Below are 72089 nucleotides of genomic sequence, written 5' to 3'. Positions count from 1 at the left end.
GACCAGACATCCAGGGGTTCCCAGAGATAAAGATCGAGCAATTCCAGTCTAAAGGTATATCAGCTCTCTCTCCACATACCACCTCACCAGAAAACTTAAAACATTTTTTGGCCTGCATTATTATTTAACTATTACACTATTGTTAAATATTAAATAAAAACTGTTTAAGTTTTATATATGTATGTTTTATCTCTTCAGCTATATCATAAGCTTTCTGATGAATGAGTCCATTTATTAAAGTTGCTAAATTAACATTTATTGAACAAAAGTATGACAGTGATATAATGAATACACAAAGAGAATTGATTGTGAGATGAATTAGAAATAGAATACTACTAACCCGAGGCACTAAAGAGACTCTGTAATCATCATGAGAGAGATGTCAATAGCCAGTTCCTGTCTGGGGAAATATCTCAAAACTTTTATTTGGATTTCATATCACTGAAATATACCTGTTTGAGGAATCCAAATTGCTAGTCAATATAATACTCTGGGTTCTATGCTGCTCAACAAAACAAGAATGAATAATAAAATAAGAGGGAAGGAGAAAAAACAAAATTGTTGTTATGAACAACTTGATTTTATTTTTTCCTTTCTTTTATCTTCTTTTTTTTGAAAGAAAATTCTGGAGAATCACATATGAAAAGCTTCTGAGATACTGACAATTTTTTTTTTTTACTTGTGTGATAGTTACACAGTTATTTATTTTACTTTTTCATTGTACTGGACATTTATGCTTTATTCACTTTTTGAATGTGTGTTATATTTCACAAATTTGAACACAGAATTTTAAAATCTATGAGAATTGACAAATTATTGAGAATAAAATACTTTATAAAATCAATAAACTAAAATAAAGAACCTATATAACAGCACTAATAAATCAATGTAATTAAAAGAAATAAGATGAATCTTAATTTTATAAGAAAATGTTCCAAGGATTGTGAGGGGGTATTGGCAATTTCAGTAAATGTGGTAGCAAAAGTATAAAATCATATAAAAATGTCCTTTTTGAGAAAAAATTAATGTGATTGTTTAAACCACAGTTTCCTCTGGATGCTGGCATTCATTCTCTATTGTGAATTATATTTATTTGTACATGTGACATGATTGATTCTCCCTGTGAGATTTCTTACTGTTTAGGGACAACGATTCCACTGAATTCATTTTCAGTGCTCCTACCACACCTGTGTATTTTGACCATTAAATTATTGTATAAATGAATGGTAAGGGGTTTTTTTTTGTGCTAGCATTCAACTATTCATTTATTCAAAATAAGCACCTATGATATAAAATAAGAATAAAAGAGTAATTTGGATTTTTTTTCTATCCACATATTCAAAATAGTTAACTAATAAACACAATATGTTACATTACTCTCATTTTGGGGAATTAGAGCAAGCCTAGATTCCGTTTGGACTTTATGCTTCCCAAATTAATTACATAAAGTGGAAAATAAAGAGTGCTACTATTTGGCTGAACATAGAACAATTCAAATTGGACTTTCATAAGAGCACACACAATAGGGATGACACAATCCAACATTTTAAATAGCACTCAGACATTACCGATGATCTCACATTTAACTTCACAACAACCCTTCAAGCCCATAGGAAGATGTTACCTTCATTTCATGGATAAGAAAGCAGATTTTAGCAATGCTATGATATTTCCTCATCCATGTGCCAGAAGCTGGTAAATCAAGTTGAATCCAGTCTTTGGAGTCCTCTGGGTGTGCTTTCCACTGTATGTCATTGTCATACACAGACTCAGAACAGCATGAGAAAGAAACACTAATCTACAGGTAAGTATTCTGTTTCAAAGTGCAAAGCAACTAATGCATTTAAATTAATGAACTATAAATCAAAAGTCAAATTATAGCTTAAAGACAAACAAAATGCAAGTGTAAGCAATTTACTTTCTTGTCACTAAAATTGTTATTTTTATTTTTTTTCCTTCTCTTAGGTGGCTAATTCACAGCTGAATTAATCAAAGATTTTAGAATTATTATTTTAGGAACTTCTGTCAATTCAAAATGTAGTAAGACTAAGGATCTATAGTTACAGTTTCTCAATGTGCCACATGGTGAGTGCCAAGCACTGTGTTAAGCATTCTATAAACATAATTTTCTTCTTTTTTAAGATTTTTATTTTTTAAATTTATTCATTCATGAGAGACAGAGAAGGAGGCAGAGACATAGGCAGAGGGAGAAGCAGGCTCTCACAGCAGGGAGCCCAATGCAGGACTTGACCCCAGGACCCCAGGATCATGACCTAAGCCAAAGGCAGGTGCATTTCAACCACTGAGCCACCCAGGCACCCTAAACATAATTTTCTTTAATTGTCATAATGAACTTATGATGAGGTAAATATTATTACTTCTCTATTACAGACTTAACACTTACCTAAAACACATGGCTAAGATTTGTGTTAACCTACACTACAAAGTTTGGGCCCCCAACCATTCTGTTATTTGAGCCCCCCATATGTAAGGGAAAGAATCTGGAAAGAATCTTAGAAATTGTAATATGTGGGACACATGAGCCAAAGGCAGATGCTCAACCACTGAGCCAACCAGGTGTCGCTCATCATTCCCATTTTTTAAATGATGAAGCTGAGTTTCAAATGGTTTGAGGGGACCACTGAAGGCTCCAAAACTAGTGAGAATCAACTGTTCTTATCTTCGCAGAGTTTTTCCTTATCGTGAGGAAAAATTTCCTTCTTGTTCCATCTTTTAGGGTCATAGAAGAAGTCTAAATTTCTGTGTAACAAATACATCTTTAAGGACAAGTAATGAGTCTAACCAAAAAAGGTAGAAATTCTCCTTAGGATGACTAAATACAATCAAGCAATGAAAAGCGTTAAGAGATTTGAGTAGACTTGTCTGTACAGTAGACCCATTTGCCCCAAGGCCATCCAATTCTCCTCTTCGGTGGCGCCATCCATATTAACAATAGGTACCATAACTGAAAACTGACAGAATGCTTCACAACAACGAAAGAGGTACTTATTTTCCCTGAAATTGTATATCTGAGAAGTGCGAGGCATAGAGTGCATAAGTAAATTCTCTAGTCACATAAGTAAAGGGGGGAACCTAGACTTGAATGCCATAAGTCTGACACCACCAGGCCACTCTAAAGTACTACATTCTGTAGACTACCAGTGAAAAAATTTCAGGCAACAACAACAACCAGAGACAGAGAGAGGGAGAGAGAGAGAGAAGAGGAGGAAGAGGAGGAGGAGGAGGAGGAGGAGGAGGAGGAGGGAAGAAAAAGTAAGAAGAAAGCCTTCACCAAAAACTCAATGCTATTTTTTTTTTCCTACTCTGGGCTATTTTCAGCACCTGGTGATAAGAAGCAATAAACTACTACTACAAATACTACTATCATGATTAAATTACACTTAAAAAAATTAAAAAGTATCTTGAAAATGTATATTGAAAATCAACTATACAGATCTTTAAAATAGACTTTACTTTGAGACTAGTGTTAGGTTCCAAGCAAAATTGAACAGAAGGTAGAAAGAGTTCTCGCCTGCCACCCAGAGTCCTCTCCACTATCAATATTCTGCACCATAGTAGTATATTTGTTACTATTATGTACTGATAGTTGATAAACCTACATTGACACATCAGTATAACCCAAAGTCTGGTTTATATTAGGGTTCACACTTGGTGTGGAATATTATTTGGGTTTAACAAATTTAATGATATGCATCTACCTCTGCGGTATCGGACAGAATGGTTTCACTGCCCTACAAAATCCTTTATGCTCGGCCTATTCATTCCCACCCCTACCCCCCAACCGTTGGCAACCACTGATCTTCTCACAGTCTCCATATTTTTGCCTTTTTCAGAATGTCATATAGTTGGAATCCATACAATATGTAGCCTTTTCAACTTGGCTCCTTTCATTTAGTAATATGTAGTTAAAGTTCCTCTATGTCTTTTCATGACTTGATAGTTCATTCCCTTGCAGCGCTGGAATTCAACTGTCTGGATAGACCACAGTTGATTTATCCATTTTCCTACCGAAGGACATTTTGGCTGCTACCAAGTACCGACAGCAAATCTGCTGTAAACACCTGCGTGCATGTTTTTGTGTAGACGTAAGTTGTCAGTTCATTTGGGTTAACACCAAGGAGGATGACCATTGGATTATATGGTTAAGAGTATGTTTCGTTTTGTAAGAAACTACCAAATTGACTTCCAAAATGGCTGTCCCATTTTGTATTGCCACCAACAGTGAATAAGAGCTGCTGTTGCTCCACATCCTCACCGGCATTTGCTGTCAGTGTTTTGGATTTTGGTCATTCTAACAGGTAGACAATAGTATCTCATTGGTGCTTTAATTTGCAATTCCCTAAGGACATAAGATATTGAACATCTTTTCATATGTTTATTTTTCAACTGTATACCTTCTTTGATGAAGTATCTTTTGCCCATTTTTTAATCAGGTAGTTCATTTTCTTATTATTGAGTTGTCAGGGTTTTTAAAATACTTGGGTAACAGTCCTTTGTCAGACGTATCTTTTGCAAATATTTACTTCCAGTGTGTGGCTTTTCTTTTCATGCTGTTAATATTGTCTTTCCCAGGGCATAAGTTTTTAATTTTAATGATGTCCAGCTTAAAAATTATTTTGTCATGGATTGTGCCTTTGCTGTTGTATCTAAAAAGTCATTTCCAAAAAATAAAATAAATAAATAAAAATAAATAAAAATAAAAATCATTTCCATAGCAAGCTCAGGTACATTTTCTCCTGCTATTTTCTATGAATTTTATAGTGTTGCATTTTATATTTAGCTGTATTAAATATTATTTAATATTTATCCATTTTGAGTTAACTTTTGGGAAGTGTGTAAAGTCTGTGTCTAGATGCATTTTCTGTTTGTTTTGGTGTATGGATGTTCAGGTGTTGACAAAAGTATATTTACTTCATCGCATTGCCTTTGCTCCCTTGTCAGAAAATTGACAATATTTATTGAGGTGTATTTCTGGGTCATCTGCCCTGTTCCACTGAACTATTTGTCTGTTCTTTTGCCAATAAACACGGTGTCTTGATTATTGTAGATTTATAGTAAGTCCTGAAGTTGAGTACTGTCAGTTCTCCAACTTTGTTTTTCTTCTTCAATACTGAGTTGATTATTCTGAATTTTTCATGTTTATATATAAAAATTAGAATCCACTTACTGATATCCAAGAAATTAGATTTCAACTAGGATTTCAAGTCAGTCTATAGATTAGGTTGAGAACTGACATTGAGACAATTTTGAGTCTCTCAATACATAAATATGGAATAACTCTCCATTTATTTAGTTCTTTGGTTTCTTTCATCAGAGATTATAGTTTTCCTTTATAGAACTTGAATATATTTTGCTGGATTTGCCTCTAAGTATTTCATGGGGAGGCAGTAAATAGTAATGTGTTTTTAATTTTGAATTTCACCTTTTCATTACTTGTATATAGGAAAAGGGTCAACTTTTATGTATTAAACTTGTGTCCTATAGCCTTCCTATAACTCCTTATCAGTGGCAAGAGTTTTTGTCAATTCTTTTGGATTTTCTACATAGACAATCATGTCATCAGGAAACAAAGGCAATTTTATTATTTTTCCTTCTCAAACTGCCTATGCTTTATTTCCTTTTCTTATCTTACTGCATTAGCTAGGTAGCACAGTGTAGGAAAAGAATGATGAGGGAGGATATCCTTGGCTTGCTCCTAATTTCAGCAGAAAACTGTATTTCTCACCATTGAATGCAAAATTTGCTTGTAGGTTTTCAGGAGATATTGTTTACAAGCTGAAGAAGTTTCTCTCATTTTCTAGTTTGCTGAAAGTTTTTTACCATGAATGAGTATTGCATTTTGTCAAATGCTTTGTTTTCATTTATTTATATGGTCATGTAAATTTTCATCTTTAGCTTCGTGTTGGATCTCCTTGAATACATAGGATGAATCCCACTTGGTTGAAGTGTGTAATTTTTAATATATATATATATATATATATATATATATATATATAGTAGGATCTAATTTGATAATATTTTGTTGAGGATTTTTGCATTATACTAATTAAAGATATTGGTCTCTAGTTCTCTTTGTAATGTCTTTTTCTTGGTTTGGCATTAGAGTAATGCTGGTCTCATTAAGTAAGTTAGGACTAATGGACTCTGCTTCTATTGTCTGGGAGAGAGTCTAGGGAAATGATAAAATGTCTTCATTAAATTTTGGGTAAAATTCATCAATGAACCCATTTGGGCTTGGTACTTTCCATTTGGGGACGTTATTATTTATTTATTTAATTCCTTTAATAGATATAAGCCTATTCCAATTGCCTATTTCTTTTTTTATTTTATTTTATTTTTTTTAATTATGATAATCACAGAGAGAGAGAGAGAAGCAGAGACATAGGCAGAGGGAGAAGCAGGCTCCATGCACCGGGAGCCTGACGTGGGATTCCATCCCGGGTCTCCAGGATCGCGCCCTGGGCCAAAGGCAGGCGCTAAACCGCTGCGCCACCCAGGGATCCCCTGCCTATTTCTTCTTGTGTGAGTTTTGGCAGATTGTCTTTCAATAAGTTGGTCCATTTCAACTATGTTATCAAATTTGTGGGTATAGAGTTGTTTATAATATTTATTTAATATCTTGTTATGTCAATGGGATCTGTAGTGATGTCCCTTTCTTTAGTTTTGATATTAGTAATTTGTATCACCCCTGCCTTTTTTTTTTAATCTTGCTAAAAGTTTATTGATTTTACTCATCTTTTCAAATAATCATCTTTGGTTTTATTGATTTTCTCTATTGATTTCCCACTTTTAATTTTATTGATTTCTGCTCTAATATTTTTAAAATATTTTTTATTGAAGTTTGATTTGCCAACATATAGTATAACACCCAGTGCTCATCCCCCCAAGTGCCCTCCTCACTCTTTCTTTTTCCTGCTTACTTTGGATTTAATTTGTTCTTGTTTTTTTTCCTAATTTCTTAAAATGGAAGTTTATTGATTTTAATCTCTTCTTTACTAACATATATCTTCAAAGCTATGAGTTCCCCTTTGTTGTATTTCACGAATTTTAATAAGTTGTGTTTCCATTTTATTTTAGTTCAAAATATCTTTTAATTTGTAAGGTTAAGTTGTCTTGAGATTTCTCCTTTAACCATTGTGTTATTTAGGAGTATGTTATTTAATCTTTAAGTACTTTAGAATTTTCTTTCTGTTACTAGTTTCTAATTCAACTCCATACAGTCTGAGAGTAGACACTGTATAATTTCTGTTCTTTTAAGTTTGTTAAGGTATGTCTTATGGTCCATAATGTGATCTATATTGACTAATCCTCCATGTGAACTTGAGAATAATGTCTATTCTGCTGTTGTTAGTTGAGGAAATCTATACATGTATATTATAGCCATTTGATTGATGGTGTTGCTGAGTTCAACTATGACCTTACTGATTTTCTGCTTAATGGTTAGGTCCAAATTTGATAGAAGGGTTCTGAAGTCTCCAATATAATAGTGGATTCATTCATTTTTCTATGAAGTTTCACCACTTTTTACCTCACATATTTTGGTGCTCTGATGTTGGATAAATACATATTAAGGGTTGCTATGTCTCCTTGGAGAATTAATTATTTATTATTAAGTAATGCCTCTCTTTATCTCTGATAACTTTCCTTGCTCAGATATCTGATCTCTCTGAAATTAATATAACTACTCCTTTCTAGTTTTGATGAGTGTTAGTGTGGTGTATCTTTCTCCATCCCTTTTTTGATTCTGTATGTATCTTTTTATTTAAAGTGTGTTTATTTTAGAAAGTATATCATTGGATTTTATTTTTAGATCCACTCTGGCAATTTCAGTCTTTTAAGTAGTGTATTTAAATCATTGACATTAAAAGTGATTATTGAGGGCAGCCTGGGTGGCTCAGCGGTTTAGTGCTGCCTTTGGCTCGTGGCCTGGTCCAGGAGACCCAGGATCAAGTACCACATCGGGCTCCCTGCATGGAGCCTGCTTCTCTCTCTACCTGTGTCTCTGCCTCTCTCTCTCTCTCTCTCTCTCTCTCTCTCTCTTTCTGTGTCTCTCATGAATAAATAAAATCTTTTAAAAAAATAAAATAAAAGTGATTATTGATGTAGTCAGATTGATATCTACCATATTTCTTGCTGTTTTCTATTTGTGGCATTTGTTTTTTGTTCTTATTTTTTGTCCTCTACTCTTTTCCTGCCTTTTGTTATTTTAATTGAGCATTTTTATTTTTCTATTTTCTCTCCTTTCTTCATATATCAATAATACTTCTTTTTTGGTGTTTTGTGGGGTATTTTCTACTTGTTTTGTGATTACCCTAGAGTTTGCAAGTATATATATAGATTTTTTTATAAATATATATATTTTACAAATATATATATATATATAACCCTAGAGTTTGCAAATATATATACATATATTTATAAGTGTGTAAATATATACATATATATTTACAACTAATCCAAATCTACTTTTCAGATAATATTCTACTATTTTAAGGGCATTGCAAGTGACTTATGATAACAAAATATTCCTAATTCCTCTCTCCTTCCCCTATACTATTGCTATTATTTTTTCCACTTATGCATTAACATATACATTAGTTTACACACACACACATATATGCACACACTTATGTACACATTAATGATATATCTAACATATATATTATAAATACTAATGCAATACTATATATCCTAATATATATACTATATACATATATATGATAGTAATATATATATACTAAAACTAATTTGTATACACTAATACAATATACTAATATATATTTTATAAACTAATACTATATTATAGAATAGTACATAAATATATATTATATAATACATTTTTGCTATTATTATTTTGAATAAGCTGCCATTTGTTAGACCAATTAAGAGTTAAAAAATACAGTTTATTTTTAATCCTCAGATGCTCTTTCTTTATTTAGATCTGAGCTTCAGACGTCTATTATTTTCTTTCTCTCTGAAGAACTTTTAATATTTTTTATAGGAGATCTTCTGGCAGCAAATTCACTTAATTTTTGTTTTCTGAAAAAGTTTTCCTCTCATCCTCACTGAAGGATAATTTTATAGGGTACAGAATTCAAGGTTGATTATTTTCCCCTCAACACTTTAAATATTTCAATCTACTCTTTTCTTACTTTCATGATTTTAGAGGAGAAGTCAGATTTAATTCTTATCTTTGTTGCTCTATAGGTACGTTTTTTTTTTTTCCTTTGTCTCTTTTCATGACTTTTTCTTTGATTTTCTGTAGTTTGAATACGATGTGTCTAAATATAGTTTTGGAGGGACATTTATTCTGCTCAGTATTTTCGGAGCTTCCTGGATCTGTGATCTGGTGTCTAGCATTAATTAGAGGAAATTCTCAATCACTATAACTTCAAATACTGCTTATGTTCCTTTCTTCTTTTTCCTCTTTTGGTATTTATATTAATTTTGTGTTATACTTTTTGTGGTTGTCCCACAGTTCTTAGATATTCTGTTCCATGTTTTTCCATCTTTTTTTTTCTCTTTGCTTTTTAATTTTAGGAGTTTCTATTGATATACCCTGAAGCTCAAGGACACTTTCTTTAGTCACATCTAGTCCACTAGTGGATCCATCAAAATAATTCTTCATTTCTGTTAGTGTTTTTTATGTCTAGTATTTCTTTTTTATTCTTTCTTATAATTCCCATCTCTCTTCTTACATTACTCATGTGTTCTTGCATATTGTCTCCTTTTTCCATTGCAGCCCTTACTTAGCATCTTAACCTTGGTTGTTCTAAAGTCATAGTCTGATAATTCCACATCCCTGGCATATCTGACTCTGGTTCTGATGTTTATTCATTCTCTTCAAACTGTGTTTTTGCCTTTTAGCATGCCTTACAATTTTTATTGACAGGTAGACATGATGTACTGGGTAGATGGGATTGTCAGGGATATACAGGCCTTTAGAAATGTAATGGTAAGATGTAGGGGAAGAGGAGGCATTCTATTGTCCTATATAATTAGGTCTCAGTCTTTCCTAGGTCACTGAGCTATGAACTTCATCAGTTCATATCATCATATCAGCATCTCTCTCTCTCTCTCTCTCTCTCTTTACTTCACTAGAGGTACAGGAAGGCTAGAGTAGACTGGAGTTTAATATTTCCTTCTCTCAGGTTGGGTAGGCTCTGATAAAACCACAATAGTTTGAAATATGATCCAAATAGCGTCTCTTGAGAAGGCTTGTTAAGCACAATAAAACACCTTTATGTGTTTGAAAATGGTTCCTTTTCTTTTCCCCTTATCAGAAGGATGATAGTATTTTCTCCCAACTTTTACTATGAAAACTGGAGAGTTTTGTGAGAAAAAACTCACAAAAGTGTGGGTAACCTCTGATGACTGAATGTCTCTGGAGTTTGATCTTTCAGAGTTGTCTACATGGAGCCTCCAGCAATTTGTCAACTACGGTTCAGATTTTCCTATCCTGGTGGTACTGGTTCCCACAGAAAGTTCTCCTCTGGTAAATCGAGTTCTCTGTACCTGTTCATCTTTCTCTCTAATTTTCTTGACAGTGGTTTTCCCTGTTGCTTCACTTCTCTGAGTGATCTAGGAAAAGTTGTTGATTCTTCAATTGATTTAGCTTTTTGCTTGTTATGTTCTTAGATCTTTACATGTCAAACCAGAAACTCTAAGCCCCTAAAAACTTCTTTTTCCTTTCAAACAGTTTTGTATATCCATGCTGTAAACTAGAGAAGGGCAGAAATGGCCAAAGAGTGATGATTAACCTAACCTGGATTCAGAGTAGCAAGAATAATAGTTTTACTGAGAGAAGTAGCTCATGAGAAGGTCAGATATTTGAGGAATTTTATTTTCTTCATGGTATTAGCATTACTACTTTAGATAGAGACATTTACTGAATTGTCTTCCTTCCTTCCATCCATCCATCCTTCCTTCCTTTCTTTCTTTACTTATTTTTCTTTCTTTTTTCTTGAGCTGTATTTGTCTTAGTTTTGGTTTCTCAAAGTTGATCCTGCATTTGGACATGTGATACCAGTGGATAGTAGATACTTTGCTCACAAGGTCCTAAATGCTATACTTGAATAATACATTGTTAAAAATGCAAACCATTGGGGTGCCTGAGTGGCTTAGTCAGTTAAGCATCCATCTTTTGATTTCACTCAGGTCATGATCTCAAGATCCCAAGATTGAGCCCTGTGTCAGACTTCTGTGCTCAGTGGGGAGTCTGTCCCTCTCCCTGCTCACACACACACACACACACTCTCTCTCTAAAACAAATAAATAAATCTACCAAAAAATGCAAAACATTGCAATCTATTTGCTTAATTAATACATGTAATTCTATTAAAAAATAAGAACTAAGATAAGCAATAACAGTAAATTTGGGCAAAGTAGCACTTAAACACTTAAGTATAATTTGACCTGATTCTAATCAATCTTTTAATGTTATTTTCTTCACTTCATCCCCCACCTCCATTCTTTATTTCAAAGTAAAGCTCATTAGTTCTTATATCAGCACAGTTGGGCTGCAAACACACCTCTTTGCATCCACATAGAGTTCACTTCATAGCTATAAACTATGTGAAATATCCACTGTCACCTCACTGTAGAGTTGTTTCATAACCATTTTGTTTTGTTGTTCTTGTTCAAACTGAGATTCTGGGATACAATACATTGTAAAAGGCCTTGTATTTGAAAATCATAGAATGCTATAGCCATTTTTAGTTACTCAAATATGTCTCCTTTGAATTATTCAAATATGCCAAGCATGTTCAGACCTCAGGCTTCTTTGTATGCTGTTCTCTTTGCTTAGAACATTCTTCCTCCAGATATCCACAAAATCATGTCTTTGTATTATTTAGTTAACTCTCAGAAGATCTCAGAGATCTTCCTTGATCAAACTAACATAGAAGGAAAACTCACTTTCTCTTTCTTTAAATTATACTATTTGTTCATAGAAACAAAACACACTATTGAAAATATCAATTGTTTTTTGTGTAATGTCTCTTCTATACTGGTGGTATCTCAGTCCCTTTTCTGTAGCACTGTATGCTCATTGCCTAACAGAATGTGTCTGACAGAGAAGATGCTCAGTAAACTCTACAGAATGAATGGATGCTTCTTCCAACTATCTTTTCTGCTATGTACATTGATATAATGTCACATCATCTTTCTACTTTGATGAATTCTAGGTAAAATAAAATTATGCCTATTCATTTATTCTTAGTTCATTATCTACTTATTAGGGTGCATAGCAGCCTAGCTCCAGCTATGGAATCCTGCCAAAATCTGCTGTTTGGCTTAGGGCATTCTCTTTGGGAGGCTGAAAGTTCACTCCAGCGTTATTGCTGGTATTTTTGAATTTGTACATGATTATGATGTATTGATACTATAATCTGTAATCATTGTAATGACTTCATTATACTGTCTAAATATATATGGTCAAATGAAAGAAACATTCTAGATATTAACAGGGTGAAAATTTTCTTATATGCTTTGTATTTTAAACTTTTATTCATTAAAATATAAATGTGTGTGTGTATTACTGTAGGAAGAAAATACTTTATTAATGATTGTGAAAACTGTTAACTTTATATATAAAAGTAATTATTACAAACTCAAATAGTTGAATAAATAGAATAATATATTTGCAGTTAATTTAAGAGTACTAGATAACTCATGCAGAAGTACCTAATATTATGGAAAACATGGTTCTATATGGAACAATATTTATGAAAAATATAAATAGTAGTAATTGGCAGAAAATAGAGATAAGTACTTGACATAACTAATAATTCGATGTACTAGCACTTCTCATGTTAATCAAAGAATATTTTTTAGTTACTTAATTCCGTTTAGGCTCTAAAACTTATTTTAAAGACATTCTATTTATGAATTTTCACATCTATGTAGATGAATCAAAAGCCAAAATTTAATGAGAAGGGAAATTTTAAAAATCTTATACAAATTGCATGGCAAATTTCTTCAATTCAAAACAATAAAGAATATAAAGAGCATAAAGAAGAGAAATATTAGTAGAAAATATGGTTACCTCAAATACCGTAATTTTTCATTAATCAAATTTTAAAACAACAAATATTACAAAATTGAATAAGATATTCTCTTACAGTTCTGGTTCTCAGAAAAGAAAAACTAACAAAATAGATGGGCAACAATACTGAAATAGCTACCCATTTTCAAACTAAAAGTTTGGTAGTTCATTGGAATAATAATGAATTTCAGTAGACCTCTGCTCTGCTTGCTTACTGAGAGATTTTTGTAGCCCACATAGTTAACAGAGTGAATATCCTTGAAGAAATAATCATAGAAGAGAAAATAAATTTTAATCTAATTTCATGTAGTTGATGTTTACAAGGAAACAAATGGGGTGTAGGCTTTAAGTAGTTAAGAAGTTTCAAGCATGCATTGCTTTTTTACCAACCACCAACTACATATTCAAAAAGCAATTATAGCACAGGATGAAATAAAAAAAAAATTTGTGGCTTCAGCAAGAATATACTGGGGGCATTTACACCCTCTTTTTTTTTCCAGCCAGACCTACACTATATAACGCATAATAGATTTGAGCCCTGCTTCATCATGTATCCATGAAAAATAAACAAAATGACTGTGGCAATTACAAGCTAGAAGAACGTCTTGAACAAAAGAAAGGTTCAATAATTTATTTACACTTAATTACAACAACATAGCAGGACCTATGAAATCAACAGTTTCTTAGAGAAAATAGTGATCCTGATGGAAACTGCTAAAGAAGCAACCAAACAGAAGTGTTTGAAAACTGCATGAATATTTTACATCCTATCTGCTGCAAAGATTGCATTATTACCCTACTCAGGTAACATGCTAAAATTAATATTAAATAAAATTGAAGATACAGATAATATATCAAAGGTAATTTTGTTGCCTTGAACAACAATCACATTGTTTTTATCTCTGCATTTCTGGATCTATGGTCTAAGGGTAGGTTTTATCCCAATAATTGTGCAAAACAGCAAGTGAATGCGAAAATATTAGAAATAAAATATATGAGTGATGGCAACAATCTTAAGCCTGCTTCTGAAAATATTCAGAATACATTTTTCAAGTATTGTATAAAGCTTGAGTTTATGAAATTGCTTCAAAGAAATTACATCACATAATGCAACTTAAGTTCAAATAATAGATAATGAAAACCTTAATAACTTGGTGATGGCATCACCATTAGTTGGATACTTTATCAACAGAAAGAGTGAGAAATAATCTTGCTCATCCACCAGTTTCAGTTGAAAATAAGCACCTATTGAGTATGGCAATTGTGTGGTAGAGTGATAGAAGTAACCTTATAGATTAAGATACTGAGAAATAATTGGTTTCTCACACCAATGTGAACCTTATAAAATTTGACTATTATATATTAGTAAAATTGTAATAATAATCATTAATTTGTTGGTAAAATGCTAAATTCTTATATCATGATTCCCTCCTATGAAAGTAATATTTGCCTTTGGTTGAATATTGATTCTTAGCACTGGTGTTTTAGCCCCAAAAGATATGTTCAGAACTCTTGTCATATATCTGACTTTCTAGAAACAGTGGATAAAGCTGAGGCTATGTCCTTCTCCTTATAATGCTTACATTTCAATGAGAGATAGGAAAGAAACAAGGTGTGTTATATCTCCAGGATGTTATGACAAAATATAATGCAAGTTAAGGAGTGGGCAGAAAAAAAATTATTTTAGATAGGGTGGCTAGAAAAGGCTGCATAATAACTAGAAAAGGAGTACTTTTAACAAAATGTACAGCCAATGCAAGAGCATGATTTACGTTTTTAGAAAGCAAAGAGGAATATAATACCAAAAGAGAGAACAAAGAACCAACAGTAGAAGACAGAGTGGGAGAAAAAAATTTAAGAATTTGAAACTTTTACCAAGTGTCATGAACAATCCTTGGAGGGATTCAGCAGGAAGATGAAATTATTTTACTTATATTGTCATGTGGAACACAGACATTCATTCTGGGGGTCGGATATTGGAGGTGCAAAGGAGAATACTAAGACTACTGCAGTTGTCCAGAAAAAAAAAAAAATTATAGTGCCTAGTCCAGAGAAGCAGCAGAACAAGTAGTAAAGAAGTGATCAGATGCATAATATATTTTGAACATAATTTTTTTTTAAGATTTTATTTATTTGTTCATGAGAAACACAGAGAGAGAGGTGACACATAGGCAGAGGGAAAAAGGCTCCTGCCTGCTGTGGGACTGGATCCCGGGATTCTGGGATCATGACCTGAGCCAAAGGCAGATGCAACCACTGAGCCACCCAGGCTTCCCAAACATAATGAAAACACTGAACTTACCAAACATGATTCATGATGCATAATAAAAAGCAATTTTATTTTATCTCCCACCATCTATTTAAAATGGAAGAAAATTTGGCATACCTATTACTTTCCTATCTCACAATTTACCTTGGTGGTCTCTGTCACTTTAAGGTCTCAGTACACTCTTTATCTTTAATATTGTGTTATATGAAGGTATAACAGAGAAGGCACATTGATTGATTTAATATGATAGTGAAGATAAGAAATACAAAATCAGACATTGCTCCTAGGTATTTTTAACTTTTAAAAATGAGTGAAAACTGTCCCAAATCGGGAAGGCTTAGGGAGAAGCAGGGTAATAGAGAAGTAGTGAAAAGCAAGAATTTAGGACTTCAACTTTCACTTAAGATGTAAAAAGCTGCAAAGAATGTTGCTCCCAGCCTAACGATGAAAAAAGCTGAATACTAGCATTTTCTTGAGCCCATCATTGAGCTAAAGTCTCAAGGCAACTGAGTAACTTATATTTCAAAAAGAAGCCTGCTTATGGAAGGCAAGACACAAGCTTAAAGCATGGGATAAAGAGATGGCCACCATACAAGTGAATAAGATTAAATTAGTTAAGGTTTTAATGAATTGCTAAGGTCTAAGTATGGGATAATGTGTAAGTTTGAAATAACTGGAGGCCCCAGACACAAGGGGAGTTAATATTCATTCCACATCTCTTCACACACACTTCCACTACGTGCTCATGAGAAACATCGGTTTGTTTTAGGTTCAATTGTGTCCCCCAGAGAAAAATGTGGAAATCTTAACTCCCAGTACTGTAGAATGTGACCTTATTTGGATCTAGGGTTGTTACAGATGTACTGAGTTTTTTTTTTAAATAATTTATTTATTCATTCATGAGTAACGGGGGGTGGGGGGCGGGGAGAGAGAGAGAGGCAGAGACACAGGCCAAGGGAGAAGCAGGCTCTATGCAGGGAGCCTGATGTGGGACTCAATCCCAGGTCTCCAGGATCATGCCCTGGGCTGAAAGTGGCGCTAAACCTCTAAGCCACCCAGGCGGCCACAGACGTACTTAGTTAAGATGAGATCATCCTGGAATAAGATGCACCCTCAATCCAATGACTGATTTCCTCAGAAAAAGAGGAGACATGCACAGAGAATGCCATGTGATAGCAGAGACAGAAATTGGAATGATGGAGCTCAAAGCCAATGATCGACAGCCATAATCAGAGGCTAGAAAGAAGCAAAGAAGCAAAGAAGGATTCTAGCCATAGTCTCAGAGGGAATATGGCTCTGTTAACACTTTGACTTATCCTTCTAATCCCCATATTTATGAAAAAATACATTTCTTTTGTTTTAATTCACTTGGTTTGTGGTACATTGTTTCAGCAGCCCTAGAAAACCGATAGAGGGGGTGAGGCAGGGAACCAAAGAATCCTTCCTGGTGGCACAGGCATGGGAGGATGATAGATGGCTACTGGAAAGGAGCAGGTGTGGAAAGCTTTATACACTTCCCCAGGTCTCCTGCTCATCTTATGAGTTCAAGGATTTGAGGCCTGATCAAGGAAAAAGATATAACCATGAGGTGATAGTAGCACCAGTTAATAGAAGGGGATTTCTCTTACAGCTTGAGACCTTCCAGAGACAATGGCATGGGGTCAGTACCCAGAAGGAGAATTGGAGAGACGCGATTAGAGAGGGAGCTTGTGTCTAGCGTGATGAGGAATCCCTAGGTCAAAGAATTCCACGGCTTATTGTTTTGTTTTTTTTTTATAGCCCCAAGGTCTGTTTTATCGGTGTCTAGCAGATGTTGGTTGCAGTTTCATGGAATATGCAAAAGCAGGTTCCAAATGGCTAAAAGTATGCTTATTTGGGCTATACTCAAAGCAATTGGATCAGTAAAAATTTGGATTTAGCTCTGGCAGGGTTTTGAGATGATGATCCCAGCCTGGTGTGAAGTAAAATTAAGGACAATATATAGAGGCCATTTTTGGCTCATTTATATAACAAACTATGCCTTGGCACCATGTTGTTTTATAGTCCAAGTTATATTTTATTTCATAAATCCTGAGCTTTGAGCCAGCCATAAAGTATTATAATGATCCAGAATCGTGTAAGTCCATGAATTAGGATTTCACAGTCTGTTTGCAGCTGGTCTGCCCATTCAGTGGCGGAAATTCAGAAGAGTAGATCAGAAAAAGAAAGATTTGTTTAATCATCTAGTAATAGAGTAACATTATGGCCCCTCTGGTACATGTCTCTGGCTCTCTGTAAAACTTGGTAAGTGTTCTACAGGCAGATATATTAGCAAGTACACAAAAGATCTCCCCCTCCACCTTTATCAGCCAATAAATAATGTAAGGCTGTGTTGTTATTTAACACCATGGGCCCTAAAGTGTGATAAGATTCAGCCCTGAGCTCCATTTTGTGGCCGATTTGTTTAATTTGTATGGTAACAGTGTCCCAACAATTTGTGTGCGAAATGGCTATCTGAACTTCTTTTCTTCTTTTTTCTAAAGATTTATTTGTATTTATTTATGATAGACATAGAGAGAGAGAGAGGCAGAGACATAGGCAGAGGGAGAAGCAGGCTCCATGCAGGGAACCCGACGCGGACTCGATCCCAGGACTCCAGGATCGGGTCCTGGGCCAAAGGCAGGCGCGAAACCACTGAGCCACCCAGGGATCCCCTCTTTTCTTCTTTTAAATCCAGGGCATCTATCTGCTTAAATTGTTTTAGCATTAGCCATAATTGCCAATAAAGAGGACTTAGGTTTTTTAGAAGCCCCTTTAGAAATGACTGGGTAGATGCAGGATTCATTTTAGCCTTCTCTGGATATGCCAAGTCATCATGCTACAATACCATCTGTTGCCTGATAAGCTCACTCCCAAATCCTCAACTGGTAGAGGAGATCTTTGTCTCAGCTAACATTTTTCACTATCTTCCCAGGCCATGATGAGACCTAATGTAGGCTGAACAGATTTCAAAGCCATAAAAATTCACATTAGCAAGGTGGATGCATCTGGGTCCAAAGTCTTCTCTGTGGGTCAACCCATCTTCTGCACTAATCGTGCAAGATTCTTTAGAAAAGTACCATTTTTTTGCATCCAGTACTATAGCGTCTGACTGTTGAAATTCAGACCCTGTTAGATGGAACTCCAGATAAATTCTACATAGCCAGGTAGCCCCTTTTATATTTATTTCCTGGTATAGTTCCTTAAGGAGAGATTGGGCCCCAGAATAAGAAGCAAAGCCTCCTCCAAGCTAGAATATTCACCTCTGTTTCCCCGCTATACTTTTGTCTTTTCAGTCTTTATTATGCTGTGGGTGGTTACTGACAAAGCAGAGGGCAAATTATCCCAGTCACTGTCATGGTGATACAGTGCTGCTTTTTTGTCTAAAGATCACCAATTTTCCTTCCCAGGATCTTCTCACTCTTCATCATCTCCACCAGGACTTTGGGCTTCTACCTCCTCTCTGGGTGGCCTCCTGTGACAAACTGGTACAAGCAAGGCCTAGCACATGTCTTATGGTTTGGACCTTTCAGCAGAACAGCTACCACTTTGGAGTCCTGTGATAGATAGGGATATAAATTTATTTGTCTTCACTTAAAGTAACACTTTGGCTAGCTCAGCCCAAGGGTTAAGATTAGGTCTCAATATCCTTGTGCAGAGAAGCTATAATGATGACATCACAACTGCATAAATGAATATCACAGAGGCATGCTAGCTGCTTGCAAAGGCTGCTCTTCCAACCGTATTTAAGAGACTGGCCTCAGCCTCAAATCTGTACCTTATTGACTTGTTTACCTACCATACAAATTCCCAGAAATGAGAACATCCTGTCATCTCAGACTATCCCAAATCTCTGGCTTGGCTGTGAGGAATTCCTGCCACCATATTCTATTATGATGTGATTGGTGGTCAATCCTTGCTCTTGTGGCATGCAATTTTCCCTTTTCCTATTAAATGCCCATAGGTCTTAAAACATCTAGTACCTACCTAGTGGGGAACCCAGGCAGGAACACTGACCACTTTACCTGGCAACTCAGTGCTTCTGATCCCATCTCTAGTCAGTTTTAATAATGTGGGTTCATTCAAATACTGGTGTTACTGCTTGGCCAGACTAATGAGGCACAGTCAGAGATCATGAAAAATATAGAGGGTAATATGGCAGAGAGCAATACCACACAAGACTAACATGTAGGCATCTTAAATTAGGAGCCCCAATTGCTTAAGAATTTCCAGGATTAATTTGCCAAATGATTCTTTTATTGAATTGTCATATGCCATATAAATTCCTTTATCATCACTAAAAATGACCTGGTCCTCATTGCCTCATGTAATGAGTTCATCAGGGGCTGATTAAGGAAAAGTATATGATTACAAGGTAAATAACAAACAATTAGTTTTATTTAGATGGTTTTTTGACAGATTTTAATGTGGGGAGGTAGGGTGAGTACCTCACTGTATGAGAGCTTCCAGAGACAATGGCCCAGGACCACCACCTAGAAGAGGAAATGGACAGGGGAATTCTTGAGAGACGGAGAAACTGATGAGGATGTTTGTATGTCTAGATGATGCCATTCAGCAGCACAATGGAGAGTATGTAGGTCAAAGAATTCCAAAGGGCAACAGTGGCTTGGCATCTTTATAATCATAGTGTTTGTCTTATCTATGGCTAGCAGATTTTGAATGCAATTTTAAAGGGTGTGTAAAGCAGACAGGCTTTAAATCACTAAAAATATGCTGATTTGGACTGTATTTTTGAGCAACTTGTGCAAAAATTTGAGTTTGGTACTGGCAGGCTTTTGAGTTAACGGTGCCAGCCTGCTGTGATGAAATAAACAACATACAATCAATATACAGAGGACATCTTTGGATAATTTATATAACACTCTCATCAGAAGCAAACCCATGGCTGCTGGAAGAGAGTAGCAAACTTTTTTGACCTAGGACACAGATAAAGAATGATTGCTTCCAGGGTATGTATAAAAGCAAAGTATTGGGAAAAAATTGGAAACCTTTCCAACTGAAGGACACACTGGAGTCCTTAGAGAAAGATGCTCAGAGAAAGCATTGTTGCTTGGAGAAATGTGTAAGATAAATCCTCTACCTCTGAAAGAAGGACAGCAAATCATTCCTGGCTTAGGATTCTACACCAATAATAGGCAGAGGTCTGTTGCCACTGGAGCAGTGACAATAAAGTCTCTCCCTTCCAAAATCAACTATAGATAAAAGCAGAGACTTCCTACCATGTAGAGGATTGGAGAGACACTGAGGAAGCCTTAAAACTGATATCCAAGCACAGCAAGAATTGAGGTGAAGGTAAGACTGAGATTGGACCAGGGGGTCCAACAGAGGACTCTCCTATCCCTTGAATGAACCCAGTACTGAGTAACAAGCAATACATGGCTACTTCTGTGAGGAGGGAAGGAGCTTGGGAAGAATCCTCTATGTGGTTCAGACATGCAGGGAGGGTAGAAAACTGATAGTGGGGAAGGGATATTGATAAAAACTCTCTGGTATTTTAGCCCCCACCCCAACCACAGGACAATAGAAAGTCACTATTAGAAAAGTTTGAACTCAACAGTACACTAGAGATAGTAAGAGCAACAATAAAATCCAAAAATAGTTCAACTGCTGGCTAGGGATAAAATTTCCCCCAATATCTGCTATACTGTGTTCAGGAGTCAACAAAAAATTATGAGACACAAAATAAAGCAAGGGAAAACAAAACAACCCCCCATACTTCATTGTCACGAACTGAAGCAATCAATACAACTAGACTCAGAGATGAATCAAATGCTGAGATTGTCAATTAGAGAGTTTAAAAATAACTATGATTAATATGCCAGATGCTTAGTGGAAAACACAAATAAACATATGAGAAAATTCAGGAGAGAAGTGATAGTCAAGTGAAAATGTTATAAATAAAGATACACATATGCACACACACACATAAACAATATCAGAAATAAAGAATTCTTTAGATGAGCCCCTCAGTAGATTTACTACAGGAGATTAAAAGAATCAGTGACCCAGAAAATAAGTCAATATACATTATTTTTAAATATTCTAACTGAAACACAAAGAGAAAAAGAGAGAAAATATGACAATTCATCCAAGAGCTCTTGAATAATACTTAGTGATCAAATGTATACATGGAATTGAAATCCTAGGAGGCAAAGATAAAATGGGCAGAAGAAACATTTGAAGAGACGATGATCAAGAATTTTCCAAAACTAACAAAATACATTAAACCAGAATCAAAGGAGTGCAAACAAAACAAAACAAAACAAAACAAAACAAACCTGATAAATACCAAAGAGACAGACAAATAGTAAAACTGCTAAAAATCAAAGATAAATACAAAATCTTCAAAGCAGTCACAGGGAAAGGATTACATACAAAGGAATAAAGTAGTAAAAGCAATAGCAGAAATTAGGCCAGTTCAAAAGACAACAGAGTGATATTTTCAGTACTAAAAAAAATACAGCAATCCAAAATCCTGTATAATATAAATAAAATATCCTTCAAAAATCAAAATGAGATAGAAAAACCTCTTCAGACAAAAAAAAAAGTATATTCTTTGCTAGAGTATCTGAACTATGCAGTGTTTAAGGAAATTCTTGAGGCTAGAGTATGATAATAGGAGTGTATAAGTGTTGAAACAGTAAAAATGAAGTAAAAACACATTTTTTTCTTATTTTTAATGACTAAGATTGATAATCATCCTAAATTTATTTCATTGACATAATGAAATGACATAATGAATTTTGAATTTTACTAGTTATTCACACGGATGAATCAAAAAGTTTGTTGGATACGCAAGTCTGACGTTCAGGGAATAAATCAAAACTGAAAATATTATTGTGAGATAATAGAAAATACAAATATTGATCTTTGTCCCTAATTCCTGGTACAAAGCTCCCAAAGCCCTTGTAATATTCTAAGTGATATGAGTGCTAGGAGCATCTTTTGTTCTGATGTTTGGTATCTGAGGCTCAGTAACCACTTGCAAACATAGTACTTCAAAGTTTTTTTTAACTTTCAAAATATGATTTCCTAGTCTCCATTATCTTCATAACTGGTATAATACCTGATTTACAGAGTTGTGCAATATTCTAAGTAGTATGAGTTCTAGGAGCAACTTTTGTTCTGACATTTGTTCCTTACAATATTCATAGTAAAATATTGAATAATAATTTTTCAATTATAATTTGATGAGTGAACTATCATTCCTGACTTTTTAAAAAAGCCTTTTTTGGGATCCCTGGGTGGCGCAGCGGTTTGGCGCCTGCCTTTGGCCCAGGGCGCGATCCTGGAGACCCGGGATCGAATCCCATATCAGGCTCCTGGTGCATGGAGCCTGCTTCTCCCTCCGCCTGTGTCTCTGCCTCTCTCTCTCTCTGTGACTATCATAAATAAATAAAAATAAAAAAATAAAAAAATAAAAAAAATAAAAAAGCCTTTTTTTCCTTAACTTAATAAGAAATGTTTTCTCAGCTTTATTGAGGTATAGTTGTTCAAAGTATATATATTTAACGTATATAAATTGATGATTTGAGATACTTACCCTTTGTTAAGTGATTACCACAATCAGGTTAATTAACACATCCATCAACTTCCATAGTGACCTTTTTTTGTTTGTGTATGGTGAGGAGGTCTACTCTCTTAGAAAATGCCAAGTACATTCTGTATGCATGTAGAGAAATGTTTTAAGAACACTTGTGAAAAAGATGTTTCTAAGAATGCTACTCGCTTTCTACATTGAGCAAAGTGTTATATCAGTGAATGGATATGACTGCCAGTTTGTAATGCATGCAGAAAAATGCAAAAAAAAACCCACTTATAAGCAATGTTTTTGAGAATATATTATTACCTATAGTCACCATGTCCCAGATTAGATCCCCAGAGTTTATTCAATATCTTATAACTGAAGGCTTTTTCGCTTTGACCCTCATCTCCCCATTTCCCCATCCCCCAGCCCTTTGTGACCATTTTCTCTTTGTTTATATGAGTTTGACTTCTTTTCCCCCTAGATCTTATATATAAATGAAATCATATAGTATTTGTTCTTATCTCTCTGGCTAATTTCACGTGTCTTGTGACCTAATATTTGATCTATCCTGGAGAATGTACTCCATAGACTTGAAAAGAATATATATTCTGCTGCATTGGGTGGAATGTTCTGCAAGTCTGTTATATACATATGGTCCTAAGTATAGTCCAAGTCCTGTTTTCTGTCTGGATGATCTATCCATTGTTGGAAGTAGGGTATTGAAATATCCTATTATTATTTTATTGTCCATTTTGCTATTCAGATCTGTTAGTATCTGCTTTATATATTTAGGTGCTCCAATGTTGGTACATATAATTTACAATTTTTATATCCTTTTGATGAATTGGCCCCTTTATCATTATAAAGAGACCTGCTTTGTCTCTTGTTATAGCTTTTGAGTTAAAGTCTATTTTGGCTAATTTAAGTATAGCTATCTCTGCTCTTTTTCGGTTTCTATTTGCATAGAATATATTTTCCATCCCTTCACTTTGAGGCTATATGTGTTCTTAAAGCAGAAATGAGTTTCTCGTAGGCAGCATAGAATTGGGTCTTGGTTTTTTTGTCTTGTTTTGCTTTGTTTTTGTTTGTTTGTTTTTAATCCTTTTAGCTCTCTGTCTTTTGATTGGATAATTTAATCCATTTAAATTTAAAGTAATTATTGATAGGTAAGGACTTATTAATGTTATCTTATTAATTATTTTTCTGGATATCTTGCAATTTCTTTGCCCCTCTGTTCCTTTTTTGCTGTATTAGTTGTTTTTTTTTTTTTAAGAAACTACTTTTATTTTTTTTATTTTTATTTTTTATTTATTTATGATAGGCACACAGTGAGAGAGAGAGAGAGACAGGCAGAGACACAGGCAGAGGGAGAAGCAGGCTCCATGCACCGGGAGCCCGACGTGGGATTGGATCCCGGGTCTCCGTGCCCCAGGCCAAAGGCAGGCGCCAAACCGCTGCGCCACCCAGGGATCCCCTGCTGTATTAGTTTTGAATTGATAATTTTCTGTGGTGATAGGCATTGATTCCCTTCTCCTTATCTTTTGTGTAACTACTATAAGTTTTTGTTTTATGGTTACCATGAGGATTATATAAAAAATGTTATAGTTAAACAGTATATTTTAAGCTGATAACAACTTAACTTTGGCCATATACAAAAACTCTACCTTTTTACCCCCCCATATTATGTTTTTTTATGTAACAATTTACATTTTTCTATATGCATCCATTAACAAATTATTGTAACTATATTTTTAATACCTTGGTGCTTTTATCTATATACTAAAGTGATTAACATACCACCATATTGTAGTATTAGAATATTCTGAATATAACTCTATACTTAAAGTTTATCAATATGATTTATATTTCCATACGTTTCATATTACTAAAGAACATTCTTTCATTTCTCCTTGAAAAACTCCTTTCAGCATTTCTAGTAAGGCATGTCCAGAGGTGATGAGTTCCCTCTGCTTTTGTTTGTCAGGGGTCTTTAGCTTGCATTCATTTCTGAAGGACAGCTTTGCCAGGTAAAGTATTCCTTGTTGGCAGTTTTTTTTTTTTTTTTCTTTCAGTACCTGCATGTATCATCCCACTCTCGCCTGCCCTGCAAGGTTTCTGCTGAAAAATCTGCTCAGAGCCTTATGGGGTACCCTTGTATGTGAGGAATTTTCTTCTTTTAATGCTTTTTAAATTCTTTTATTTTAAACAGTTTTATTTTAATATGTCTTGGAGATCTTTTTGTGTTGAAACTTTCTGGGGACCTGTGAGTTCATGAACTTGGATGTCCAAATCTCCTCCCAGATTTGGGAAGTTCTCTGTCATTATTTCCTTGAATAAGCTTTCTGGCTCTTTCTCCTTGTCTTCTCCTTTTGGGACTCCAGTGTTACCTACATTGCTTTCTTGATGATATCCCATTATTTACATAGGCTTTCTTCACTTTTCTTCATTCTTTTTGTTGTTGTTGTTGTTCTTTTCTGACTGGATAATTTCAAATGACCTATTTTCTACATCGCAGATTCTTTCTTCTGCTTGATCAAATCTGCTACTGATGTTCTTTATTGCATTTTTTTTTAACTTATTCATTGCATTCTTCAGCTCCAGAATTTTCTTTGGTTCTTTTCCATGATTCCCATCTCACTGTTAATTTCATTTTGTTCTTGTATTATTTTTCTGAAACTCACTGAGCCTTTTTAAAGTAACTCTTTTGAATTTCTTGTTGAGAAAAATCACAAATCACCTTTCCTTTGGGTTTGGTTCCTGGAAAATTACAGTTTTCCTTTGGTGGAGTCATGTTTCCTTGGTTTTTTATGTTACTTGAAATCTTGCATTGTTGTCTTCACATTTAATGAAATAGTCACCACCTCCCATCTTTACTGACTGTTGGGGGAATCTGCAGACAAGGCGTCCCTAGAGGCTCATGGGTGGACTTCCTGATGGAGTCCACAAAAGGGTTAGTAAGATTTAAGTTCCTTTGATGCTCACTGACAGCCCTGACTGACGGTATTTCAGCCACTCCCTGCCCCACTTATGCAGAACACCTCCTTCCAGATAGAGCAAGAAAAAAGTGGGTTTCTTTGGCAGTGTCATGTACTACTGGGGAAGCTGGCTTCTCACTCATATGTTCTCACTTTCCCTTATGGGACAAGTTGTGGCCAAGAACATCTATCTTGACAATACTGTGTTGCTTTGGGGTGGGGTCACGCAGGTAAAGTGAAATTATTTCTCTTATCCCCTTCAATGTGTCCAATCTTGGATTTTATTTTATTTTTTCAGAATATTGATTGATTGGTTGATTTGTACCAACAGTATGCTAGAACTTCTTTGCTGGATATCTGGACTTCCACAAAGGCATCGTTGTCCATACATCATTTTCAAATTTGATGTTCTTTGGGAACAAGATGGTAGAAAATTCTTTTTCTGCCATTTTGTTGAGAAATGTCTTAAAGAAAACAGCAAAACTTTAAGATGAAATAGTTTTTACTCATTTATTTACATTACCTTAAAAATGCCTGTTAAGTGAGTGATGTAGAAAAATAAAGCAAAGCACTTTCTAGTGGAAAAGGAAAGAATAGCATCTTATATCTACAGATGATATGATTATTTACATATAAAACTAGAGAATGATGCACTCCTTAAACCAAGATAATTTACTAGGACTTTCAGAAGAAAATAAATGTCTGACAAATAGCAGTCTTGCTATTTATTAGCAATTTCTGAAGGAATAAATGAGGGAACAATATTTCATTAACAATTCAAGTTTTTAAATATTCAAAAATAGTAACTTTTATACCTATACATTATCTAAATATGCCAAAAAGTACAATATTTAATATTAGTATGACTTTTTAGAGACATGAAATAAAATCATATATGTATTCCCAGGTGGGAATATATAAAGGCACTAAATTTATACGTAAATATTCAAATAACAGTAAAAAATCCATGTGAAATAGTCTTAATTTTTTTTCTCTTGAGAAATTCTACACTTCTTTGGGAAAAATAAAGAGTAGATGTCAGCCAAAAAGGGTCAAAAAGAGACTTAATATCCCTTCAGCAAGTAAAACATACTATAAACTCATGAAAATAAAAATAAGTATTTCAATTAGCATAGTAGCAAACAGATACATTTATGTATGGATTTAAATATTATAAATGTTATCCTCTAAAGGCATGCTGAAATGATGAATTTTAAATTATTGGAACTGGAGAAATTAGTCAATCATTGAAAGTAAATTAAATGAGAACCTTATTTTCCATGAGTGCTAATACACACCAGATGAGCCTAAGACAAACATATAAATAATGGAACTGTTAATTTTTAAGATAAATATAGTTGTAAATCTTTCTTTCATTTTGGCTTTAAAAATTACTTTTCTTTGAGTGCACTAAAGTCTAGTTTTCCAAGGTCCAAAAATGGATCTAAGAGATAATTTTTCCTCCAGATCGGTGGCATTTTATACTGGAAACATAAACTCACAAGATATGAAACAATTAAATCAAGTTTTAATTTTCCCTCCTAGACTCATTCTGTGGGTAATCAAATGGAGGGGGAGATAGTAGTTAAAGAAGAGAAAAATAGAGATTTTTATGATTCCAGGCTGAGTTGGTACACACTGATAGAGAGGGATTGAATTTAATTCTAGCCTGTGTACCTCCAACATAATAGGGTCTTGTCTTCCTAGAGAGAGAAGTGCACTTCCACTTACAGATCTTAAAACATCAAACAATTTCGGCTTGATGAAGTGCCTATCTTTTTTCCTAAAACTTCTCCAGTGCTCTGATGAGCCCGAGGTCCCCATTCACAAGATCAACAGGGAGTTCCAAATCTTCTCAAGAATTACTGAGAGGACTCATCTCATTTTCTCTCACTCATGCACAGTTTATTAAAAATACATTACTAAATTTTCTTTAAAAAATATTTAATTTTAAATTTAGACTTTTGTTTTATTATTAACTTGGATCTATAAACTTTATATTTCATTCCTATAATATCTATAATTTTCAAGTAATTTGTGGACCAGGTTGATTGTCACAGAAAGTCTCATAAAAAAGTGTTATACCACAATTTCCACCCTCCACAATAAATGTACACAATAGAGTGTACATTTGATTACATAAAAATTAGGTCAAACCACATATACAAATCAAAAGGCAAAACAATTGAAAGGCGATAATTGCATCATTTAAAGTATAAGGCTTAAGATCAAAACATTTAAATTTTTTTAACAAATGAGAAGCAAATATTGCAATAGAAAATTTGGAAAACGTTTAAGCAAGTACTTCAGAAATGAAGAAGTATGTATACAGCTATAGAAATACATAAAGAGCTATTAACATATGAATAAAATGTTTATTCTTGCTTGAAATTTAGACAAATTAAAATGATATTAATTATAAAACAAAATTTTTTAAATAAAATAACTTTGTATAAATGGGAATTTTTAATGTAATGTGAAAATTTTAAACAGGCACAATATTTACAATTTGTCAGTACATAAAAATAAAAAGCATCTATTGATTGATCACTATGTACCACTCTTTTAAGCACTGTATATTTGTTCTCTAATCTGCATAACAATGTTGAGGTAGATACAGGTACAAATATTATACAAATGAGAAAAATGAGGGCTTGTGACATAGCAAGGGACAAAGCCAGGGCCAGAGTTCTGAGACAGCCTTACCTTCCCAGGCCAACTGAAAAGTACTATCCTATTGCCCTGATGGAAGACTTTAAAACAGACATATCTCTGACATATACACCTATGCTAGAGATAGAAATATGCTAGGGAAATAATCATGAGTGTCCATAAAGATTTAATTATTAAGTTATCCTAGCAGCATTGAAATTGCAGAAATTTGAAAATGTCAAAAAAAAGATTATCTGAATAAACTAAGTCTAATAAATACAAATCATAGAGTTATAAAAATAATTTTATAGAAAACCATGAAATGATGTAAAAATGTGTAATATACATTATTTAGTAATAACAGAAAATTTAAAAATAGTGTACATTATACCATTGTTGAAAAAATCTGGACTCATAAATATCAAAGTAGTAACAATTATTGCCTTTGATTGACAATAATTGCTTTACTTTCATTTGTATCTGTAACATTTCTATAATATGATAAAAAACAAATAAACCTTTTATGACAGAAAAATGTGTGTGAATATATTTAATCTTCTCTATATTGATAAGAATTAGTATTTCTAAGGAAAAAAATGAAAAGAATTCAAAATGGTATTTTTATATTTGACTATATAAAAATGTAAAATATCTGAATGCTAATGTCACTGTTAGGATAATTAAAGACAAATGAAAAATGTGAAAAATAAATCATTCTCATCACTTATCACCCAAAATATTTCATATTTTTAATATATTAAAAGTTCTTGTGAATCACTAAGGAAAAAGTAGAACAATCTGGCAGGAGATTAATTAAAAACAGAAGAGACATACAAATAATGAAAAACACATTAATGTATGTTCAGGTTTAGTAATGATCATAGTAATTCATTCCTTTTAGATATTGGGTATATATTACTTGTGGCTGAAATAATTCTAATTGATAAATCTATACAGTGTTTAGTGTGACTATGTGTGTTTAGGAATGGGGTAAAGGTCCTGTCAGCCCATTCTCCAAAATATAGTCTTAATATCTATACTTGTCTTCATTTCTAATGTTAGTCTGATATTTCTCTGCTTTGTTTCTTCTGTAGCACTTGTCCATAACTGGGAAAAAATTATTTTGAGGGAGGTGAATTATTAAGTTGTTTATTGTCTGTATATAGCAGGATTGTGTATTCTAAGGTCTTATTTGTGTTATTCACAATTATATGTCCATCACCTTGAAATCTGCCTAAAACAGTAGTTCTGTAAAGATTATAGAATTTATGACTAAATTAGTAAATGAGTTATAATGGGGGAAAAAGTATAGTTATTAAAGTGAAATTTAAGAGAAAAAGAAATCAGAACACATCCCCATTTTATTTCGTTGATGATTTGTATCTGATCTATTTAAAGGTCATTCCAATGTACTGTAATTTTCAAAGTAAAATCAAGTATAGTTTTGAGTTTGTTTTAAGAATCAGAGGTCTAGGGGCGCCTTGGAGGCTCCGTCAGTTAAGTGTCTGCCTTAAGCCCAGGTCATGATCCCAGGGTTCTGGGATCTAGCCCCATGTCGGGCTCCCTGATCGGTGGGGAGTCTACGGCTCCCTCTCCCTGGCCCCTGCTTGTACTTGCTCTCTCTCTTTCCCTCTCCCTCTGTCAAGTAAATAAATAAAAATTTTTCTTTAAAAAGAATGAGAGGCCTAAGTCAATGTCATATAATTTAATCTATAACTTTTCTTCCTCATTTGTTAAATGCTAGGGAAATGTCAGTATCAGGTCAATATACCTTATATGAGACTCATAGGAATTCTTTGCAAGGTAATTGAGGATTTAACATTGATTATTCAAAGAATAGTTCTTGCATGAATCATACTCAGAATTTCTAAGAAAAAAAATTAGGCATCTATTTTATATTGTCTCAGAAATTGTTTCTTTTCCAATTTGTAAGAAATAAAATTTGCTTTAAAAATGAAATACTATTGAAGAGATTTGTACACTCATGTTTATAGCAACATTATTTGCAATAGCCACAAGGTAGAAGCAATTCAAGTGTCAATCAACAGATGAATAGATAAGAAATTGTAGTCTATACACACAATGGCACTTAAAAAGGAAGGGAATTCTGACACATGCTGCAACATGGATAAACTTGGGAGACATGGTGCTAAGTGAAATTAATCAGACACAAAAAAAAACATACTATGTGATTCCACTTAAATGAGGTACCTACAGTAGTCAAATTTGTAGAAACAGAAAACAGAATGGTGGTTACGAGGGGCTGGGGTGACAGGGGATAAGGAGTTATTATTTAACAGGTATATAGTTTCAGTTTTGCAAGGCAAGAAGTGTTCTGGAGATTGGCTGCACAGCAATGTGTATGTACTTTAACATTACTGAACTATACATTTAAAAACAGTTAATGGGTGATGGGCACTAAGGGGAGCACTTGATGGGATGAGCACTGGATGTTATACTATAGGTTGGCAAATTGAATTTAAATAAAAAATTTAAAAATTAAATCTGAAAAAGACAGTTAAGATGGTAAATTTTATGTTATGTATATTTTACTACAATTAAAATCTTTTAAAAGTGAGATTGGCTATACTTCCAATAGAACTAAGTGAGTTTCTTCCTAAAGAAGAGATTATTTAAAAAAAAAAAAAAAAAGAGAGAGAGAGATGATAAAAAGTAAACAAATTATTGGGAGTCAAAGCTCACTCTTTAGACAGATCCTTGAGCAATTCTCAAGAAACGAAACTTTCCAAGATGTTTTATACCTTGAACTACAATGAGGGATTGCTATGAGGTTCCAATCAGAAAGTAATCTGGAACCTTCAAAATACAGAGGTCAATGTCAATTCACAAAGCTTGGGGAAACAGCCTTCCAGTAGCACCTGTAAATCTGAACCTAAAATCACTCACCAATTATATCTTGTATATATCAAAGACGACCCTAAACATCTATTTTTTGTGACAAAACTTAGATCCTCCAAATGAAGCTATTACATTTGAGTTTTACTTTTAATCAACAGGAAGTGTATTTCAAAAACTAAACTTTTAAAATGACAAGTGGCTTTTTTTGACTTTTGGATAGACATACCGCCTCACTTAAGTTGATGGCCTTTTCCTACTGTTTTTGGTTTTGGCTTTTTTTACCACGAGAGTCTTTGTCAAACTAGGGGATGGGAGTACAAATTAGACATCTTTTGTATTTTACATTTAATCAATTACATTGTGGATGTAACCAGTTTTAAAGTACAGCAATTGAGTATTTGGAAGTCATATCATGCAGATAGAAAAGGGAGTTTTTTGTACTCAAATGAAATCACAACTCACTACAATTCAAATTTATTTTTTCATTTTTTAAGATTTTATTTATTTATTTATTTATTTATTTATTTATTTATTTATAGAACAAGGGGAGAAGAGAGAGAGAGAGAGAGAGAGGAGAATCATAACCAGGCTCTGTGGGGGGCTCGATCTCATGACCCTGAGATCATGACCTGAACTGAAATGAAGAGATGGAAGCTTAACCAACTGAATCACCTAGGTGCCCCTCAAATTTATTTAAGTGGCATTATCTACCATGTGCTCTTTCTCAAAGTACTTCTTAAATGTTTTTTTTTTTTCAGTTCAAATCAAATGTGGATTAGTTGATTTGAAGTGTCAGTGAAGTCTAGAATATTTTCCAATTGTGGCTAACTTTGGAAAATAAACCTACATCACAGGTCCACTTCAGGGCCGGTCCCCTTTCAGCTTATCCACTACTTTGTCTGTTTAGTCACTGTGTTATCTGGATATATATGAGCCCAGGACTTTACTTTAGTATGAAAGCTATTTGTCCTTTCCTTTTATAAAGAATTTTGCATTCCTTCTAGCAAAATACTGAGGTTACGCTAAAAATAATCCTGTTCACCAGTTTTAGATTAAGACCATCACAAGCAGCATTGTGGAGAATTACTGTAAATGTGTGTGTAATGATTGCTCCAAGTCGTACCAGTAAATTACCAAGGACATAATTTGAAGTATTATAGTTAAATGAAAAAAATAAGTTGCTTTTGGATGCAAAAACAACAGTATCTACTTCCAAAAAAAAAAAAAAAAAAGAACACAGAAAATTAAGGAAATCATCTGGGTGATTTAACAACTAAATTTCCAAATAATCAAGGCTGGAGCAATCAGATTGTTCTATCTCCCTTCCCCAGTTCCCAAAGCATATATAGATCCAACCAGAATAGATTTTAAAGTTTATGTATTTCTGGAGTCATGGCATTTCACAAGTGAGAATACACAATGAGAATGCTTCCTGTCCCAGTGGCATAGGATGTTTAACGGAGCTTAATCACATCCATAGAAGTCTCTCATAAAACAAAACGTATTGCTTATGAATGACGTCTATTGCTATCTAATGTTTCTTACAGGTGGTGACTTCGCAGATGAAAGATGACTAATGCACAATACCCAAAGTAAATTATATCTCCTCCATCCCCATTTCCCACAAACACTTGTTTTAAGTAAATGGAAATAAAACCAAAACAATCTGGACTGCCAAATTCCATTGTGCACATAGTGGTCATTTTCATCCTAGGATGACATCCCAACCTCCTTCCCCTTGTCCCTCACTAATGCCCCTGTCCTTTTAATTACAGAAAACATTCCTCTTGGAGTTCTTCCCTAAAGAACTCAGAAGCACTTTTAAGTAAGTTTTCATTACTAACATTTCCTGGCTAAGAGATTATTGAAAGATAACACCACACATAAGGATGTTTCCATGTACTTGAGTCCTCTCTGCACATAAAGATTAAACAACTCTCATAATGTAGAGCTGAGAAAGATGTAGGAGACTATGTAGTTCACACTTCCTATGTCAAAGACCAGGAAAAAGATGTAGACAAATCAATAATTTCTCACACCATGTGCTAGCTCTAGTTACCTCTTAATCTAATGTCATTTCCATTCTGCCAATCTATGAAGCTGTTGACATAGCACAGAATCAGAATCAGAGAAGATGTCCAAAACCATGTAGTTCTTTAGACCTCAAGTTAAATATTTTAAGCAAGAAGAACTAAATACTAACTAAAATTGAGAGTTCTTTTTTTAAGGAACCAGGTAAGCAAAAATACAGGAAAAATTAAACTCGAATTTTATTTCCTTTCGTGCCATTCTTATTTCCTTTCCAGGAGATACTAATAAAAAATGGAGGATTAAAAATGTTTGAAGAAGTAAAGGGACAAGCAAAGACCTTATGACTCCCCCCCCAAAAAAAAAATATGGGTAATTCATAGACTATGTCAATTCCAGTGTTGCCTGCTAATATTGGTAAACATGAGTCTCTCAGCCACTTCATTGCACCAAATTTTTTGGTAAATTGAATTAAGAATTACGAAGGATAGAATAAAATCAGACTAAGATCTTCAGTGTATTTATTTCAAGAGGATTCTTGTCGGGTGGACTGAGATTTATTTCTGTGAATCAAATATTTTTTCCTCCTTGCTTTGTTTGTTAGGAAGACCAGAATCAAATTCTTTACATCTTTGTAGCAACAATATCGTTCCCATTGCATGCATTTTTATACTAATCTTAACTCTGCCACCAACTTAATTTTCTCTTTTTGCCTTCCCTTATTTGTAAGTTATTTCAAATCCTTTTCAGAATGAACTATATTATAAATTATATAAACTGTAAACCATACATACTCCCCATTTTTCATGACTAAAAGATAAAGTACCTATAGACATCAACTGGAAGAATATGTCAAGGTAAAATATTTCCTATGTAGTGGTGAGAATGCTGTTAATAAAGCTTAACCAAGAAATAAGCTTTTCCTTTATTCCCTATCTATAAATATCTCCATTAGGGCTTGATATAAGTTACTTGATAATATGCAAAAATAAACAGGACCACCTTCAAGGGAGCAGTATTTGGCAAATCAAAATATGCTTCCTTCTCCAGGCACAAAATTAATTCCAAATGATAGCTTATCAAAATGAATACCAAGCATAGCCTTTCGTGCAAGAGAAATATCTTGGGAAATGGTCACAGAATTTTGGTCTGGGGGAGCTGGGGCAGGAAACACATGCATAGGCTTCTTCTCATAGGTATGACCAAATCCTTCTAGTCTAGAAATTGGACTCCATAGAGCCAGGGGACAGAATCCTGGGGATTGCAGATGTCATATATACTTGATATTACCCTGGTCAATAGTATTGCAATAAAAGTTCCTTAGTTTATTATTTTTTAAAACTGTAATAAAATATAGCACAAAATTTACCATCGTGGTCATTTTCAAGTATATGGGTTAGTGGCATTCAGTGCATTAATATTGTTGTGCAAACATCACTACAATCCACCTCCAGAATTCTTTGCATCTTGCAAAATTGAAACTCTGTGCCCATTTAAACTACCACTCCTCATTCTCCCCTCCTTGCTGGCTCTGGCAACCACTCTTCTACTTTTTATCTTTAAGAATTTGACTACTATAGATACTTTGTATGAGTAGAATCATATGATTTTATCTGTGGCTGGCTTATTCCAATAGCATCTTGTCCTCAGGGTTCATCCATAGTGCAGCATGTCTCAGAATTCCCTTCCTCTTTAAGGTTGCATAATATTCCAATGCAATGTATATATCACAATTTATTTATTCATTAACTTGTCAAATGACACTTGAGTTGTTTCCACTTCCTGGCTATTATGAATAATATTGCTGTGAACAAGGGTGTACAAATATATCTTTGAGTCCCTGCTTTCACTTCTTTTAGGAATATATCTAGAAGTGAAATTGTTGGATCATATGGTAATTCTATTTTAAAATTTCTGAGGAACCGCCATACTGTTTTCCATAGCAGCTGCACCATTTTGCATTCCAACAAACAGTACACAAGGGTCCAATCTCTCTACATCCTTGCCAACCCTTGTTATCTCTTTTTGTAAAGCAGCCATCTTAACGTGTGTGAAGCAGCATTTCAGCGTAGTTCCGTTAGTTTTTGAAACAGGATTTCCAGAAAACTGTGCTGTAGTTCAGCCAGGACATTTAAGAAGACAACAAAGAATTCAAACAAAGGTGAGTATATTTACTAATTGTTCATTAGAGACAGGCCACATTCTTACCAGGTAGTCTGACTTGAGCTCTGTTAATAACATGAAAACAAGACCTATTCTTTCTTAAGCCTCAACTGACAACTATGAGATGGTATAAATTACCAGGCCTGGCTGTTTGTGATTAGTCATGACTGTTGAATTTCTTCTGGAACAACAATAGGTGGCAGTAAATAAGATTGTAAATGGGCCTATTTAAAGACAAGGCAAAAGTTCCACTTCATCTTTTTTGCTCCTTTTTCCCCCAAGCATTTTGCATTTGATAAAACCCAAAACACATTTAGCCCTGAGCAACAACTGCCCCCCTCCTTAAACACATGTGTGTCTCAAGAGCATGAATCCATATGTTTCTGATTCATTTACAATTAATTCATCAAAATGTTGTTTTGATGTCCAAGAAGCTTTATTGAGGCTCTCTCATGAGTCTTTTTTCTTAGAAACAGGAAATTATGCCTTGCCAAGAGCCAAACTCAAAACACACAAAAGGGTTTTGAGCTGAGTTTGAAACATTGGGACTTCAACATCTAAGTGACTGCCAAACTTGGGACAAGAACATCTCTTCATCTCTACATGCAAGCCAAACCCAGATTTAATGTCAGATTAATCTCTGGCTCTTGAGATGCCCAGCATGACTTGAGCCTTTTTGTACAAGCACTGTAAGATTCCAGGTGAGCAGCAAAGCATTATGAAGATGAGAAAGAAGATCAACAGATTTTTTTAAAATTTATCCTAGCAAGACACAGTGAGTTTATAAAAATGTCTGTAGACAGCACATCCACTGATAACCCCCTGAGCAGTTTCCTTTCATCCACTCTGCCCTGTTTCCTGTTTGTAAACTATCTCAAACAGGATGGCTTAACACCAGGTGATTTTAAACACCACAGAGTTCAGGCTGTTCTTTACCCACATGCTCTACCACATACCAAACTTAACTTTTCAGAGATCAATGCCATTCAGTCTTCAATGCTCCAAGCATTAATTCTTCAACCATCTCTAGGATTCTGTTCCTTTTCTACTTGAACTCATATAGGTTTCTAGCTTATGTGAATCCTTCTCCAATGCTCCAGTCTAGCCAAACAGGTCTGCTTTCTCCAAATCTCACTTAATGCTTTCAGTTCTTTAAGTTGTTCACACAACTCAAATTTTCTTTCTGCCTAAATGTCACCATCCATTCTGCTTGTATCTCTCTTCCTCTCTAGAGCCATATATCAACCCCAGCCTAATATCGTCTCACCTCCTCCTTAATGTCTATAGCACTTATCTTCAGTGTACATGGTTATTACCATGTACTCCTCTGTAAAGACTCTTTTATAGTAATTAGGTATACATGAAAAGATGAATTATCCTGAATTAAATTATTTTTCAAATATCTTGCTTCATAAATAGCTGCTACCATTTTGTACACTAGGGAGAACAAATAGTGGATGAGAATTTTTGAAATGACATAAAACTGATTGCACTTAGAGAATCCCACATGTGATAAAATATAGAAATATGGTTTAGTTTATGTATGGCCTTAGTTTTTTAAGGGTAGAAGTTATAGATGATGATGACAGGAATTTCTAGAGTAAAATTTAGCATTGATATAATAAATATGAAAGGGAAGGATCAACTTGAGATCTAATTCTGCTATAATAGGTATATCAGGTTTATTGCTTAATTGCCTTAAAGTTAGTTGTAATTATCAGAAAGAAAAGGAAACAAAAAATAAAATACTGCTTTCACTTTAGTTCAGATTAATGAAGAATAGCTGGTCAATGATATGACACTGTATGATCCGGGATTCTCTACAGATATACAGAAACAACAGCACATATATGAAGAGATTTATTATAGGCATTGACTCACACGATTATGGAAGCTGAGCAATCCCATTGTCTGTTCCCCAAAAGAGAGGGCAAAGTATTTGAATGATGTTTATTCCTCTCCTTATATCCTATAATTGAAACAATAAGATGTAAAATTAACAATACTTAAATACTACATAAAGTCAGCACATCTTATATTACAGGATAAAGGAATAAAAGAGAGGAAAAGAAAACAAAGATATTTTCACAGCATATGTATACACACACAAACATATCCATACCAAAATAAGGAGGAAATAGCCATGACAACTACAGTTTTCACTTCTGTAATTGGTCACACATGATCATAGCTAGTCTTTTTACCTACCCTTTTTTAACTATCTATTGTATATTCCCTTTGCCTTCAGCAAACACCTCTGCTGTTTATGATTCTTTAGCTCGTAGGGTGACCCAAACCTTCCTTCCCTAAAGGACCTGGGGCATTATTAGTTATGCCTAGATTGAGTTATAGTTTTCCACTGACCATAATCACAGGGTTTGGTAATACTGAGAGATGCCCTAAGGGGTCTCCGGTATGCCAGACATATTCTTCCTTACTTACATTATAGAGTAGTGATCAGATTTTCCCTTTGTATTTAGGATTGATCACCCCAGCCAGCACCATAACTCTTTGCTTCGCGTATTGATTCAAAAGCATGAGAAGCCCAAAGTGGCTAACAAAGTTCAATAGAATCATCATGTCTTCTGGTAAAAACATCCCTCCCTCTGGAACTAACACCTCTAGGTCAGCAGAGCATAAAGTCATGCAAACAGGAAACGTAAGTTTTGCTAGTTGGTCACTAGAGTAATAATGAGTGCCACTCCCATTTCCACCTCTTGATCTCTGGACCCATGAATCCCAGCTATGGAAGAAATAGCACTGCATATTCAATGCTGACTCAGAACATAATAGCCTTCTAGAGAACTTTCTTCCTGCCTTGCAAACTTTTGTCACCTCCTGAGTCTTCATAAAGCCATCCCACTGTTCTATCAAGCCAGCTACTTCAGGATAATGGGGAACCTAATAAGACTGATGATTTTCATTAGCCATACTCACTGCCCTTCTTTCACTGTGAAGTTCCTTTGTTAGAAACAATGCTGTGTGGAGTAGTATGACAATGGGTAAGGCATCCATCCTGTAACTCCAAAGATTGCCATTTTGGCAGATGCATTGTGTACAGAGAAGGCAAATCCATATCAAGAACCTCTATTACTTTAAGGACAAAACGATGCCCCTTCTTTGTTGGAAGTGGTCCAGCATGACCAACCTGCCACCAGGTAGCTGGTTGTTCCCCCCAGGAATGGTGCCATTAAGGAGGCTCAGTTTTGGTCTCTGCTACTTGCAGTTGGGTGCTCAGCCATGGCCATAGCTAGACAGCCTTGATGAGTGAAAGTCAATATTTCTGAGTCTATGCATAATCTCTATTCTTGCCACCATGACCAATATGTTCAAAAGCCCAGTGGATAAGAAGGGTGCTGGAGAAACACGATGATTGGAGCCCACAGATTGGGTATCCTCCTTGTCTGCTGAGGAAACCCTTTTTGTTTGGTTTTGTTTCTAATATAAATGCGTAGAAGGCACATATTCAAGTTTTATTTAACTTTCAATGAAGAACCCACCAGCATGACAAAGTTGGTTTGAAAGAGAATGTGCAAATTGAAAATTGTAGTCAGAAGAAATTCTGAAATCAAATTGTTAATTTTGATACAAAATTGGTTAATGGCCTACAGGGTAAAAATAATTTTTGAGATCGTTTTTCTACTGGACAGAAGAAATAATCAGCACCCCCCCACACAATAGTTTTAGAGAATTGTAAAATGTCAGGGCTTAATCGACTGCAAAGTTATATTCCCCAGAGAGTTTTTGTTAAATTCTACTCCTGAAACCAATATTATACTATATGTTAATTAACTAGAATGTAAATAATAACTTGATACAGAAAAAAAAGGTGAGTCTTTCTTACGCTGTTTGCAGTAGGATAAATTAATACAATTTATATGAAGTTAGTAGCTTATCACATATATAAAATAAGGTCATCCTTTGATGGGACACAGATATCTTCATGTATTTTGCCAATTCAGAGAGGCCTACTGACATATCTCCTCCCTAAATTTCTTTGTCACCAATTTTCCAATCATGTTCCTCCTAAGTTTCTGATCATCCAGACAAAACTTTGGCTGTAGCCCATCAATCAATATACATCTGCACACCTGGGTATCTCTCCTTCTGAATGCAGTGCACAACCAGCTGCACTTCCTGAATTTCTGTCCACTGGAAGAATTTCCATTCACCACTGTCCTTCAGGGATATCTCAGAAAGGACCTGTAATGTTACAGTTGTCCACTTCTGGATAGTGCCTACATATCATGCAGAAGCATCTATAAACTTGGCCTGAATCTTCTCTTCTTCTGCCAGCTGATTGTAGAGAACTGCTCATAAGACTACAGGTGTAAGCTGGGAGAGAGAAGGCAATGTAGCAAAAGTGGGGACCATGAACATTTGGGCTACTTCTTGTAACTTATGCCTTCAGAGTCTGCTTTGGGTTGATCACATAAATGCCACTTCCATTCGATCATAGAGTGGTACTCTGCATGCTTAACTTGATGGTTTGATGGGTCAGATAACTCTCAATTCATGAAAGGCAGCTCAGGTCATCTGGTAATTTGGTGGCCCTTGGTCAAGCATTCAGTCTCTACTAAGGCCAATAGCAGACGCCTACTAAAGGTTCAAGATAGCATCCCTATCTGTCATTGACACTTTAAGCCCCATTTGGTTTGCTGGATCATATGACCCAAGTGTCAGAGCAGCTTATACAGTAGCCTGGATTTATTGTATAGCCTTCTCTTATTCTGGGCCCCACTCAAAACCAGCAGCTTTTCTGGTCACTAGATGAATAAGCTGGAGTAACATACCCATATGAGGAGCATATTTCCTCCAAAGCCAAAAAGGACCACTAAATGTACATTTTTCTTGGTTGTTAGAGGGGCCAGATGCAATGACTTGTCCTTTACCTTGAAAGGAGAATATCTTTACGTGTCTCACATCACTGGACTCTAGAAATTTTACTGAAGTAAAAAGCCCCTGAATTTTAGTCCAATTCATTTCCTACTCACTGACAAGCAAGCATCTTACCATTAAATTTTAAGTAGTTGTTACTCCTCGCTCACTGGGTTCAATCAACATAATATCCATCAATGTAGTGGACCAGTGTGACATCTTGTAGAAGAGAAAGATTCCTGCAAACTAAATTCTGACATAAGTCAGAGTTGATATATTCCTGAGGTAGGACAGTGAAGGGGCATGCATGGCCTTGCCACCTGAGACCAAACTGCTTCTATTGGGCCTTATGGACAGATATGGAGAAAAAGACATTTGCCAGATCAATAGCTATATACCAGGTACCAGAGGATGTTTTTATTTGCTAAAGAAAGAAAAACAAATCTGGTACAACAACTACAGTTGGAGACATCACCTGGGTAAACTGACCATAATGCCACTCTCGTTTTCCAAGATCCATCTGTCTTCTTCACACGCCAAGTAAGATAATCAAATGGGGATGCGGTGGGAATCAGGAGCCTTGCAACTTTCAAGTTCTTCTTCTGGTGAAGCTAATCTCTGTAATCCCTCCATGAAGTATTGCTTTGATTAACTATTTTCCTAAATAGAGGCATTCTAGTGGCTTCTAATGGCTTTTCCCATCATGATATTCCTCACTTCACAGGCCAAGAAACCAATGTAGGGCTTCTCCCATCTATTCAGTATGTCTATTCCAATTTTGCATTTAAGAACTGGAGAAATCACCACAGAATATATTCAGGGACCCTACTCATGAGCCCCTACTTTGACTGGAGAACCATGGTGACAGTTTGGGTCTCCTGGAATCAGTGTCAGTTCAGAGCCAGTGTCCAGTAAGTCTGATTACTTCCTCCTCCCCAATGTATACAGTACCTTGATAAAGGATCATAGGTCCCTTGGGGAAAGCTGAGAGAATGCCATTTATCTTTCTTTTTTTTTTTTTTTTTTTTTAGCATTATACCAGGGTTCTTCCTCAATGGGACTTGGCCTGCCATTCATTCAAGAGGTTTTGGGTCTGCCAACTGGCTCAAGTATGGGAACTGACTGAAGATCCATGACTGTTTTTATAATCAAGTTAGACTTTTGTTCACTTGACTTAGAACTTTTCTGCTCATACAGAGAAAGTAAGAACTTAATAGCCTTCCCATCTATTCCATTTCTAGAAAACCATAAATTAGCCAAAGCCACAGGTCTGTGCATGTCTGACTATTCCAATTGTTTCTTTGACTCTTCTGACCATTACTGTAACTACACCCACCTTACCTTTGGTGGTTGAGTGCTCCAACTTCACCTCTGCCAACTTAGACCTGGATCCATTTAATTCTACTGCATTTAGGTTTTTCAATATAGTGGTTTTTGCTCCCACTGTAAGGTCTGGCTTATAGAGAAGAGTGATCATAGAGCTTTTCAAGGATGCTGGGACTCCCCTCACAAATTTATTTCTCAAAGTATTAATGAAACACATGTTTTCTGGACCACCTCAGGGTGGGTATGTCTTAAATGACAAATTCACTCCAATATTCCAATCCCTCTAAGCTTCTGAATCCCTTCCTATGCATTACACCGGGGATGTTTGGCATTTCCAACTTGCTCAAAGGGCCATATTTTGGCCCAAGTTTCAGTGAGTGAATCAAAGTGTTAGAATCCTAACTCCCTGAGCTGCAACATTAAATTCAGAAGCTCTGCTTAGTGAATCTATATCAGTAAATCCTGCCTGATCCAACTTCATAGTCCTTTCCACCACTATCCCACACCTTGTTATCTATTCTCATGCACATTCCCTGGTTTTCTATTTATATAAATTGAAAATTCAAGTAGTTATTTTGGAGTGTAGCACACTTCTTCATGGGTCAAACTTTGTACCTCACCTTTAGGGTCCTGCTGAGATTGGAGTCTAGTTATAGGTCTAAAAGCAAATAAAAGGTGATGGGGGTGGGTCTTGAGAGAAATGGCTTTTTCTTTTTTGCATAGTAACTGCCTCAGGGGAGACCTCAACCAATGCAGAGTTAATCCTATCAGACAGAAGTAGAAAAGCTGATATTACTGTAACTGGGGGATGTAATTTCCCTGGATGAAGAGAGACTTCTCTTGACAAACAATGCTCAACAGACTTTTAATGTTCAATGTCCCTCGCTTCAATTAGGGTCTTCTACACATCTCTATACAAATTAACTGGCTCTATTCTTTCTCAATAAATATCTTCACTTTAAGTGTAGACACTGTGAGAATGGAAGTTCAATTTATCTTGTAATTCAACCAGTCACAGGATGAGATTCTGCATTTGCTTTACATCAATTTTAACCCATTAGCTACATGACACAAGTCTCTCTCCTTGAGGACACACATAGAAATTCTTAGGTCATTTATGGGACACTTGAGCTAGAAATTAGAATACCTGAGCATATATTTCTCTCCTATCACTTTGTCCATCAATATTAGGAAAGATAAACCAATGCCATTACATTCCTTAGTTTTCCAAAAATGTTTGAAAGTCTCATATACAGAGTCGCTTAGCTCTTTGCTTCTACAAATGGTCAATGAGTATCCAATGCAGGTGTTTTATATATTTCTACAAATAATTCATGCCATGAACTATCAGTTCTCTCTTTACTACTAGAAATAGAGTCATGAAAATCCTTATCTTTTTTAAAGATTTTATTTATTTATTCATAAAAGACACACACACACAGAGGCAGAGACATAGGCAGGGGAAGAAGCAGACTCCCTGCAGGGACTCTGATGTAGGACTTGATCCCAGGACCCTGGGATCATGACCTGAACCAAAGTCAGTTGCTCAACCTCTGAGCCACCCAGTTGTCCCAAGCAACAGCATCTTTAAATCCTACTCAGATTAGAAAGCCAACTCCAGAAACTCAAGAACAATTTAGATAAATCATACTTAAAACTCTGTTCCGGGATGCCTGAGTGGCTCAGCAGTTGAGTGCCTGCCTTCAGCCCAGTGCATGACCCTGGAGTCCCCGGGTTGAGTCCCACATCGGACTCCCTGCATGGAGCCTGCTTTTCTCTCTGCCTATGCCCCTGCCATTCATTCTCTCTGTGTGTGTCTCTCATGAATAAATAAATAAAATCTTTAAAAACAAAACAAAACTCTGTTCCTCTAGCACCACTCTCAATACCAAAATCTATATTAATTGGGATTCTTCAGAGAAACAGAACCTATTGAATATATATATCACAGGAATTGGCTCACACAATCATGAAGGGCAAGAAGTCCCATTGAGACAGAGAAACTAAAAGAACCCCATGAAAACTGCTTTTTTCACTCCTTTTCCTGCTTTTATTTTTGCTAGGATCTATACCCACATTTTACACACACCTTATAGAACAATGTATGTCCTCCTTGTAAAGGTCAAAGATTTAATGATTTCTTTGGCATCTTCCAGCACAATAGATAACATTTAATGAGTGACCAGGGGGGGTCATCATGAACGTTCTCCAAGATCACTGATTCATCAAGACCCCTGGTTCCAGAGCATAAGTGACTTATGCAAGACACCTAAATGCTGCTCTTGTTCCTGGATTACCAAGAAGACACATGTTCCAGACCACTGACCTCAATAAAAACTCCAGGCTCCAAGGAAAGATGACACTCACTATCTTCTCCTTTCTGAGTCTCCTAGATGCTCTGTCTGTATCTACATTCTCTCCACGTTTTTAATAAACTGGTATCACTTCCTCTTAGCTCATGTTTAATTTACATCTTGCATGAAGCCAAGGACCCTCTGGTCTGGGCCTGCAGGAACCCCTCTGGATCCTCAGACTCAGCCTACCTACACTGCCATGATCTACAAAACTGGAGAATCAGACAAAACAGTGGTGTAATTAAAAATCAGTCAAAATTAAAGGCCTGAGGATCATGAAAATCTATGGTGAAAATCCTAGTCAGAGTTTGAAGGCCTGACAACATCAACCAGTGGTGATGTTAAAGAGTAAGAAAGATGTTTAGGGTTCAAGCAAAGAAAAAATTCTCCCTTGTTTGGCCTTTTTATTCTATTTAGTCTCTCAATGAATTGGACAGTGTCCACCTTCATTGACAAAGATATCTTCTTTATGCAGTTTATTGATTTAAATGCATAAAGATCTAGAGAAGAGATTCTGATCTCTTCTAAAAGCATCTTCAGAGACAAACTCAGAAATAATACTTTATCAGTTTTCTGGACATCCGTTAGTCTGGTCAAACTGACACATAAAATTAATCATCACAGAAAGTACACAGAATTTTGAGGAAGTAATCATTTCAACCAAGAACTTGTGACAAGGGAAGGACAAGTTCTAAAGAGAAAGAAAAAAGGAAATATTAAAGAAAACAGTGATATAGTATGGGGACATTAATGGCTTCTCCCTGAGGAGGAAAACAGAACACTGGTCTGTACATCCAATAATTCACATGTTTGAAGGGCTGCCTCAGAGACTGACTTCTGTCTCCCGAATCTCAGTGCTGAGGAGAAAGGGTTCCAGATTGGGCACCACTGAAAACAAATGTGGCATTCTAGGCTAGCACACACGTATTCACCATAGTACCTCCTCCTGATGCAATTCAGGATAAGCAAAAGAAAACCCCTAACTCCCAGCATCTCTTTGGAGTGGGAAGAAGTTGGAGCATGCGTCCAACATCCTGTTTTTTCAGAGGACTACCTGAGGGACTACTTCCTATCCCACAAATTCTAACTCCTGATAGAAACTGGCATATTCTACAAGACTGGGAGCTGCTAAGAGAAAAGGAGCATGGAAGCTTTCAGCAGCTCTAGAGAGCCTGCAGTACCACAGACATACATGAGAGGGAGCAAGAAATTACAAATTCCTGAAAGAAAACCCCAGTAAATTCTTTAAATTGGCAATTTACACATACCCACATCCAAAAGCATTCACAGAAAAGATTCAAGAGGTCCCCATAACCTCTAGCCAAGCTGATTGGTGAAGGTCTTTCCCTATATGAAGTCAGTCCACAGAGTGAGAGGTGGTTTTTTTTTTTTTTTCAAGTATGCTGATCCCAAAACCATTACAAAACACATGAACAGGAAAACATGGTTCATTCAAAGAGACATATATACCCAAAAATTAATTCACAAAAACAGGTAAATGAATAATCTGACAGATAATTCAAAATAACCTTCGTAAAGATGCTCAACAAGCTCAGGAAAACAATGCATAAACAAAATAAGAGGATAAACAAAGAGATAGGTAATATAAAAAGAACCAAACAAAAAGCAACTTTTCACATACCAAGGAGCTTCCATAAGATTACTAGCATACTTCTTAGCAGAAGCTTTGCAGGCTAGAGGGGGTAAGATAATATTTAAAATGTTGAAATAAAAAGAAACTGCCAACCAAGATTACAATAACTAGCAAAACTGTCCTTCAGAAAAGAAGGAGAAACAAGACTTTCACACATAAACAAAAGCTAAGGAAGTCCATCACCACTAGATCTGGTTTTAAAAAATGATGTTGGGGAAACCAGACATTCATATGTAAAAAATGAAATCAGATTTTAATTTATACCAAACACAAAAGTCAACTCAGAATTTATTTAAGACTTAAATACTAGACATGAATTCATAAAACGCCTATAGGAAGACATAGATGAAAAGTTTTATAACATTGGTCTTGGCAATGATTTCTTAAATATGACCCCCCAAACACAGGCAAGAAAAATAGATATAGACAAGTGGGACTCTGAACTGAAAAGTTTCTGCACACTAAAGGGTAATCAACAGAGTGAAAAGACAACTCACAGGGTGGATGGAAATATTGTCAAACTAGATATTTGATAAAGGGTTAATATCCAAAATATATAAGAAATTTACACAACCCAATAGCAAAACAAAACAAATAAACTTATTTTAATGTGTGGAAAAATTTTGAATAGATATTTCTCCAAAGAAGACATGCAAATGACCACAGGAATATAAAAGATGCTCCATATCATTAATCATCAGGGAAATGCAAATCAAAACCACAATGAGGGGATCCCTGGGTGGCTCAGCGGTTTAGCGCCTGCCTTCCACCCAGGGTGTGATCCTGGAGCCCCAGGATCAAGTCCCACATCAGGCTCCCAGCATGGAGCCTGCTTTTTCCTCTGCCTGTGTCTCTACCTCTCTCTCTCTCTCTCTCTGTTCTCTCTCATGAATAAATAAAATCTTAAAAAAAAAATACACAATGAGATCACCTCACACCCATTAGGATGACCATTATAAACAAATAAATAAAATAAAGAGAAAATGGGCAGCCCGGGTGGCTCAGTAGTTTAGCGCTGCCTTCAGCCCAGGGCCTAATCCTAGAGACTTGGGATTGAGTCCTGTGTTGGGCTCCCTGCATGGAGCCTGCTTCTCCCTCTGCCTGTGTCTCTGCCTCTCTCTCTCTCTCTCTCTCTCAATGTGTCTCTCATGAATAAATAAAATATTTTAAAAAAATAAAATAAAGAGAAGGAGAAAGAGAAAGAAGGAAGAGAGTGAGAAAATGGGGTGAAGGAGAAAGGGGGAGAGTAAAGGAAAAAGAGAAAGAAAGAAACGTCAGGTATTGGTGAGAATATGGAGTAATTGGAACACCTGTGTGTTGCTGGTGGAGTAGGAACTCAAGGAGATACTCATACTATTGTATTCTTTGCAGCATTTTCACAATTGCTAAAAGGTAGAAATAATCTAAGTGGTGAGCAAAGCATGGATAAAGAAAATGTGGTATATACACATTTGGAACATGAATCAGTTTTTTTTAAGTAGAAAATATTGTCATATTCTATGATGTACATGAAACTTTTGAACATTATGTAAGTGAAAGAAGCCAGTCACAGGAGGACAAATACTTTTATATGAAGTACCAAATTCCACTTATATGAGTGTCTAAAGTAACCAAACTAATGGAAGCAGAAAGTAGAATGGGGGTTGCCAAGGGCTAGGAGGGAGAAGAAAGTGGGGAGCTGCTGTTCAATGAGTATAGAGTTTCAGTCATACGAGATGCAAATTTTTTAGAGATCTACTGTATAACAATGTATATATAGTCAGCAGTACTGTAGTGTACACTTAAAGAATATTTTGAAAGGGTGGATTTCATGTTACATGGTTTTTAATCACAACAAAAAAGATAGTAATATAAAATGAATAAAGTAAATGAATGGTGAAATTAGATTTATGAGCTTAATTTAAATGCTTAGGTAAAAGACTACTTGTGGTGATTTGTAACACAGTAATTTGGGTACTAGTTGAAAAAAAACTGCACTTATTCAGCAATCGTACTCCTTGGTATTCATCCAAAGGAGTTGAAAACATGTCCACTCAAAAATTAACGCATGCATGTTTATAGCAGCTTAATTCATAATTACCAATCTGGAAGCAGCCAAGATGCCCTTCAGCAGGTAAATGGATAAATAAAATTTGGTACTTCCAGACAATGGAATATTATTCTGATAAAAGAAAAATGACATAACAAACCATGAAAAGACATAGAGGAACTTGAAATGCATAGTATTAAGTGAAAGAGGCCAATCTGAAAAGGTTACACACCGTACGTTTCCAACTACGTGGTATTTTGGAAAAGGCAAAACTATGGAAACACTAAAAAGTTCAGTGGTTTCTAAGCAGGGGTGAAGGATGAATAGGCAGGATGCAGAGGATCTTTAGGGCAGTGAAAATACTCTATATGATATTATGATAGATATATGTCATTATATGTTTGTCCAAACCCATAGGAAGCACATCAATAAGGGTGAATCCTAATATAAAATGTGGACTTTGGCTGATTATGATGTATTAGTGGGGGTTCCTCCTTGTAAAAAGTATGCCCTGCTGTTGGGGGATATTGACCTTGGGGGAAGTTGTGCATGTGTGCAGGTGGGAGGAATATGGGAAATCTCTGTACCTTCCTCTCAATTTTTTTGTGAACCTAAATTGATTTAAAAAAAATAAAGACGCTATAAAAAAAAAAGTACGTCTCTGAATGTTCTTCACAACACCCACCTTGAAAGGCATAAAAAACTCACATTTAACATCCATATTCCATTCACTGTTCCTGCCACTCAATTCAAACTGGTTCCCTCCCTATCACTCTGCCAAAACAGGCCTCAACAAGGTCAACAATGATCTCAGTGTCACTGAATCTAAAGGACATTGCTCAGTTTTCATCTTCCTGGATACCTCAGCACTATTTGCCATGATTGACCACACTTTCCTTCTTGGAACACTTCATGTTTCCTCACTGGCTTCTCCTCCCTTCCTTTGGACAATCATCTTCCTCTACAGAGCTACTGAATGTCGTGGTCGCTGAGCCTCCATTCTAGACTTCCTTGTATATTATTCTCTTATTGGAGGTCCTACTAGTAAATGAATGGCTTCATTTACTCCTTTGCTCATTTTTCTCACAAATTCTATCTCCAATTAACTGTCTATCCTGCATTCCAGGCATATATATCCAATGTCCTCTTGATACCTGTGCTTAGGTTTCAAGGGCACTTCAGATTCAACATAATAGCTGTAGCTTATTGAAAACTTACTATGGGGATCCCTGGGTGGCGCAGCGGTTTGGCGCCTGCCTTTGGCCCAGGGCACGATCCTGGAGACCCGGGATCGAATCCCACGTCGGGCTCCCGGTGCATGGAGCCTGCTTCTCCCTCTGCCTGTGTCTCTGCCTCTCTCTATCTCTCTGTGACTATCATAAATAAATAAAAATTAAAAAAAAAATTAAAAAAAAAAAAAAAGAAAACTTACTATGTGCCAATATAATGAATTTCATGATAGATGAAGTGGAAGCTGCTCTTGAGAAGAACCTCTAGAAAGAAGTTACAGATTTCTGACTTAGTCCACAAGTCCAGAGAAGGCTTCCTTATAAAAATGACCTTTATCTAAGACCTGATGGATGCCTTGAGTGAACAAAGCAAAACCATTGGAGTGAGGAGAACATGTCATCAGTGTGTGTAGATAGTTAAGAACTCATGGTCAATTTGCTCAGTTCTTTAGAATAGACATACAAACCTTCCCTAATCCCTTCCTTCCTTTTACCATCCATCTTTTGAAGACATTTTCTGTCTCTACTTTTTCATTCTTCAGTCATTACAAGTTGACTAAATAAGTTTTGAAAATGTCTTCATACTTGATGATGCTGACCTTTGTAGCTCAGCAGGTATACCCTACTGACTTGTCATTCTTCCTTTTTTAAGATTGTATTTATTCATGAGAGACACGGTGAGAGAGGCAGAGACATAGGCAGAGGGAGAAGCAGGCTTCTTAAGGGGAGCCTGATGTGGGACTTGATCCCAGGACCCTAGGATCACAACCCGAACCAAAGACAGATGCTCAACCACTGAGCCACCCAGGCACCTTATCATTAGTTTATTTTCCAGAACATCACTTCTCACTTTATACATGCTCTTGGGGAATCCCATTCTTGTCCATGGTTTTGATAGATAGATAGATTAGATAGATAGATAGATAGATAGATAGATAGATAGATAGATAATAGATAGATATAACATACATACATATATATATATATATACATATATATATATATATGGCTTTCAAATATGTAGCTCCAAATTCACTGTTTAAAAGAATCTCAGACCTTTCACTCCCACTGGTTTTCTTCATTCTCACTCATGCTCTACAAAAAAGCTTAAGGTCAAAATGTCCCAAACTCAATTCATTGTCACTCCCAGAGACATGATTCTCTTTTGTAATGTAATAGTATGATACTCATCTCCACATGTTCTCACAGGAAAAGCTTGAGAGCAACCATGACTATTTCTTTTTCTTACTGATAAAATCCAATTATTACCAAATTTCTGGTTATGTTCTAAATATTTCTTTCTTTTATTTTCTTCTCCCCAAGCTTCTTTTACCACAAAACTAACATTTGTTACTTTTGCTTCAGATCTTCTATAAACTTCCTGAAATTTCATAAAGTATGCTTAAATGTATATGGTTTCTCTCTAACTTATGATGTATTTCAAATGTATAAAAATTCATAAAATGTACAATTTTTTGGCAAATGATTTTTTTAAAGACTTTATTTAATTTTTATTCACACATACACAGAGAGGCAGAGACCTAGGCAGAGGGAGAAGCAGTATCCCCACAGGGAGCCTGATGTGGTACTCAATCCCAGGACCCTGGGATCACAACCTGAGTGGAAGGCAGACACTCAACCACTGAGCTACCCAGGTGTCCCTTGGTAAAGGATTTAGAGATATTATCAGATTATAAAATGGGACAATGATCTCAAATAGGGTAAGAACCACTTGCCTAGACCAATCCATGTCTCCAAACTTTATTTTCACATAACCCTCAATAAAAAAAGAATTTGAGTGTATACTCCCAATGTCTATTTATTTGTAAAGTATGTATATACTACATCTCATTGTGCATTCAATATTACAAAAGCTTCATTTCTTAATTTAAAAATAAAACATTAATAAAAAGATCAGTTTCGATGTTTTATTTTCTTACACCAGTGGACCAGGGTTGTACAGACTGTGATCTAGATAAAACATTTAAATCCAATTATCCCACTTCTTTTAGAGTTCTCATTTTGCTCCCTTCACTGTTTGCTTGAACTATTGTCTACTCACGGTCTACAAGATAAATTAATACTCCTTATCATGGTATATAAAAAACTGCCACAACTGTCTCTAAACTAGCTTCCTACCTTTATCCTCCTCTCATTTCCCCTTTGTCCTTTTTTTTGTTTTACCCATCCATTCATTAAATACATCAGGAATTTTCACCCAGCTATGATTTTGCTTGTGCTGCTCTCTCTGCTTAAAAATGTTCTTCTTGCCCTCCCAAAGGGGCCGTGTATTAAAGTGTTCAAGCACGAAGGCTATTGGACCAGACCACAGAAATTCCAACCCAGCTTAACAAATTACTAGCTAGTGACTGTGGATAAATTTTTAACCTCTTGTTGCCTCATCTATAAAATGGAAATAGAAATATCATTTTAGTTTGTAAAATTAATTAGAAAAGAGTCTGGAATAGAGTCATAAGCATATTAAAATATCAGGATATTAAAATTTCTACATTATAGCTATGTACATTAGTCAGCAGTTCTCTTTAAGGCCCACCCAGTTACATGTATTTTCTCCTAAGAAGTCTTTCCTGACTGCTCTAGCAGAGTTAGCATCCTTCAGGCCCTCTAATCTTTCATGAGACTTGTTTTCACTTATGCCTTCTATCAGACTACACTGAATTTATTGTTACTTCATTAATTTCCTTCACTAATCTGTAAGCTTCCTGAGGGCAGCAACCATGTCTTGCTCATTATGTTTGTGTTTTGGGATCCATCACAGTGGACAACAGAGAATTTTTATTACCTGCTAGTCATCACCAATAGAAACTACCATCCTGAGAGATAAAATAGACACCTGGCTTCACCAGCTCCAAATCTCTGCCTATGGTTATGTGTACTTTCTGGAGTATGATTATAACTTAACTTGAGGAGATGTGTCAGAAAGTCTCTTGAGTGAAGGTGGTGTTATCTAAAGACAACCCTGAAGTCATTTCAACCTATCAAAAGATGTTAATTCTTCATATACTGTAAAGGAAGGAAGGGAAGGAGGGAAGGAAGGAGGGAAGGAAGAAAGGAAGGAAGGAAGGAAGAAACTATATGCATAAGAAGAAATTGAGATTCAGAGATGTGATGTGCCTAGGTTTATGGACAGTTAGAAAGAAATAGTCAAGATTCAAACCAAGACCTGACCTCTAAACTAGTGTTCTTTTGATTACACCACTCTGTCTCAGAAGTAAATGACCCCTGCTGATGAATCTTAGTGACTGATGCCTTTCAGTAAGTTCTTACCTAGAAGAAAAAAAAAATGTGTTTCATGCTATATATATATATTTTTTGATATATATATATATATATTGAATCCTACAACATTATAAATTAGATTAATACTATCTTCATTTAATAAGTGAAGAGGCTATGGCCTGCAGAAGTCAAGTGACTGTTATAAAATTACACAACTGGAGAGTGCGGGGCTGGGTTTGGAGTCCTCTGGGTCCTCTGAGTCCACTCCTCACTCCTCATACTTCTGCTGTCTCTCACCCTTCATTTTTAGTTGTTTGGCCTGTTTGACATAGTTACCTGCTGTCTTAGTCTATTTGGGCTATTGTAACAAAATACTACAAAGAGGTGCCTTAAACAACAGACATTTATTTCTAGCAGTTGTGGAGGCTGGAAGGCCCCAAATCAGGGGCTGATAGCTCCTACTCTTGGTGAGGGCTGGCTTCCCAGCTTATAGACAACCACCTTCTCTTCATGTATTCCCATGGCCTTTCTTGCACCTGTGAGCAGAGAGAGGGATCTCTAATCTTTCTTCTTCTTCTATAAGCCAGGAACCCTATCATGAAGGTCCCACTCTCATGACCTCATCTAAACCTAATTACCTCTACAAGACCCCACCTCCAAATACCATCACATCAGGGGATAAGACTTTATATATAAATGGAGGGGGGCATGTACATTCATTCTATAACATCTGGTCTCGCTCCATCTACTTGTCAAACCTTGGCCAGCGATGTTAACCATCTCTCAGTGCCCAGTGTCTCCTCAAACCTAGGGAGTAGAAGTGGTGCTGGTCATCAGCCCATGAGCACTTTTTAGTGACCGTCCACCTTCTGCCCCTTTGCCTACACTTAGTGTACTCATGATAATTGTATCCCTCTCTTAATTTATATGCAGTTACAACTTTTACTGATACACATATCCAGCAGATTCTGTCACAGTTGGAAGCACACTTAAAGAACAGGTAAATCACCACTTTCATTTCTACAGAGGAGGAGGCTGAAGCTCAGAGAGATAAAAGAATTTACTTGACAGCCTAGTTGATTTATTCCACAGCATGCCTTACCAAATGAAATCATTTAATTTCTGGATGTTTTTATTACTTACTAAGCTCATAAAATAAGCTTAATGAAGACAAAACTTTTTCTCTCTTGTCTTCTCCAAGAAGATTAAATTCAGGGCAATAAGTACTTTGATCATTGTTATATCTCAGAGTTTACATCAAATATTTGTTTTTTGAAATGTATCCTCAATTTAAATGAAAACTTTTTTGGAGAGAAGAAACACTCTCTTAAGTATAGACATATATTTGAGACCAGCAATTAACAAACACAAATTCATATAATAAATAGAAGTATTTTCTTTCAGGGTCCAAAAGCTTGTGTCTAAATCTTCTTCGCATTCAGAGATTAAAGTCTCTTAAATTTTTTTGCCATTCAGTGGGTATGTGGATCATCAGACCTATAATCATGACCTTAATCTCCTAATTAGTTTTAATCAACAATGTAATTCCATGCTATACAAAGAATTCTGGAATTTTTCCCCTTTGTTTTCTTTGACACTTATCTTTTTCCTTTTTATCTTTTCAAATTCATTCAGAAACATCTAACTGAAAATTGTTAATATTCTAAATCTCATGCCATCCTCTCCTATTTTGTTTGCATTTTCTGCATGTCCCATGGGTCATGCAAGACTAGGAGACTTGAAAGTTTCTGCATGACTCTTCAGTATACATAATTACTTGCTTTAAGATACTGTCACAGATGGCTATCTTGTTACTGAAAATTTTTTGAATGGGTGGATAGAGGCAAAACAAATTGAGCTGTAACTCCTAATTCAACTTCTGTCTCCATCAGATCATGTTGAAGTATATCTGTGAGCATATGCTCATATAACACTGATGGGTCTTATTAAATTTCTTTGTGTTCTCTGCTTTACATATCATAATACCTCAGAAAAGACTATAATAAAGACTTTATTAATACTTACAAGGAAACCTAAGGGGTAAGTTTGTTGCTAAAGCCCTAATGAATCCATGTCAGTTAATGACACTATTGAAAAATCATACACTCCAAACAAGTATACTTATCTTCATTCTTTCACTCTGAATACCCATACTAAAATAAGGGCATATCTCAGATTCTTGTAAGTACCAATACCCCCCCCCACACACACACACATAAAATATGTAGAACCAATAAATGTTTAAAGAAAGAGAGAAGAAGTAAAGAAATGAAACCAGGAGAGAAATTTGTTTATTAAGCTCTCGTTTATTTTATTGAAATTTATTATTGCCCATAATTGATTACTTCTAAGGTTTCTGGTGTTTGTATATTTCCAAATCATAAGACTTACAGAAAGGCCACACATTTCAGGATAGTCTGAATAAAGAATATAAGAACTGTGGGAGCCAGAGTGAGACATGTGAACAGGCAAAAGACCAGGAAAATGTGATGGTGGACTCATGTGGCATACCAGTACCCATGCCATCTCTCAAAAAATTTGGCTTAAATCAAGTTGTTTTGGGAATGCATTCCTTAGAGATATTTGTCTTCAGTTATTATCTGCCCCACGTGGGCACTGTCAGGCCATCAGTGACTTTCAAAACTTTAATTGCAGATGAGCAAGCAAGGGGAAAGTATTTCAGTGTCACCCAATTTCAAAATGGAAGGTGGTTTCCTGGATCTTGAATACAAGCACAAGTGTGCCTTCTGTCCTGGTATCAGACAAGGAATATCAAAAGATTCAACACGCTGCATAACATAGATTGCTCAGCAGAGATTTTGATGTTTTTAAGTGGATATTATTGAAACTCTATTCTCCTTTGAAGAGGATTTAAATGGTATATTTCCTCTCTTTACATCATTTTGGGGCAAAAATCGTCTCTGTCCAAGTAACTAGCCAGTCTGGCAGAATTAAAGTAAACAATACCTAACATCCAAATATAAAAATACAGGGAATATTGTAAATTAAGTGGAAGGAAGCTATTAAAAAGGAACTCGGAAGGGTTGTAGCCAGATTGTGGCAGTAAGAAGACAAATACACCAGCCTCTGTCATTTTGACATCAATTGACTAATTTGCTCCAGGTTTTCTTGAGGTTTCTTTTAGTGTATTTATAACCACGAAAGCATTTATTTTGGTCCCAAGATAAAAAGCCTTTTACGCAATGGTGCATATTTCTAAGGTAACAATGTTTCCATTGTCAAAACTGCCATCAAAGAGGGTGGCAAGGGAATACTACCTACCCCATTTATTTTGTTGGGCATCGGCTTTCCCAAAGTACTGGTTTGGAACTTAACCTAATTTCTATTGCACAGTTGCTAGTTGAAAGAAGGAAAAAATGCTTCTCAAATGATTTCATCTTTCCTGATATCATGAAGAAGGAAAATATCTTAGACACCAATGTCCTAGGACATTCTATTCTCTAACCTGGTACCCAGAACTCGTGCATGCTGGATTAGACACAAGGGATGAGGCAGATGTCCAAAAGATAAATTAATCCAGATGTTTTTCCTGCTTTTTATTAAATGCTGCACTCCAGCTGTTCCATCTTCATGCTGGTCAAGTCTCAATCAGCACACAGCATGAAAAAGCAGAAGGTAGAGGTATTCCAGAATACTAAAGGGCCACAATAATATTCTCTACAAAATTGATGATAACACCCAAAAACTGGGGCCAGAAATTTCTACATATTAGCAGTTGTCAGAAGGAAGCAATGGCTGAGCCTTATCCTCCTATTGGAAAGCAAGACAACAGTCTCATGACTCGACTGGCCAATGGGCAAATCTCCAATTGTCCTCAATTAAGACTGTCCCCAAGAAAATACCAAAAAAGAGATAGAGTGCAAATATGTGGGGTTTAGTTTAAGCCTTTCTCACACACAAATGAAATAGACCACAAGAATGAACACAGCTCAACAATAGCAAAACAAATTAAAAGTAGTACCAGCCTTCACTTTGCTGGAAGCTACATGCGGCTCAATGATGACAAGTAAGATGTTCATTCTTAGTCTAAAAAATGTTTCCCCGGGACAGCTGTAGGGCATGGCTCAGTGGTCTGAACATCTGGTTTGATGTACCTAGACTCTTTGGAGCCATGGGCTGGAATCCTGGTGTGATTCAGTTAACTCTTTATCTTTAGCAGAACTAAACAGAATTCCCAAGTCTTTGGTGTGTGGTTCTCAGGAAGTTTTGGGAAAGATGTACCCACCCTGGCTCTGCTTGCAGATAAAAGAATTCAAAGAATTAAACTTGACACTTTAGCCCCAAGTTACTCGCTTTCTATTGTTTACTGTCACTAGAATACCATCTTTGTTGTTTATGTAGGGTCTTTCATTTAAGGATTTCAAAGTACTCACTGACATGGTCTGATGGCAGAAATGAGCAACGTTCGTGTTTTAAGGACAAGAAAAATGAGACCCAAGAATCCCACAGTATGTAAAAGAAAAGGCAATAATGACATCTTGTCCTCGCATTGAAGTGCACAGTCATTTTATATGACAGTTTTCCAGGAGTTAGGGTGAAGGTCAGATGAATGTGCATCTTGGACCATAAATATTCCGTCCAAGGATCTCCCCTGTAAAGTGATTGATCAATCTGAAACAAAAGAAATTTAATAGCTTCTTTGAGCCTTAGATGTTTAATCTTCAAGCCAATGGAATTAATGCCCACCTATCTGGGTCCATGCAAGGATAAAATGAAATAACATCTGATAATGTTTGTAACGCATAATGCGTGATGCTCTTTCTTCTCTTTTTCCAACCCACAAGGATGGTATTATTAAGTAGCCTTTAAGAACTATTCCCACCACAAGAGATATGGAAGCGAATACTTTTTGAGAGTCTGATGTCTGAACCAAATAATTTGGAAATGGCAAGCCAGCAGAACTTCCTTCACTTGTGTTGTTGTCTTTAACACAGCACACCCTCCACCCACTTACCCATTCCTGTGTGCATTTGATACACATTGAAGTATTTGTTATGTGGTAAGTGCTAGGGATACCAAAAGCAAGAATTCAGACCTTCACAAGTGGTTTAAGAGTCTAGTGGAAAGAGACAGGCATGTATACAAATGCAAGAGGATAATGACACAACAAACCATTTTAACAACTATTTAAAGACAACCAGCATGTGATATAATTCCTTTCACCTCTGAGTGTTCTGCCCATATTAACTATTCAGGAAGGTTTTTTTTTTTTTCTGCAGTCAGGTATTAATAAATGATGACTATTAGCATGATCTTCCCTACCTACTGCACAGTTATCCTCATTCATCACAGCATGTTGCTAAAAGGATTAAGTACATTATTTTATATAAAGCACTTAGCACAGTGCCTGCACATACAAAACACTCATTAATATAGTTGCTATTATTGTAATTATCTCGATATCATAATCAGACCATCAATAAGTATAGGAAAAGGCTATGTCCCAATAATCCTAAAAATGGAGCAAGGACACTAGAGATGAAGATGGGGGCCAGGTCTAGAGCCATATATTCAATCAAAAAGAGTCCTTATCCCATAGAGCCTTGATTACTCAACTTCCACACCAGGTCAAAGAACACAAGTCAGAACTAGAGCTGTTCTAAAAGGCAAACTCAACAGTCACCTTAAAAGTATCCAAAGGAGCTCCTAACAAATGCTTTCCTATTATACCTATTGCAGATTCTTGAAATTCCTTTATCAGGAAACACCTTGAATGTCCTTGGAGAAACCAAATATTTCTCTAAAGCAATGGTCTTCAGCTCGGAGGATATTTTGCTTCCTCTCCCCAGGAGACTTTTGTAATGTCTAGAGACATTCTGAATTGTCAGGGTAAGAAGGTATGGGGAGCATAGGACTACTGCTGGTATTGAGTAGTGTGGTGCTACATATCCTACTATGCACAAGACCAACCCTATAACATATTTATCTGATCCAAAATGTCAGTAGTCCAAAAGTTGAGAAATTTTATCCTAAAGAAACATATACTTATTTAGATCTACTTAGGTAGACATTCCCATTCATTATCCTGCTTACTTCATTTCAAACTATGATGTGAATGATTGAGCTATAGCTTCCTTAAATAAGGAAAAATAAGACAAGGAGAGCTAGAGAAAGGGTAATGAACAAGGGGACATTTGTTCTGTAAGGGAGCAGAAGAAAGCAATCTAAGAGATGTGAAAAATTTTTATTCCATATTTTTTACCCAAAGATAATCGTAATGCCTTTCCTTACAACATTCTTTTTTTCTCTATAGTGTAGAATGCAAACATATAAGGTTCTCCATACATTCTCAATGCATGAATAATTTCAATTGTAAATCTAGATTGCATTTTGTCCTGCCTCTGAGGAAGATCAAACTAGATTTCTGAAGATACAAGAGTTTAGGGAATGACAACATAATTTATTGAACACCTATTCTATGTAAGTCAAGGTTCTAGAAGTTTGAGATATATTAATGAACAAAGCATCCTTGGGAAGGCTCATATTCAATGAGGTTTAAGTGAAGTTCAAGAAATTCTTTAACTGGAATGCCTCTACTATGGCATTATAGTTTTCCAACCTATTTATCTCTATCGATTCAAAAAGAAAAATTTATTTTAAGAGAAATTTTATCTACACGAGAAATTAATCTACTTCCAAGGCAACAAAGCCAAATAGGTGGCAGTAGAAAATGAGTCTTTTGTAGATTATTGTTTAAGAAATTAAGGCTTGGAGTGTATAAGAAGCCAATTGAGGAAGACATCGAAGTCTGAGTACATTTCTCTGGTCCAGGCAAAAATGGAGATGAAATATTGAAAGATTTGTTTATTCTATGAATTGTTGTGGAAAAGAAGCTTTGCACAAGACAACCAATAGCTTTTGAAATAACCTGCATGATTGTGTTAATAATAAAAGTCGTTTAGTTTGGGTCTGCATTACACTTGATAGCACACAGCTATTTACCCTGAATTCTCTCTGATAAGTTTCAGTGATAGCATTTTTTTATTCCTCCAATTATCCCAGTCTTGGAAGACTAAGAACAGCTTGGATTTATCCTATTCCTGCACTCTATAAGCCTAGAAGTTGTGCAGGTAGATAAATGTTACCTGTTTGACAGCACTGCTGAAGATGTGTCCCCATACAGGTAGCAATATCTCCAGGAAGTTTCCTGGGTCCTCCTTTCCATATATTTTTTTCTTATACATTTTTGCTAATTCAAGTACTACTTTGAATAATAAAGCTATTTTCATGTCTCCTAGACTCTACATTACTTACAGGAAGAGACTATTGGAACATCTTTCCTAGGCAGCACCTAGCACAATGTCTAGTTTCCAAAAGTATCAGGTAAATAAAATTAATCAATGGATTCATAAGAACTTGGATGGACTGGGGATAGCAGCTCAGGAAATCTTGAGCACCCCAGGAAAATAGAAAAAAAGTCTTCGTGAGCTTTTTTGGATATCTACTTTAGGGAGAAACCTAAGGAAAGCAACTCTCAAACCTCATCTTTTCCTACTAAACATTATTTAAAATGAAGATCTTTTTCTTTCTTCTGCTTCCAAAAGCTAATCCTTAATACATTTACAAAAACATATTTATTTTTTGAACTCATAGATGCATGAAATTCCATGAAAAGAAGCAAAAAGAATTCATACTGGAGCCTGATAAGACCTTCACCACTGAAAGATATGGCATCTCTGCTTCCTTTTGCTGGTTTTCCAAAGAGATACCACTAATGAGTCACCCCAGTAACCCCAGAAGCTACCACCACCAGCAGGTTTTTAAATCTCTTTGGTTCTATAACTTGGTCTGAGACACAAGTTGAGCAAAGAATGCCACACATTTATACTGACATTTATAAGATGATTTCTGTCTTACAGTTCACTTCTATACACTTATTATATTTACCTGTAAACGAAAGAAACAAAATAGTGAGGCCAATGCCCCAGACTGTTCCTGAAGCAAGTTACTAGTTTCTTTTCTTCTTCCAGGCCTTTCCACTAATTCAGAGCATTCATCAGATGCTGCCCAATTTAAATCCTAAGACGTACTCAAGCAAGAGATCAGAGTGTGTTATTTGGTTTAAGATCCTGAGATGATGAATCCACAATGTTAAAAAAAAATCAATTACCTGTACTTGCTTTTTAAGATTTTATTTATTTATTTATTTATTTATTTATTTATTTATTTATTTATTTATGAGAGAGTGGGGGCAGGCAGAGGGAGAGAGAATCTTGAGCAGATTCTGCATTGAGCATGGAGCCTCAGCACAGAGTTCAATAGGAGGCTTGATCCGTCAATCCTACACTCATGACTGGAGCTGAAACCAAGAGTCAGATGCTTAACTGACTGAGCCACCCAGGCACCCTGCCTGTACTTTTTATTAAGATTTAGTATATGGCTCTGAGACGTCAAGTCCAAATCTTAACCTTTAGGGTTAAGTCTTTAGAGAAGTCCAAGACAACTTTTACCACATATACCTATGATGGTCAAAGGTCTTTAATGAGCAGAATAATCTGAAGGAAAAGTAAATTGATCAGTTATATCTTGAAATGAGAAGTATCAGTAGGTTAGAGAAAGAGCAATAATTTAAAATATTGGATGAAGATAGGGGTTGAACTTTTTTATTCATTTTTGTGGTTTAAGGCATGATTTTTTTGCATGGCAAGGCATCATGTAAGTGATCATGAAATCAACCAACCAGCATTTTCTAATAAAATCAACAACTTTGAAAAACAGTATGCGTGAGTGGAGTTATAGTTACAATATAAAATGTGTTTCCATAAAACTCTTGAAGTCCATTGGCCTATAGGAATGTTTACTCTGTGCATTATAAAGTGGGAGAGGCTTTTAAAACTTATCTTGAATCCTTTTTGGAACAAGTGAACATTATCATCACCTGATCTGAATTAGCTCAGCACTTCCTCCTTGCAAAGGAGTCAACCAATTAGATGATCAGGTTCACTATTCTGCAGGATTGGGTTGTTGCTGTAGGCAAAGAGTATTGCCACGTGGCCTTAGAAAGTACTGTATATTAAATTTCCTGAGCCTGAGTTTCTTCATCTATAAAATTGGGAATATGATCGCTGACTTTATAGAGCATCAAATAACTAATGACAAATAAAGGCATTTAATACAGTTCCTGAGAGAGAGTAAGGGATAAATAAATGTTTCCTTTCCTTCCAGCTTTTGTTCAGGAAAAAAGACACCTTCTTCTATTCCCTGTTCTCCTGTAAAGAGACAGGGTCACCTTTCACACACTGCCCAGAGTTGGGACGCTGTGACATTGTCAAGTGCTTTTCTGCTGTCAAGTTAATGAAGGATTACGCCCACCCCCTCTCTCTGGTCAGCACAGCCTGCTTACGGAAAAATAAAAAAATATCTAAGAGTACTAGCAGGAATCATCTCTGTATAAAAGCAATTTTCTCCAGCTTTATGAGTGAGGGCAGCTATAAATCATTCAACCCATTTGCATTTATACTGCCTTAAAAAGGGGGGTAGAGATGGGGAGATGGGAGGGATATCTACCCACTGAGAAATGTTACCCTTGGACAGAAGAGAAAATGTTTCCAAGATCATCTCTCTGTTTGGCCAGTGATGGGCTATTTGTGCCAGGATAATAGGAGGGAGGGGTAAGAAGAAGTTACATTGAAATCTGTCTCATGGAATAAAGCTCAAAATTGGAATACCTGTTCTTAGAATTATTAGCTTCATTTGGTTTTTCTTTGCAAGTGGAGAAAAAAAAGTTTACTTAAAATAGCTTAATCATTTTGTAATGCCCAATACATAAAACCAAATAGAACACTCACAGTGTTACTGATGGACTTCTTGGCTTTTACCATCTCAATGACATTTACTCTATCCCTGAGCAATTTTAGATAAGCTAAGCCAGCAGCTGGGGAGACCCCAGCTGTAACTAAGTTTGATGTCCTTGCTTCATCTGAGAAAAAGCCCATGGGGCTGAATCCAAGCATCCAAATAGAGAGAAAATATTTTCCACTACCAAGGACAGATAATCTGAGCTATGTTAAACCCAGTCTCTGTGGAATTCTTACTTGAAATTTCTCACTTGGAGGTAAACCGAGGTCGCTTGGAGAATGTCATAAGAAATTTATTGAGAAGTCTTCCATTTTCAGTAATTATTTTACTCTAGAAATAAATGCATGTGGCCCCTAAAAAGAGCAAAAGAGGCCTGTGTCAGTGGTCAGTCCTATGTTACCACCATTACTGGTGCTCCAGTCAGGTATATTTCCCAAATATTAGAATTTATACATGGAAAATCATCAGATAAATAAAAAATAAAATCATATTTTTAAGTTTAGGTCAAGAGAAGGAACAATTGTTTAGAAAAGCAGATAAAGTCCAATATTAGACCTCTTCATATTTCCAGACATATCTTCTACATATTGAGGGGGAAAGGACAAGCACAGTCATTTCACCACTACTGTGTGAAGGTTAATATTCAACTCCCAGTCTAGACCTCTCTTCCCTTTAGACCAAGTTCCTCAAATAAACATTCTATAGCTTTCATGTTCACTGCCTTCTTTGAAATACCAATTAATTCTTGCTAGACATATTCAATTCTCTATCATCTATCTATCACCTATCATCTATCCATCTATATATCTTTGTAAGTTTAAATCGTTCTCACTCTTTTTTTGATCTCTTGAAATCCTTTTTGTGCTTCTCTTTGACACTGGCTTCTTATTTATATGATTTTGGCTTGATATTATAAGATCTTACTGCTTCTACCAATTTCCTCAACTGTAAAATGAAATCATAAAATATAACATTTATGGTTTTCCTTTCACTTCCCAAACCACTCCACTTGTTTTCTTCTTACATCCTTATTTTCAACATATCCCTCTTCTCCATGCTTCATATCCAAAGACAAAACTAATGAAAATGAGTGTCCTAAGTGTTCTCCAGATGCCATTTCCTCTGTCTGGAATGTCCCTTTCTCTCTCCATTGACTTGGAGACTGGAATTCAAACTTGTTCCTCAACACTCATTGCAAGGATTGTGACATTTAAAAGCTATAAACAGGAAAATTTGATTCTTTTGCCATGTGAGGGAAAAATAAAGATATTTTTAGATATATAAAAACTCAAAAGAACATTATCTAAATACATTTCTGGGAAAAATCCTTGAAGAAGTGTACCAAACAAGCAAAATTGAATCTGAGCAATACTCCAAGAAGGGAGAAAACATGCCATCGCAGAAATAGTGATAAGTTACAAACAGGCAAAACAACAGCAAATCTAAACAAATGTTGATGATATCTGAAAAGTTAACTGCTCTTATTAGAAAAAAAAAACATATATTCAAATAGAAGTGGGACATATAAAACACAGTTAATAAATAATAACAATAATAATAATAAATAGCAACCTGAAGCTAAAATTTCAGATTATTTCAGCAAAACCCATATTTGTTTGAGAAGATAGTGAGTGATAAGCAAAAAAGGGAAGTTAAAACAAGCTAAGATCATATTTTACTCAAATGAGAAAGACTATGAATACTACAATTCTTCATTTTGACAGATAATTTAAATGGATCTGTTAAAAATTAAGTATAACTAGTACTAAAATAAATGTGAGATATATAGTCCCAAAACCACTTAAGGAACAAAGAAGAAACACAAAATATATTTAACTTACTACTAGTAAAAGGGGGACTGGGAGAGGACATTGAATTTTAAAATTTCAGTATACAGAAGTAAAATAAAGTAAAATGACATAATATGCCCCAAAGAGGGTCAAGTAGATCAGAAGTAACAATAAATATGATTAAGTTCAATTTATCTACTGAAAATAAAGAATGTTGTATTAGGTTAACTAGTCCATTACTTCCAAAGGAAATATATAAAACAGAATGACACAGAAAAGTTAAAAATAAAATGTGGAAAACAAACATATCAGTAAAATGAAATAAAAAGATATTTTGAGGGATGCCTGAGTGGCTCAGTGGCTGAGCATCTGCCTTCAGCCCAGGGCGTGATCCTGGAGTCCCGGGATCGAGTCCCACACCAGGCTCCCTGCATGGAGCCTGCTTCTCCCTCTGCCTATGTCTCTGCCTCTCTCTCTCTGTGTGTGTGTCTCTCATGAATAAAAAAATAAATATCTTAAAAAGATATTTTGAAAGTTAATATTAACACTAGTTCAACATTCATCTCAAAGAATACTTCAGGCAAATATTTCTTTATACAAATGGCCAACAAATTTGAAAGCATTCTGTCCCTCATGCATTAAGAAATTCAAAAAAAGTGACAGAGAGATGCAACATTCCATATATCAGACTAGCAATATGAGATTGAGACTATTCAGCGTTTGACAACAGGGAAGTAGGTTCACTCACACATTGTTCTGGTGACTATAAACTGAAACAAATTTGCAATCTGACAGTAGTTTCAAAATTGTTTTATATACACTTTGATCGAGCAGTTTTAATTCTAGGAATTCATCCTGCAGATAAAATTATGCAATGGTGCAAAGATACACATGCAAGGATATTCTTTTCTGCATTTTTAGGAGAGAAAAAATCTACCCAAAAAATCATATTAATCAATAGTGGGCAAAAAGATACATTTTTGCATATCCCTACAATAAGACCTTAGAAAACACTTTAAAAGACTAGATTAGGGGCATGTGTGTGATTCAGTCGGTTAAGTTTGACTCTTGGTTTTGGCTCAGGTCATGATCTCAGGGTCCTGAAATCAAGCCCAGCATGGGACTCTGTACTCAGAGTCTGCTTGTCCCTCTCCTCTGCTCTCTCTCTCTCTTTCTTCCTGTACTAAATAAAATCTTAAAAAAAAAAAAAAGATACCTGTCTGTACTGATAATGAAAAAGTCTAACATATACAAAGGGTGAAGAAAACAAGTTTTATAACAATGCATGTATACTTAATTCCATTTGCAATTTTAAGGGGAAAATACAGATTTCATCTATTGTACCTTTGTAAATATCTTCCATTAATTAGGGAAACATATATAGTCATATCTGATTTAATTTTCCTATCATCTTACTTCAAATGTCCTAAATGTAAAAAATCCAATATGTTCCTAGAAAGTTTCTCGCCTTCTTAACTTTAAATTCTGTGGCAAAAAGCTGGGGGTGAAAAAGGGGGCTGACTGGTCTTCCTCAAGGCTACTTCCAAATAGCAGGCAGAGTAAGAGCCCTGGAAAGTCTGATCACTTCACCAGTACCATCACTTTTGTCCCTGCTCTGGGACAGAGCTCTTGGACATCAACCCCTCCACAGTCTGGAGACCACTGTTCCATTGCTATATTTGTGCCCACACTGATTCAGATGCCTTGAAGGTTACAGTGAAGTTGTCTTATTTCCAAGCTTCCCACTCTGTTAGCATCTATGCACATGCTCACGTCTCATCCCCAAATCGCAGCACTTCCTCAGAGTGGTAGGTCTTAAAGGGGATTTCAAATCCAGCCAGAACTGGTGTAAGAAAGAGCTCTGCACTCTTTTGCCAATTCAGGCTATGCTACCCAGCTCTAGTAGGCAATCCAGAGCACTGCCCCGCCCACCTTCCCACCCCTTCACCCCTAACCCTGCCAACAATTTACCTCCCTACTGGTGAGCATCCTCTTAAGTTGTTGGTGTCTTTTGATTCCAACAGATTTGAGTGGCACAATCTCTCAAGTTATCAGAGAGGTTATAACAACATTGATCTACAAAAAGGAAGGGGCCTGAGGTCTGAACTTTCCTCCCATATATTAATTTAACAATATTCTCACCAGTACTTTTGCATAACCTTCTACCAGAGCAATGGGTCACTTATATTTACATAATTAATCTGGTCCACCTAAATGATGTTTTCTTTAATAAAAAAAAAAAAAAGAAACTTCTCCAAAGTGTCACATTGTCCTTGATTCCAGACATAAAAGAAGCTACCACACATGCATATGTACACACACACACCCCTTTTCAATAAACATGAGTTGAAGATGTCCAGGTGGCTCAGTGGTTTAGCGCCTGCCTTTGGCCCAGGGTGTGATCCTGGAGTCCTGGGATCGGGTTCCATATTGGGCTTCCTGTGTGGAGCCTGCTTCTTCCTCTGTGTCTCTGCCTCTCTCTCTATGTGTGTCTCTCATGAATAAATAAATAAAATATTTTTTAAAAGTAAAAAATAGGGACGCCTGGGTGGCTCAGTGGTTAAGCATCTGCCTTTGGCTCAGGGCATGATCCTGCAGATTCGGGATCCAGTCCCACATCGGGCTTCCTGTATGGAGCCTGCTTCTCCCTCTACCTATGTTCCTGCCTCTCTCTCTCTCTCTCTCTCTCTCTCTCTGTCTCTCATATATAAATAAATAAAATATTTTTAAAAGTAAAAATAAACATAAGTTGACTTCCTAACTCTATTCAGATTGTTGGTTGACTTATTACTGTGACAATTCCATCTTGCTTTATTATGAAATATTTTATATGTTGCCATTTGATAGTATATATTCATTCACATGTGGATGTTGTTTTCAAATATACTTGCCTTTCTGTCCATTTTGTCTTTTTGCAGAGCTTTAACTTGATGTTCAATTGAATTTTCAAAACAATTTTGCAAAAATTAGTATCTTTACAGTATTGAAATATTCTATCCAACAACATGATTAGGCTCTCTTCATTTTATCCTTCAGTACAGTTTTACTGTTGTCTTCATATGGATCCTATACTTTTCCTGCTAAGTATTTTACAATTTTGTTACTCTTGTGAATGGGACTGTTTACTCCATTATATTTTCCAATAGATTGTGAATGTTAATTAGGAACACTATTAATCATTGTATGTTGATATTGTAACCAACCACTTCATTATTCTTTGATTCTAATAGTTTTTAAATTGACTTTCTTGATTTTCCTAAGCAGATGTGTTGCCTATTAATAGTAAAAATTTTCTTACTGCTATTGTTTATAGTTTTTATTTAATTACCCTCATCTTTCTACATTGGCTATAAGCTCCAATACACAACTAAATAATACTGGTTACATTGGGCATTCTTGTCTTATTTTTGGCTGCTTCATCAATAAATTTGGTCAGTCATAAATAATTCAGCTAACATTTCTCTTTCCTTCAATAGTTAAGAGTTCACAGGTGGCTGATATGGTACAACTGCTCAAGAAAAGTGTGGGCTCTTTATGTTCTTCTCTGCATATTCCTTAGTATGTTGGGTTTTAGTTTGGCTCACTATCTACAGGTTGCAAAATGGCTCCTTCCTGCAATCAAGGCAAAAAATAAATAATAAATAATAAATAAATAAATAAATAAATAAATAAATAAATAAATAAATGGCAATTAGGGGCAGCTTGGTGCCTCCCTCTATCAAGAAAGCAAAAGAAGCTTTGTGGCATATACAGGAACTTCCAGGTATAAATGAGTGGACAAAAAGCAATCATTTGACAATCTTCAACAGCAAGCAGCTTAGAAAATAAGTATTTAACCGGGCATCTTGATCCCCAGAAAGGATATTGGTGTTTTGTTAACAAAGAAGAAAGGAGGGATGGATAATGAATAGACAACCAACAGTGTCTGTCACACTGACTTTCTAGGGGATGCATCTAATGTTTCAGAAATTATTAGGTTGTGTACTGTAATTTTTTTATACAGCATTTTATCAGCATGAGGAAGCTATTTTCTATTCTTAGCTTAATGAGGCCTTTTAAAATCAGGAAAGTCTGTTGAATGTTATCAAAACTGTGGAATCTATTGAGAAGATAATATAATGTGTTTGTTTTTCCAATTAATATGTTAATTTAGAATAATAGATTCCAACCGTTGAATCATTCTTGCAATCTTGGGATAAACAATGCTGGGAATGCGGTTATTCTGTTATTCCATTACTGTATTTAATTTGAAAATACCATACTTTACCCGTATTTTTTTGCTTTAATACTCATAAGTAAAATTGATCTGCAGTTTTTTTTTTTAAGATTTTATTTATTTATTCATGAGAGACAGAGAGAGAGAGAGAGAGAGAGAGAGAGGCAGAGACACAGGCAGAGGGAGAAACAAGCACCATGCAGGGACCCCAATGTGGGACTCGATCCCGGGACTCCAGGGTCACACCCTGGGCCAAAAGCTGGCACTCAACCACTGAGCCACCCAGGCATCCCAATTTGCAGTTTTCTTTATGCTGTCCTTGTTCAGTTACTTTCATGAGGATTCTAGAGCCACATAAAATGAACTTCTCAGCTTTTTTGTATTTGAAAAGTTCAAATAGAATTACCTCTCACTTCAAAATTAGGTAGGATTCGTTTCAAGAATGGAGGCCTGTTCCTTTTCTTCCTTTTTTTTCTTTTTTAAATTTTTAATTTAAATTCTATTTAATTAACATAAACTGTATTATTAGTTTCAGAGGTAGAATTTAGTGATTCATCAGTCACATACAACACCAAGTGCTCATTACCTCAAGTGCCCTCCTTAATGCCCATCACCTCACCTACCTCGCCTCCAGCAACCTTCAATTTGTTTCCTATGGTTAAGTCTTTTATGATTTGCTTCTCTCTCTGTTTTTGTCTTATTTCATTTTTCCTTCCCTTCCCCTACATTCATCTGTTTTGTTTCTTAAATTCCATGTATGCGTGAAATCATATGGTATTTGTCTTTCTCTATTTTACTTAGCAATAATACCCTCCAATTCCATCCACGTTGTTGAAAATAGCAAGATTTCATTTTTGATGGCTGAGTAATATTCCATTATTTATTAAGGCTTATGCTTTCTGTTTTCCTTTGATTATAATAATTTCAGGTTCTTTTCCTTATTGAAACAGTGGGGGCAGCCCAGGTGGCTCAGCGGCTTAGCACCTGCCTTTGGCCCAGGGCATGATCTGGAGACCTGGGATTGAGTCCCACATCTGGCTCCCTGCATGGAGCCTGCTTCTCCCTCTGCCTGTGTCTCTGCCTCTCTCTCTCTCTCTCTCTCTCTCTCTCTCTCTGTCTCTCATGAATAAATAAATAAAATATTTTAAAGAAAAGAAACCATGGTTATTTTGCTACCTTATCGAATGAAATATTTAAACATTTTTTTCCTAATATATACATTGTTAAAAACTTGAGTCCATTACTTTGACAATTTTAATGTTTTGCCCACATACTCATTCCATCTCAAATGGATTATCATTTCAACATTGATTTCTTCCATGAGTTATTTTAAAGAATTTTTGCGAAAATTTTAATGTGAATACTAGAAAGCATTTCTTTTTATGCTTCGTTGTTGTTTCCCCAACAGTGGATGCCTGTTGTTTTGTACTATCTAGCACTCAGCAACCCCTCTAATTTAGAGTTAGCCTCCATTGGGTGAGGTCTTAATGGAGACTTCAGGATTAAGTGTAGTAGCAAGATTCCAGTGGCAGCAAAAAAATCAGTTCACAAAATGGCACTAGACCTTCAGCATGATTTCTGAGGTCTGTCCTGGCCTTCCTTGCATCTTTCCTGGTTCTCCTGCTTGTAGACAATTCTGTAGGTTCCTTATTATCCTTCTAATAGATTTCTTTGCTGCTTAACAGAACCACAGTAAGTCCTGTTGATTCCAACCAAGAAGTACTTTTATTGGTGATTTATAATTTTCCTATTTTAGAGCTAGAAAATGTCCATGAAATTTCTGCCTTATGGAAATGTATGGAGGTTTTTTCCCTCCATACATAGTCACATTTTATTAATAGTCAATTTTTGCTACTTTCCAGTTTATTAGGTACATTTCATGTATCAAAGTTCTTTCTCATATAATTTAAGTCTCTCTCTCTCTCTCTTTCTCTCTCCTTCTTTTCTATTTGGTTCATAAACTTCAGAGGTAAGTGGGTTTAAGTCTTACATTGTTGTTATAAATGGGGCCAGGTCATGGCCATTTCATTGGTGGACTCCCAAATGTTAATTTCTGTAGGTGTTTCTCTTGAGCCAGTTTCTCCAGAGAAGAATCTTCCAGTCCTTTGCCAAGAGAGATGTAAGGCTAGCTGCCAGCACACTAGCTAAAGAGTACCAAAAGAGAGCCAAGAATATCCCCACCAGACATCTATTCTCGCTTGAAATACACTCTCCTCAACTGCTTTTTATACAATACCTAACCTCTGGGCTAGGCATGGTATTCCAACTTCTCCATGGAAATAACCTCCTATCTTCTGAAGTGTTGGGGAAGGTGGGAAAGTAGTTGTTTGGGACAGTGGGGATTGCTAGGGTTTAACTAATCTTCATACATATTTCCAATCCCTTGAGTTTAGGTATGTCCCTGGTTCCTTCCTACGCGGGTAACTTATTGCTTTTCTAAGACTCCATGACTCAAATAACCTTGCCTCTCATTTGCATTTCTTCTATAAGCCTTTAAGTTTCAGCTGTATCCAATATGCTAAACGGATCCCACCCATCCAGCTGCTTTCCTTTGTTGCAAATCTGCTGACATCTCTGGCCCACAATCTCTCCCTCAGCTCTCTTTTTCTTTAAGGATATATATATATATATGTTTGTGATATATTTAAATTCATATATATGTATATATAATAGGGTTCTTAAAGTAGGTTTTTATTACAGGATGGAAAGGTTTCTTTGATTTCTTTCTCCTTTCTTACCTTACTTTGTAGTGATAAAAATAGTATTATTTTCTCTCTCCATTTTTAAAAATATTTTTAAATTTATATAGCATTTTTCCTGAAAGTCGGGTAGGTCTAGGAGTGGAATGAGAAAGAGAAGTGCCTGGGATAAAAAATGTAAGGAGTTGCTTGCTTCCAAGTCCCAATCCTTCATTTGCATGACCCTGAAAGTGAAAGCTTCCTCTAATACTGGATCTAAGATGCTTCTCTTGCCTTATCCTAGGCCTGACTGTGCTGAAGACATTCCTGCACTGCACTCATAGAACTCAAACAGTAAGTCATATCTGACATTATTAGCCTTGGGAGTCAGCAGTAGCTGCCAAAATGGCTGGAAATTAATGGAGGAAATCCCAGAAAGAAAGAAAGAAAGAAAGAAAGAAAGAAAGAAAGAAAGAAAGAAAGAAAGAAAGGAATCACAGAAGGGGAGCTGCATAATTTGTATATATACTTCTCTCAAATTCTTTACTGATTCCTGAACAATACATGCATGAGACCCCCAAGGAGCCTGGTACAAGCTTCAGCACCCCTCAGAATGATAACAGAATCTAAATTCTTATAGTGTCCTACAGAATCTAATATAATTTACAATCCTTAGATAAAATAGTTTTAAATTTTCAAAAAAGCTTAAAAATATGACCTACAAGGGCACCTCGGTGGCTCAGTAGTTGAGCCTCTGCCTTTGGCTCAGGTCGTGATCCAGGGGTCCTGAGATCAAGTCCTATATAGGGCTCCCCACAGAGACCCTGCTTCTCCCTCTGCCTATGTCTCTGCCTCTTTGTGCCTCTCATGAATAAATAAATAAAGCATTTTTTAAAGAAAAAATATAGCCTATACTGAAGAAAAAAATAGTTAACAGGAACAGAAAGTACAAATATCCAAATATTTCAGAGTGAATAAACAAAAAAGACCTTTAAAGTAGCAATGATAAATATGTTACAGAATTAGTAGGGAAAAACAGGTTTAATAGCAAAAAAGGTGGGGAATTTCAGAGGAGATACAGAATTTCATGCACTGACACTTTGTTTCATATCATGAAACTATAAATAAGAACCAATGGAAATTCTAACATTAAAAAATACAATAACTAAAATAAAATATTTGTTGGATGATAGTAACAACAAATTGGACACAACAGAAGAGAATACCGATGACTTTGAAAACAAGTCAACAGAGAATACAAATTAAAGCACAGTAATTTTTTTAAGAACAAAGGCAT

The sequence above is a fragment of the Vulpes lagopus genome, chromosome 8 (assembly GCF_018345385.1).
Source record: "Vulpes lagopus strain Blue_001 chromosome 8, ASM1834538v1, whole genome shotgun sequence".
Lineage (NCBI taxonomy): Eukaryota > Metazoa > Chordata > Mammalia > Carnivora > Canidae > Vulpes > Vulpes lagopus.
The sequence above is the reverse complement of the archived record's forward strand: the minus strand, read 5'-3'. Positions refer to the sequence as shown.